At 41.5% G+C, this 58,537-nt stretch overlaps 1 protein-coding gene across 2 annotated transcripts; it reads left to right on the top strand.

Moving 5' to 3' along the window:
- Positions 1 to 14,827: 14,827 nt before the first annotated feature.
- LOC120064157 (phosphatidate phosphatase LPIN3-like) lies at positions 14,828 to 54,751 on the top strand. Of its 2 annotated transcripts, XM_039014535.1 has the most exons (19): positions 14,828 to 14,926; positions 21,786 to 21,986; positions 24,421 to 24,516; positions 26,934 to 27,184; positions 27,416 to 27,526; positions 35,671 to 35,779; positions 35,901 to 36,924; positions 37,150 to 37,246; positions 39,710 to 39,897; positions 42,028 to 42,121; positions 42,242 to 42,311; positions 43,698 to 43,796; positions 44,102 to 44,193; positions 44,395 to 44,542; positions 44,663 to 44,811; positions 50,834 to 50,920; positions 51,268 to 51,535; positions 52,415 to 52,518; positions 52,823 to 54,751. In XM_039014535.1, exons 2-19 carry the CDS (start codon positions 21,795 to 21,797, stop codon positions 52,968 to 52,970), a joined length of 3,327 nt encoding a protein of 1,108 aa, XP_038870463.1. In that variant the 5' UTR covers positions 14,828 to 14,926; positions 21,786 to 21,794; the 3' UTR covers positions 52,971 to 54,751. The 2 variants fall into 2 exon arrangements, with proteins under 2 accessions (XP_038870463.1, XP_038870470.1); XM_039014542.1 differs by lacking the exons at positions 14,828 to 14,926; positions 26,934 to 27,184; positions 27,416 to 27,526 and having other exon boundaries at positions 21,875 to 21,986.
- The last annotated feature ends 3,786 nt before the right edge of the window (positions 54,752 to 58,537 follow it).

The following is a 58,537-nucleotide window of genomic DNA, read 5'->3' as shown; positions in this document are numbered from 1 at the left end:
TTTCATCGCCAAGAAACATGTTCAAAGGATCACAGCCGTTTTGAGACTAAAAAGCCCATACAGATTGACCATGCGACAATGCATGCTTCCAGAAGGATGCACAGCCAACTATGGTTTGCATGCCCTGCCAAAAGACCCTACCATGCAGAATAAGTGTTTGTTGAGTATACCTCCAGCAAGACCATAGACTGCTGGTTATGTATCTACAGTGGGGTCCATACCGTCACAAGCATGGGGTCCATGTACTGGCCCGAGCGGATAGAGTCTAGGTGTAGTTATGTACAGTACCAGTCAAAAGTTGACACACCTACTCATTCAAGGGTTTTTTCTACATTGTAGAATAATAGTGAAGACATCAAAACTATGAAATAACACATATGGAATCATGTAGTAACCAAAAAAAGTGTTAAAAAAAAAAATATATATTTTATATTTCAGATTCTTCAAAGTAGTCACACTTTGCCTTGATGACAGTTTGCAGGCTCTTGGCATTCTCTCAACCAGCTTCATGAGGTAGTCACCTGGAATGCATTTCAATTAACAGGTGTGCCTTGTGCCTTAATTTGTGGAATTTCTTTCCTTCTTAATGAGTTTGAGCCAATCAGTTGTGTTGTGACAAGGTAGGGGTGGTATACAGAAGATAGCCCTATTTGGTAAAAGACCAACTCCATATTATGGCAAGGACAGCTCAAATAAGCAAAGAGAAACAACAGTCCATCATTGCTTTAAGACATGAAGGTCAGTCAATCCGGAAAATGTCAAGAACTTTGATAGTTTCTTCAAGTGCAGTAGCAAAAACCATCAAGCACTATTATGAAACTGGCTCTCATGAGGCCTGCTATAGGAAAAGAAGACCCAGAGTTACCTCTGCTGCAGAGGATAAGTTCATTAGAGTTACCAGCCTCAGAAATCATAAATTAACTGCACCTCAGATTGCAGCCCAAATAAATAACAGACACATCTCAACATCAACTGTTCAGATGGGACTGCGTGAATCAGGCCTTCATGGTCGAATTGCTGCAAAGAAACCACTATTAAAAGGACACCTGCAACTGACCTAAGACGGAATTTTTACTAGGATTAAGTGTCAGGAATTGTGAAAAACTGAGTTTAAATGTGTTTGGCTAAGGTGTATGTAAACTTCCGACTTCAACTGTATATTTTGTATATAGCTGTGGTGGCACTAGCTAAGTCATGTCTGACTACAACAGTGTACAACAAACCCAAACCAACCCAGGGCCATAGCAAAACATGTCACAGTTGGTTACATAGTGTAACGGCGTCACCGGCCAAAATCTAATCCAATCTGGAGCCAGTCAGTCGACATCTGTAAAGCATAGAATTAGTTTCCAAAAAAGATTACGTTATTTCTCAAACTGTTTATAATTGAGGGATGATGAGAATCGTTGATCCTGTTTTTTCAGTTAGACAAAGTGCACAGCTGGGTGCCAGACTGATCCCCTGGACATGAACGGATGCCGGAACCTACCAGAAGATGTGAAGGTGGGCATCATAACATGTCCAGCAATGTGATTGTAATAGTTTAGCCACCTCCAAAAATATTTGAATTCACTGTTCACTTGCTATTTTTCACAGCATGTCAGGCAAGCCTCATAATAAAAGTGTGTCATGCGACACAAGTACCCTTTATCACACCTCCGTTGTTGCCAGTCTCCCTCGACTCCTTTGAAAAGGACACACCATCATGAGGCCTCTGTTAGTGTCATCAAGACAGTAATTAGGGTCACTAACAGCTTCATCAACAACGACAAGTAATGTGTGTTATGTGAAAAGTTGTATTAAAAAATACCTGGCTTAATAAACTAGTAGGCTAGTTAGAACTAGTAGACTAATTTTGGTTGTGAAGTGCATTAGCAAAAAGCTTTGTCCTTTCTTTCGAACAAAATGCAGTTTACCACTTGGCAGTCTATCATATCACCCTGTCACAGGTCCTCCCAGTCAACACCACCTCGTAAGATTGCCTGCTGCGGTTGTTCAAGGGGGGGGGGGGCTTCACCAGCATCATGCAGACAAGCCCTCGCTGTGAGCATTCCTATGAATTGATCAGTCAGCCACATATTGGCAAGTATCCGTCCAGGAACATTCACTTGTCAGCATCAACAACTTTCACAGGCTCATCATTTGTACAAATACAGAAGGTAAACCACTTCATTCCTTTGATACATTTGATAACCCAATTGTGAAACATAATTTATGTAAACTGACATTATTTGGTGCTTATTTTCTACTTAGATGCATATAATGCCCAGGGCATAATGTAGCCTGGTGGAACCAGCCTGATCGCTGTGTTCACCATTCTATTTCACTTTACATTTGATGATATCTGAAGTGAAATAGAAAGTTGAACGCAGCGATCAGGTTGGTTCCACCAGGCTAATCCTAACCATTATTGATAATGCAATCAGTGCTCTGTGTGTGCGCATGCGACCGACGGACAGACGACCGACCGAGGAGCTGATCTACGCTGCTATGCCCATCAATGGGCCTCTGACAAAGACCTCATCTCCAGCCTCACCTCTTGCCTCCTCACCAACGGTTGTCGATGGGGAGAACAGAATTAGGTAGGTTTGTTTAGTCTGACCCGTTCAAACTTCAACATAGTATCTGTTTGTGTGTCAGATATGACCTATTCTAACTGCTATTGGTAATAGAACAGTGACTATATGTTCACAGATACCTATATGGAGCCAGCACTTTGGAGACTTGTTATGGTGGTACTACTGATGTCTGACTATAACCGGTTACAACAAACCCAACCCAAACCAACCCAGGGCCATAGAACAACATGTCACAGTTGGTTACATAGTGTAACGGTATCACCGGCCTGAATCTAATCCTACACCTGTAGGGATATTAGTTCTGAGATTTGTCTCCCGGGAAAGATCTAACAGCGGACATAAGGAGAGATGAGACAAAACCCTCCAGTTATAGAATATTGTGTTGTAGGACAGCTGAGCTGACTGCAGACCTCGGGCATTCAAGTCGCAGAAGTCGATATCATTTCCACGGTAACATGGTTACCGTTAAAACTAAGGCTACTTTGGTAGCAAGGCGTTGTAGAACGAGTGTCTTATGAAACACATTCCAGACACTGGCTCTTGCTATGTTGCAATAACTGATTTGACAGAGACATATCAGCTAGATAGGATAACCAGCTGCAGCTATTAAAAAGCTATGCTAGCTAGCTGCTGTCAGCTTGGCTAAACACAAGCAAAAGTGTAAAGTACTTCAGTAAAAATATTTTAATGTACTACTTAAGTCGTTTTTGGGGGTATCTGTAGTTTACTTTACTATTTATATTTTTGAGATCTTTTCTTTTTACTCCACTACATTTCTATAGAAAATATACTTTTTACTTCCATACATTTTCCCTGACACCCAAAAGTACTTGTTACATTTCGAATGCTCAGGCAGGACAACAATATGATTCAATTCACACACCTATCGATATAAGGTGTTGTCATCCCTTCTTCCTCTGATCTGGTGGACTCACTAAACACAAATACTGCGTTTGTAAATGATGTCTGAGTGTTGAAGTGTGCCCCTGGCTGTCCGTAAATTTAATAAAAAACTGTGCCATCTGGTTTGCTTTATATAAGGAATTTGATGTATAGCATTTACTTTAACTTTTACTCAAGTATGACAATTGAGAATTTTTTCCACCACTGTACTTAAGTACATTTTAAAGTGGGATACTTTTAGACTTTTACTCAAGTATTATTTTACTGGGTGAGTTTCACTTTCACTTGAGTCATTGTCTATTAAGGTATCTTTACTTTACCTCAAGTTTGACCATTTAAAACTTTTCCACAACTGAACACAAGGTCAGTGCAGGCTTTAGCCTACACATAGAATTTAATTAGCTGACCATCTTAAGATGGCGAGTCAGTCAGGAAGTCCTCAACTTTGTTCTCTCCATAGCAAAGCCAGCTTAGTTTACCTCGCTGTACTCATTGCTGCAATTGTTTGTCGTGATTGAATGACAAAGACACACCCAAAAAACACCCACATCAAACCACACTCCCAAGACGAGTCTCGTTTGCCTTCAGTCTTAATGAGCATGGATGAAAAACGAGACCTTTATGTAAATAGTTATTCTCTTAAGAATTGTATAAAATCGTGAATAAAGGATGTAAGGTTTTTTAAGCAGACCTATGCAAATGATGTTTTTTTAATAAATCCAGATAGGGAATTGCAATAACATAGTTTTGCATTGACCACATTTTACATTTGCAAAATAACCTGTACTTGAAATGTAAATGTTTTATTTAAAAAACATAGAAAAACAACAGTTTATGCATAAACATAAATGGGCTCTTAATAACTTCACATTTACAATTTAGATAGGAGAAAAACCAGGAGGTTGGAAAAACATGCATGTTTGCCCAATTTCCCTCTGAAATTGTTAGAAATATTTTTCATGATTAGTTAGGCCTATTATCTTTATATTTTATTGAACCCCACAACAAAGAATAATATTGTAGCAAATTCAGGGGGTAGCCCCGACTGGGACTCAAACTCGGGTCCAGCGACTCTCACATTTAAAGGTAATTTCCGATTGAGCTGACATATGCAGCCTTTACTGTGAATTCAGTCTCCACGACTGCTGGAACATTGCCTTTAATTGGTCAATCACACTATAAAACGGATCTTCAGCGCTACAGATTAAATTGAGCCCTTTGCCGTTGCGCCAAGAGCGTTGAACCTCTTGATGAGGTCACTATAGATGTTGAGTTAAGGGCACTACAATATTTGAGAGGGAGGAGCTAAATCATTTTTGCACTTTGTCAACATCACTTTTTCATTCCAATTCCAGTTCAATTGCTTATAAGAAGTCAAACTACAGTAGCCAAAGTTATCCTATTTATTTTATACCCGTTTGTATGTTTACATGCAATGGGTATAAATGTCTGCCTGGAATGACACTAATGAAAACTCTCATACCTTGCTTTATATTACTTCTGTGAAGAGCAAACTGGAGCCCCATTGAGTCATTGCATGGGCTGCATACAAGCAAAGGATGCCCTCTGGTGGCCAGAGTAAGTTGTTAAAGGGCTTTTTGTATGATAAACTCCGTAAACTACAGTAATAATTATAGTTTTCTGATTTATAACGTTACAGTGCTATAATTATGATTTCAACTTTGAGTATTCTGATTTCTGCAATATATTGTTTTTCATTTGATAAATTAATCTATCCCATGTAAGAAATTAGATAGTTTAAATAATGACCCTTGACCGTCTCCAATAAATCTGATTAAACTACTACTGCATGCTAATTACATGTGCCCCAGATAATTACTCTTATCTCGATTTTCATGGATGGGTGCACACAGCACGCATTGGGTGTGTTAAGAGTCGCCCGCATACTAGGTTCCATTGTCTCCTAGCAGAACTAGGCAACAAAAAAAGAGGCAACATTACTGTTTGTCCCTCTTGCGGCACGTAGCAACAAAATAGCTAGAATACACCTCCTCAAAATAGTCTGAATTCATCTAAGAAACACCAAGAAAACACATCTGTAATTAATTTTGACGTTTTTGCAGAGGAGGTCTCAATTGTTTGTGTATTTCTCAAGTGAAAAAATGTGCATGAAAACTAGTCGTCTCTCATTGAATGACAACAAACCAGGGGAGAACGACTGCCCCCTCTTATTGAAGTCACAGAAGTTCAAGGCCGACTGCGGTACTGCAAGCACCGTTAGCCGAAAACAGGATCCCCCATCCATTAAGGTGAATGGAAATATTGTAATCTTCGTGGTCAATCTTCATGTAAATACAAACATGATTAGAAGACAAGCATGGTACCAATAATGTATTCTAATACACCAGATGTATGTCCTTGAACCTATTATAAAAAACATCGCACACAGTAGAAGTTAGAAGGATCATTTAGTTGCTAATGGCAGCCTGCAGTACCCCGGTCGGCCTACAATTTAGTTACTCAATGAGAGGGGGCAGCAATGAGCTAGCCTGCAAATGTCACTTCCTGGAGTAGCTCAAAATGCACATGTTACGTCTCCATGAGACGCCATCTTAAGAACTTTTGGACCCTTTTTTATTTGTATTTTTTTTATTCTCCATTTTCGCCTAAAATGACATATCCAAATCTAACTGCCTGTAGCTCAGGACCTGAAGCAAGGATATGCATATTCTTGATAACATTTGAAAGGAAACACTTTGAAGTTTGTGGAAATGTTAAATTAATGTAAGAGAATATAACACATTAGATCTGGTAAAAGATAATACAAAGAAAAAAACATGTATGTTTTTATTTATTTTTTACTGTCATCTTTGAAATGCAAGAGAAAGGCCATGATGTATTTTTCCAGCCCAGGCACAATTTAGATTTTAACCACTAGATGGCAGCAGTGTATGGGCAAAGTTTTAGACTGATCCAATGAACCATTGCATATCTGTTCAAAATGTTGTATCAATACTGCCCAAATATGCCTAATTGGTTTATTAATACATATTCAAGTTCATAATTGTGCACTCTCCTCAAACAATAGCATGGTATTCTTTCACTGTAATAGCTACTGTAAATTGGAAGGTGCAGTTAGATTAACAAGAATTTAAGATTTCTGAAGATATCAGATCTGTCTATGTCCTGGGGGGGGGGGGGGGGGGGGTGATCCCGTCAATGCACTGATCCCGTCAATGCACTTTTGATTCTTCAGTGGTTTCAAGTATGAAAGTAAAAAATTCTTGAAAGTACTACTTAAGTCGTTTTTTGGGGTATCTCGACTTAACTTTACTGTTTATGTTTTTGACAACTTTTACTTCACTACATTCCTAAAGAAATTATGTACTTTTTACTCCGTACATTTTCCCTGGCACCCCAAAGTACTCGTTACATTTTGAATGCTTAGCACAACAGGACATCAATGGTCATCCCTACTGCCTTTGATCTGGCAGACTCACTAAACCCATGCTTCGTTTGTAAATTATGTCTGAGTGTTGGAGCATGACCCTGGCTTTCCGTTAAAAAAAAATCAAAATCAACGATGCCGGTTTGCTTTATATAAGGAATTAGAAATTATTTATATTTTTACTTTTGATACTTAAGTATATTTTAGCAATTACATGTACTTTTGATACTTAAGTATATTTAAAACCAAATACTTTTAGACTTTTTCTCAAGTAGTATTTTACTGGGTGACTTTCACTTTTACTTGAGTCATTTTCTATTAAAGTATCTTTACTTAAACTCAAGAATGACAATTGGGTACTTTTTCCAGTGTCACGAACTGTGTCACGTGATCGATGGCTTTGTTATTTCATATATACAGTCATTGGCTCAGATCAACATGGCAGTGTCAACATACCTGCTATTGTTCATAAAAGTTTTTCTTTCTAAATGTCAAAAGAAATTAAATCTATCAATCACACACTCACAAACTTAAAACATAACAGGTGTAAAATTCATTTGTTAAAGATCACTTTCATTTGTCTCCCCTGTAGCTTTTAGAATAATGGCAAAGTTGGTTCCTGTTTCAGTCATGTATTTGGTCACGTGTGCATGGGTAAACCAAAAACAGGTGATGGCTGCATGGTGTAGTTGGTGAGAAGGAACTGCAGCAACTTGTAGGCTATTTTATTAAACTGCTGGGCTGGCATGGTTACACGTGGTCTGCAGTTGTGAGGCTAGTTGGACGCACTGCCAAATTCTCTAAAACGACATTGGAGGCGGCTATGGTAGAAAAATAAACATTACATTATCTGGCAACAGCTCTGGTGGACATTCCTGCAGTCAGCATGCCAATTGCACGCTCCTTCAAAACTTGAGACATCTGTGGCATTGTGCTGTGTGACAAAACTGCACATTTTAGAGTGGCCTTTTATTGTCCCCAGCAAAAGGTGCACCCGCGTAATGATCATGCTGTTTATTCAGCTTCTTGATATGCCACACCTGTCAGGTGGGTGGATAATCTTGGTAAAGGAGAAATGCTCACTAACAGGGATGTAAACAAATTTGTGCACACAATTTGAGAGAAATAATATTTTTGTGTATATGGAACATTTCAGGGATCTTCTATTTCAGCTCATGAAACATGGGTCCAACACTTCACATGTTGCGTTTATATTTTTGATCAGTATACAGTACCAGTCAAAGGTTTGGACACACACTCATTCAATGGTTTTTCTTTATTTGTACTATTTTATACATTGTAGAATAATAGTGAAGACATCAAAATTATGAAATAACACACATGGAATCGTGTAGTAACCAAAAAAGTATTAAACAAATCAAAATCGATTTTAGATTTTTCGAAGTAGCCATCCTTTGCCTTGATGACAGCTTTGCACACTCTTGGCATTCTCACAACCAGCTTCACCTGGAATGCTTTTCCAACAGTCTTGAAGGACTTCCCACATATGCTGAGCACTTGTTGGCTGCTTTTCCTTCACTCTGCAGTCCAACTCATCCCAAACCATCTCAATTGGGTTGAGGTCAGATGATTGAGGAGGCCAGGTTAGCTGATGCAGCACTCCATCGCTCTCCTTCGTGGTCAAATAGCACTTATACAGCCTGGAGGTGTGTTGGGTCATTGTCATGTTGAAAAACAAATGATAGTCCCAATAAGCACACATCAGATGGGATGGCTTATCGCTGCAGAATGCGGTGGTAGACATGCTGGGTAAGTGTGCCTTGAATTCTAAATAAATCACAGACAATGTCACCAGCAAAACACACCATCACACCTCCTCCATGCTGGGAACCACACATGCGGAGATCATCCATTCACTTACTCTGCATCTCACAAAGACACAGCGGTTGGAGCCAAAAACTGCAAATTTGGACTCATCAGACCAAAGGACAGATTTCCACCGGTCTAATGTCCATTGCTCGTGTTTCTTGGCCCAAGCAAGTCTTCTTCTTATTGGTGTCCTTTAGTAATGGTGTCTTTGCAGCAATTCGACCATGAAGGCCAGATTCACGCAGTCTTCTTTGAACAGTTGATTTTGAGATGTGTCTGTTATTTGAACTTTGTGAAGCATTTACTTGGGCTGCAATTTCTGAGGCTGGTAACTCTAATGAACTTATCCTCTGCAGCAGAGGTAACTCTGGGTCTTCCTTTCCTGTGGTGGTCCTCATGAGAGCCAGTTTCATCATAGAGCTTCATGGTTTTTGCAACTGCACTTGAAGAAACGTGTAAATTTCCCAGATTGACTGAACTTCATGTCTTAAAGTAATGATGGACTGTTGTTTCTCTTTGCTTAATTGAGCAGTTGTTGCCATAATATGGACTTGGGACTTTTACCAAATAACAGTAGCGTATACCACCCCTACCTTGTCACAACTGATTGGCTCAAACGCATTAAGGAAAGAAATTTCACAAATAAACTTGTAACAAAGCACACCTGTTAATTGAAATGACTGGTACTGTGTATATACAGTGGGGAGAACAAGTATTTGATACACTGCCGATTTTGCAGGTTTTCCTACTTACAAAGCATGTAGAGGTCTGTCATTTTTATCATAGGTACACTTCAACTGTGAGAGACGGAATCTAAAACAAAAATCCAGAAGATAACATTGTATGATTTTTAAGTAATTCATTTGCATTTTATTGCATGACATAAGTATTTGATCACCTACCAACCAGTAAGAATTCCAGCTCTCACAGACATGTTAGTTTTTCTTTAAGAAGCCCTCCTGTTCTCCACTCATTACCTGTATTAACTGCACCTGTTTGAACTCGTTACCTGTATAAAAGACACCTGTCCACACACTCAATCAAATAGACTCCAACCTCTCCACAATGGCCAAGACCAGAGAGCTGTGTAAGGAGATCAGGGATAAAATTGTAGACCTGCACAAGGCTGGGATGGGCTACAGGACAATAGGCAAGCAGCTTGGTGAGAAGGCAACAACTGTTGGCGCAATTATTAGAAAATGGAAGAAGTTCAAGATGACGGTCAATCACCCTCGGTCTGGGGCTCCATGCAAGATCTCACCTCGTGGGGCATCAATGATCATGAGGAAGGTGAGGGATCAGCCCAGAACTACACAGCAGGACCTGGTCAATGACCTGAAGAGAGCTGGGACCACAGTCTCAAAGAAAACCATTAGTAACACACTACGCCGTCATGGATTAAAATCCTGCAGCGCACGCAAGGTCCCCCTGCTCAAGCCAGCGCATGTCCAGGCCCGTCTGAAGGTTGCCAATGACCATCTGGATGATCCAGAGGAGGAATGGGAGAAGGTCATGTGGTCTGATGAGACAAGAATAGAGCTTTTTGGTCTAAACTCCACTCGCCGTGTTTGGAGGAAGAAGAAGGATGAGTACAACCCCAAGAACACCATCCCAACCATGAAGCATGGAGGTGGAAACATCATTCTTTGGGGATGCTTTTCTGCAAAGGGGACAGGATGACTGCACCGTATTGAGGGGAGGATGGATGGGGCCATGTATCGCGAGATCTTGGCCAACAACTCCTTCCCTCAGTAAGAGCATTGAAGATGGGTCGTGGCTGGGTCTTCCAGCATGACAACGACCCGAAACACACAGCCAGGGCAACTAAGGAGTGGCTCCGTAAGCAGCATCTCAAGGTCCTGGAGTGGCCTAGCCAGTCTCCAGACCTGAACCCAATAGAAAATCTTTGGAGGGAGCTGAAAGTCCGTATTGCCCAGCGACAGCCCCGAAACCTGAAGGATCTGGAGAAGGTCTGTATGGAGGAGTGGGCCAAAATCCCTGCTGCAGTGTGTGCAAACCTGGTCAAGAACTACAGGAAACGTATGATCTCTGTAATTGCAAACAAAGGTTTCTGTACCAAGTATTAAGTTCTGCTTTTCTGATGTATCAAATACTTATGTCATGCAATAAAATGCAAATGAATTACTTAAAAATCATACAATGTGATTTTCTGGATTTTTGTTTTAGATTCCGTCTCTCACAGTTGAAGTGTACCTATGATAAAAATGACAGACCTCTACATGCTTTGTAAGTAGGAAAACCTGCAAAATCGGCAGTGTATCAAATACTTGTTCTCCCCACTGTATATATGTTTTTATAAGAGAAATGCCATGGCGGCCGCAGTGCAATTTAGAGGTAGCGCAAAAACCTGCTACCCGCGACCAATACATTTTCACCTGTGACATCATTTTCAAAGTAGGCCAATTGTGTTAGCCCAATTGAGGAAAACCGCGGAAATGGCAACCCTGGTGCATACGTACTTCTTCTTCTGTGGGTTTTATGGTGGACTACAACCCACAAAGCTGTATTGGCACCACCAACTGGACGGGTTGAAAAAAATTATTTACGTAAAAAATCTAATCCATACGTGATATGAATGAGTGGCGCCGGAAGAGATGGCTGCCATTTGACGGGCTCCTAACTAATTGTGCTATTGTCTGTTTTTTTTCAAGTTATTTGTAACTTATTTTGTATATAATGTTTCTGTCACCGTCTCATATGACAAAAACAAACTTCTGGATATCAGGACAGCGATTACTCACCTCGTACTGGACAAATATTTTTTCTTTAACAAGTCAGAAGCGAAGGATTTACATCAGACACCTGACAAGGCCCACATTCCTGTCATTCGCATGAAGAAGAGACAGATATCGGGGACGTAGGTCGGGGTGCCTTGTAAGGATCCGACGGCGAGTGAGTAATCCCCCTCTATCATCAGTCCTATTAGCCAACGTGCAATCATTGGATAACAAAATGGATGAGCTCTGATCACGGCTATCCTACCAACGGGACATTAAAACTGTAATATCTTATGTTTCACAGAGTCGTTGAAACATTGGTAATATACAGCTGGCGGGGTTTTTGGTCCATCGGCAAGATAGAACAGCTGCCTTCGGTAAGACAAGAGGTGGCGGTCTGTGTCTATTTGTAAATAACAGCAGGTGCACGAAATCTAATATGAAGGAAGTCTCAAGGTTTTGCACGCCTGAGGTAGAGTATCTCATGATAAGCTGTAGACCACACTATTTACCAAGAGAGTTTTCATCTATATTTTTCGGCGCTGTCTATTTACCACCACAAACTGATGCTGGCACTAAGACGGTACTCAACGAACTGTAGAAGGCCATAAGCAAACAAGAAAATGCTCATCCAGGTGGCACTCCTAGTGGCTGGGACTTTAATGCAGGGAAACTTAAATCCGTTCTACCAGCATGTTAAATGTACAACCAGAGAGGGGGAAAGAGAGAGAAAAAATATATAAATAAATAAACTCAAGACCACTTTTACGCCACACACAGAGACACGTACAAAGCTCTCCCTCGCCCTTAATTTGGCAAATCTGACCATAATTCTATCCTCCTAATTCCTGTTTACAAGCAAAAACTAAAGCAGAATGTATCAGTGACTCGCTCAATAAGGAAGTAGTCAGATGACGCAGATGCTAAGCTACAGGACTGTTTTGCTAGCACAGAGTGGAATATGTTCCGGGATTCTTCCAATGGCATTGAGGAGTACACCACATCAGTCACTGGCTTCATCAATAAGTGCATTGATGACATCATCCCCACAGTGACCGTACGTACAAACCCCAACCAGAACCCCAACCAGAAGCCATGGATTACAGGCAACATCCGCACTGAGCTAAAGGGTAGAGCTGCCTCTTTCAAGGAGTGGGACTCTAACCAGGACACTTATAAGAAATCCCGCTATGCCCTCTGACGAACCATCAAACAAGCAAAGCGTCTATACAAGACTAAGACTGAATTGTACTACACCGGCTCCGACGCTCGTCAGATGTGGCAGGGCTTACAAACTATTACAGACTAAAGGGAAGCACAGCTGCCCAGTGACACGACCCTACCAGACGAGCAAAATAACTTCTATGCTCACTTCAAGGCAAGCAACACTGAAGCATGCATGAGAGCATCAGCTGTTCCAGATGACTGTGTGATCACGCTCTCCGTAGCCAATGTGAGTAAGACCTTAAACAGGTCAACATTCACATGTGAACTCATGGCTGTCAAAGATTGTGTGACACCTTCATATTAGGTATTCCAGTAAAATAAGAACTTACATATTTAGGCATAACCATTACAAAGGATCAGAAGTCTAGAGGCTTACTAAATTGTAACCCTCTTATTAAAAACCCCCAGAAGAAGCTAAATCAATGGCTACAGAGGGCCTTATCTATAAAATGAAGAGTCCTAATAACCAAGGATGAAGGTATCTCTAGACTAACATATGGTGCTTTATCTTGATATCTTGACAGTAAAATAAGCAAGGAGATAGACCAGATGCTTTTCATCTTTCTGTGGAGAAACCGTACCCGTTACATTAGGAAAACTGTTGTAATGAACACTTATGAGAATGGTGGGCTGAATTTTCTGGACTTCACTACCTTAAATAATACTTTTAAGATCAATTGGATAAAACAATTCCTAAGAAGACCCACTTCTATGTGGAATTTTATTCCTCATCATGTCTTCTCTACTTTTGGTGGCCTTAACTTCATGTTGGTTTGCAATTATAATATTGACAAAGTTCCAGTGATACTGCTTTTCATCGGCAGGTTTTCTTGTCATGGTCCTTAATTTATAAGCATACATTTTCTATATATATTATATATTGTATAAAAATACTGATTTGGTTTTTAGAATATTGGTTCCGAAATAATATCCTATTGGTGAGCCTACTGGTAAATGCAGAGGGTCTTTTACTCAGTTATAAAGAATTCTTATCACTTTACAAGGTCCCTGTAACACCTAAAGATTTTGCAATAGTTTTAGATGCCATTCCCTCAGGTGTTGCTTTATTATTCAGGAATGTGTCAAGACCTGACCCTCAGAGCCTACCTTCCGTTGACCCTGTTGATTCATCAGTAGGAAAGATTTGTTTCTCTTTTGGTCCTTTCAACAACAGAGCGATACGAACCTTGTTTCAGTAGGATGTTGTAAAAAAGTTTGGATGTTGCCACACATACCTACTTGTTAACAAAATTAAGAAAGTTTCCTTTAAAATTATTCATAAATATTATCCTGCCAACCACTATATGAAGAAGTTTAAGGAAAACATCAACTCAAATTGCTCCTTTTGTAATGACCACCCAGAAACAGTGTTGCATCTTTTTTGACATTTTATTCATGTAAGAAAACTGTGGCAAGACATCAGTAGATTTATAATTGAACACATTTATGAAGATCTTACACTATTGTGGAGAGATGTACTGCTTGGATTCTTTACCTACGATAGAAATAAGCTGAAACATTTTTATGTAATTAATTTCATTATTATTTTGGCCAAATTTCATATTCACAAATGTAAATTTACAAACACATTTTTTTTTTCTTACCTTACAAAAATAAATTGAACTGTATTTTTAAGACAATGAAATACTCTAACAAAAAACCTGTTAGAATTATAAGTGTATGCATGTCCCTTAAAGTCCTTGTGTAATATGATATTGTACCCCCTAGCCCAATTGTCCATTGTATATTATTCATATATACTTGTGTTCCCACATGAACTTCCTGTATTAATTGGTTGTTAATTTTTAAAAAGCAACAAAAGTTCCTTCTGATCCGCAGAAGTACAACAAATAAAATCAAGCCCACCTCTCGTGATCCTCACAGCCTTCACGTTACCCATCACTTTCTCCACCAATTTAGATAGCTCAAATTGATTCTTCAATAAGATTTTTGGACAATACACTAATTGTCCTTGATTCTACCGCCATTAGATTCACAAGCCGCTTGAGCTTCCGCTTCCGCCATCTTTCCCGCCACCATCAAATTTGGCAGGCTGTTGGCAATTTGGCCAAACTTCCGACTCCTGGTGCATACGTACATCCTCTCCCTCGATTTTATTTGTTGACTTCCGGCTACTTTCAGTGTACCACTCAAACGCTGACTTGCATGTTCTTCCATAGAGAGTAGTGTGCGCACGCGCCTGAAGTAGAAGCATCATTTTGTGGAAACTCCGTTTGTAGGTAAGATCAAATAAACATAATCGTTACTGTGTCGTTAATTAAACATTACATGTAAATGGATAGAAAGATGATGTGCGAAATAATCTTATTTTTATATTGTTAGTACGTTTATTTTTGTGAAGCGAACCTAATAGTAGCTATGTCAGCCAGCCACGTCGCAAGGTACGGGAGAGTTTGGTTGATCATGGTGTTGATGTCCAGAATATTAATTCCCTGACAACTATGATGGCTGGCTAGCTGCTAACCCACCACCAACTGGTTTTAGCTACGCACTTGGTTTGAAAATTATAGATAAGTACGGAACGTAAGCTGTTTTGAACATACAGGGTTTTGGTCATCATAACTTGGAACTGCGTGTTTTGTCTCGATGAATTTTTTTTACAAACCAATTGACTTGCGTCAGTGTTCAAGCCTGGCTTGAAATGGTTCAACAGTCGAAGTAGCGTCTTGTTGGAGAAGTGTCCAAAGTAAATTGCTTTCAAGGTAACTTCTATTAAAAACCACTGAACACGAATGAATCTAATCAAAATACTGAATATGCCCATTTTAGTCGTTTGTTTGATCCAAACAACGGTTTGTTTGAATTTTGGCCCATCCCTAAATGTAATAAACTATCGCAAAGTCATTGTTGCAAGGAGCGAGGACTTTGGCATCAAATGTACATATTAGTCATTTAGCAGACTCTCTTATCCAGAGCGACTTACCGTAGTGAGTGTATACGTTTTCGTACTTTTATCCTGGCAAATGCCACCTCCACCTTTTCTACAGGTCATGTCATGCATGATGGTCTTTATTTTCTTGGTCCACGTCAGATGCATGTTAGTAGCACGTCCGTCAGAGGTACACACTGTGAGTAGGTGGCTTCTAACCAATGATGTAGCACAAAGGCGAGCAGGCCTTTCTAATCGACCTGGCCCGGGTATCCTGGAAGGATATTGACCTCATCCCGTCAGTAGAGGATGCCTGGTTGTTCTTTAAGTGCTTTCCTCACCATCTTAAATAAACATGCCCCTTTCAAAAAAATACAGTACAAGCAGAAATTTGAATCCTGCAGCACTAATTCCAAAAAGTTTTGGGACACTGAAGTCCATGGAGAATAAGAGCACCTCCTCCCAACTGCCCACTGCACTGAGGCTAGGAAACACTGTCACCAATGATAAATCCACTATAATCGAGAATTTCAATAAGCATTTCTCTACGGCTGGCCATGCTTTCCGCCTGGCTACCCCAACCCCGGCCAACAGCTCTGCACCCCTCCCGCAGCAACTGGCACAAGCCGCCCCCCCCCCCCCCCCCCCCTTTTCTGGATCCCTACAAATCAACTGGGCTAGACAATCTGGGTCCTCTCTTCCTAAAATTATCCGCTGCCATTGTTGCAACCCCTATTACTAATCTGTTCAACCTCTTTCGTATCGTCTGAGATTCCTAAAGATTGGAAAGCGGCCGTGGTCATCCCCCTCTTCAAAGAGGGATACACTCTAGACCCAAACTGTTACAGACCTATATCCATCCTGCCTTTCTAAAGTCTTGGAAAGCCAAGTGAACAAACAGATCACCGACCATTTCAAATCCCACCGTACCTTCTCTGCTATGCAATCCTGTTTCCGAGCTGGTCACGGGTGCACCGTAGCCATGCTCAAGGTCCTAAACGATATCATAACCACCATCGATAAAAGAAGGTACTGTGCAGCCGTCTTCATCGACCTGGCCAAGGCTTTTGACTCTGTCAATCACTGTATTCTTATCGGCAGACTCAACAGCCTTGGTTTCTCTAATGACTGCCTCGCCTGGTTCACTAACTACTTCTCAGAGTTCAGTGTGTCAAGTTGGAGGGCCTGTTGTCTGTACCTCTGGCAGCCTCTATTGGGGTGCCACAGGGTTCAATTCTCGGGCTGACTATTTTCTCTGTATATATCAATGATGTCGCTCTTGCTGCGGGTGTTTCTTTCATCCACCTCTACGCAGACGACACCATTCACCATTCTGACACCACCCGTAGCACGCGCTCCAGCAGGTATATTTCACTGATCATCCCCAAAGCCAACACTTCCTTTGGCTGCCTTTCCTTCCAGTTCTCTGCTGCCAATGACTGGAACGAATTGCAAAAATCACTGAAGCTGGAGACGTATACCTCCCTCACGAGCTTACCGATCGCTGCAGCTGTACACAGCACATCTGTAAATAGCCCATCCAACCAACTACCTCATCCCATATTTGTTTTTGTTTTTCTGTGCTTTTGCAAACCAGTATCTCTACTTGCACATCTATCACTCCAGTGTTAATTGCTAAATTGTTATTACTTTGCCACTATGGCCTATTTATTGCCTTGCCTCCTTACTTCATTTGCACACACTGTATACAGATTTTTCTATTGTGTTATTGACTGTACGTCTGCTTATCCCATGTGTAACTCTGTGTTGTTTTTGTCACACTGCTTTGCTTTATCTTGGCCAGCTCGCCGTTGTAAATGAGAACTAAGGTGAAATAAAAAAATATACATCAGAGGTCACAATGTATTTATTAGGGACACCCATTAGCTGCTGCTGAGGCATCAGCTACCCTTTCTGGGGTCCAAACATATTAAGGCACTTACATATAAAACAAAAGATACATTACATCGTATAACATTATTACACCACTACATATTTACAATACAAGATGTATAATACCACCATACAACAATATTACAACGTAGGTGTGTGTGGAGTAGGTGTACTAGAGCTTGTGTGTGTCTGTACCTTTTTGTGTGTGTCTCTTCACAGGCCCAGCTGTTCCATAAGGTGTATTTTTACCAGTTTTTTTTTATTTATTTATTTGATTCTACTGCTTGCATCAGTTACCTGATGTGGAATATAGTTCCATGTAGTCATGGCTCTATGTAGTACTGTGCGCTTCCCATAGTCTGTTCTGGACTTGGACTGTGAAGAGACCTCTGGTGGCATGTCTTGTGGGGTATGAATGGGTGTCCGAGCTGTGTGCTAGTAGTTTAAACGGACAGCGCGGTACATTCAGCTTGTCAACACTTCTTACAAAAACAAGTAGTGATGAATTAGGTGGCTTCAAACCAACAATATATCATTTGCTTCTAACAGATGGGACGAGTCTCTTTGCCTTTGGCCATGTTTGCCTTTAAATGATCTCTACCACTTCGAGGGAGTGGTTCTTCTTGGCTACAATGCATGCCTATCAAAATGATTTTGTTGTAGTCTGACATGTCAGGAAAAGTAGTAATAGCAAGCTTTGTCCATTGCTTAAAAGGATCAGCGCACAAGTCACAAGTCATTCGCATACGGGCCATTTTTCGTAGACATCTGAGTAACTTCATTGCAGTGTTACTACAGTTCATCTCACTTAATCATGTTTAGACATCTCAATGAAATAATAGGCCTACTCTTGGCTTTCCAGAAATATATCGAATGCCAGGAGTTTTCCCTCACCACTATACTCAGTTTGCACTCCCTCCATTTTGTCTCCACACAAACTGTGCAATTGTCCGTTGTGGGCTTTATGTCCAGCCTCCATTACTGCTGACCTCGCAGATTCTATTACAAAGTAATGTATCGGTAAAAATAAATCATATCAACCACAACTTGAATTGCCTGACAAAGCAAAGAGAAGAAAACAATCACACCATCATCGCTGTAGCCCAGGAGCTTTCCAGCGGCCCTGCTCTACTTGTCTCTTCTAGAACCAGCATGGTTAGGCTATTTGGTCAATTGCACTGTGTGTCCCTCTAACCACACCATACTTCCTCCCTCACCCTCTTGTGCGTTGTGCACCAACTCACCCTTTTGTTTTCTGTTCATGTAAGGATATCCCATCAAGTTCCCAAAAGAACCGCTTTCAAGTCCCCGAAAAAAATTGTTGTTGATAAATGGTAGCGTTTATTCTAGTGTTGATGTTGCTAGAGTCTATTTTAGAATGGCCAGAGAGTAGCAGTCAATCCCAGAGTGCGCCGGGTGACTGGTCTCTGTGTGTTGGGCAGAGCGGAGTGTTCGTGAATAGATCAGCCAAGCTTTTCAGAAACTGCTGGCCTGGCTGTCATGTGCAGTGAGAGGGGAAGTGTGAATTGTGTATACGTGCCTTAATGTGTGTGTGTGTTTTAGTGATCGAGGGAGCGGTGATGTGAGTGAATATACTGGGTCTCTCACATAGACTTCTATATTGCATTCCAGCTCAGAACACATGGGCCTAGAGACTATTAACGCTAGGCTAGGCGTATATGTCAATTAGGAAAAAGGGCTGAAAATGACTTTTTCTTTTCAAAGTATCCGCGGTTCTACTAAGGTGGCTTTGTAGTCTTCTAGCCTAAGTGTCCAAAATGTAGCCTAGCGTAGGGCTAACTGGAAGGCCAGTGGAGCGATTCTGGGGAGCATAAAGAATTCTGGGGGATGAAGGAAGTTTGGGTGACTGATGGCGGAAGGGGGGTCCAGGGAACAAGGCCTTGTGGAGAAAGTACAACTTCACTTCTCTCTGTTGGTAAGGCCTGAAACTGCTAGCCATATCCTTTGGGGAAGGCTTTGTTTCTCAAGATTTAACTTTTGGTCTTGTTGTCTTTCCTCTTAAGTCGCTTTAATCCACATTCAACATTTTGTTGTGACTCCATGATTAGCCTGAAGCCTGTTTTATCGGTCTTCTAGATTCTGATAGGCTAGTCCTTCACCTGTCGAAGGCCTATTGTCAACACTGGCCCGTCAGAATAAAAGTAGAACAGACCAATTGCCTCAATTAATGCTCGTTTCTCCTGTTTTGTTTGTTATTTGGGCCTAGTTTTGTTATAGTGCCTAGTTTTTGTGGAGAGTCTTCAAAGCTTATATGCAAATCACGGAGTGGTTTTCATTCAAAAGTAGTAGCTTGATCATAATTCAGTCTTGTTAAATATGTGATCACTTCCAATAGAGGTTACTACAAAATGCAGAAACAAACATTTTATTAGCCTTGGGGCTAGGCCTAGGCTATGGGATTTGTTTAACTGAGTCATAGAATCCTCATTTAATTCTCATGTTGTGGTTTGTCAAAGCGTGTATGCTGAAAATGCTTTTTGGACCTCATGCCTTTCTCTACAATGTTACTCATCAGTTTGCCAGTATGGAAGTCTGTACAGAGTAAATCTATTCCGAAACATGCATCCTGTTTACAACAAGGTACTAAAGGAATACTGCAAGAAATGTGACAAAACTATTTACTTTTTGTCCTGAATACAAAGTGATATGTTTGGGGCAATCCAATATAACACATTAGAGTACCACTCTCCATATTTTCAAGCATAGCAGTGGCTGCATCATGTTATTTGTATGCTTGTTAATCGTTAAGGTCTGGGGAGTTTTTCAGGATAAAAAAGAAACTAAATGGTGCTAAGCACATGCAATAGCCTAGAGGAACTCTAGGCACTGGAAGATTTAATTCACCTTTCAGGACAATAACCTAAAACACAAAGCCAAATCTACACTGGAGTTGCTTACCAAGAAGACGGTGAATGTTCCTGAGTGGCCTACTTACAGTTTTGACTTAAATCTACTTGAAAGTCTATGGCAAGACCTGAAAATGGTTGTCTAGCAATGATCAACAACTAATTTGACAGAGCTTGAAGAATAATGGGCAAATGTTGCACTATCCAGGTGTGGAAAGCTCTTAGAGACTGACCCAGAAAGACTCACAGCTGTAATCGCTCCCAAAGGAGCTTCTACAATGTATTGACTCAGGGGTGTGAATACTTATGTCAATTAAATCTCTGTATTAATTTTCTTATAAATTTGCAAACATTTCTAAAAACATGTTTTCACTTTCTCATTATGGGGTATTGTGTGTAGATGGGTGAGACAAAAATATATACATTTAATACTGAATTCAGGCTGTAACCCAACAATATGTGGAATAAGTCAAGGGGTATGAATACTTTCTGAAGTCACTAAGTCTGATTACATGTTGTAAGAAATAATTGATGTAATCCCATCTTTTCTAATTAGGCAGAGGTAAGCTGTTTTACAGGGAATTTCATGAAAGTAGGCTACCAGGAGTACCAAAACATCTCTCAATATTGATTTGTTCTCTGTAGGCCTAGAGTCTATTACACTGTTACAACCCCAGACCCGTCTTAGTGACAAAACAGCATAGAAAATTTATGAAACACCATAAATAGGAACTCCATATAAGGTAGGTCAATGCATCATCATGAGTAGTTAAAGGAAATTACATCACCATATTGTTTTGTTGGGTGTGTAATGATGGACCTTGATCTTCCTCAGAGCAGTGGATCTTTAACCTATAATAATTAATCAACACTCTCACATATTCCAAGGGTCAAGAAAGCTTGTTTAAAACACTTAGGTTAGCTGCTTGGCATCTCGGTTTAGCGTGACAAGATTTTAGAGTGGACATGATCCTGGTAAGGTAAATGTATGTTGTATTCTGCCAACAAACTTGGATATCCTACTAGGCTGTATTATCCTAGGTATTGTAAAAAGTTGATTGTATGGTAGTCCAGCTCGATTATTGTGTTTTGATTTAACCGGGTAAAAGCACATGGGAAGAAACAACAGGTGAAAGAAATATGGCAGTAGCCCACAGGGGAGTGTAGCTTATAGGGAGGAAGAGAGAAGAGTATAGCCTACCTTGTTATTGAACGACGACAAATTGCATTGATATTGTTTGCCTTTCATGAGGTCTCAAAACATGTTACACAATTTGCAGTCGGAGCCTGGACTAGGCCTTATGTATTCTCAATTCAAGAACATTGATTGGTAGAGAATTGCGTAAACGTTGGACAAGAATTTCCCCTTGACCCACTTTCTCTCCCGCTCTCCCCCCCCCCCCACCCTCCTCTCTTTCTCTCCTGCTCTATCTCTCCCTCCACCTCCAGTCCCAGACCATGAACTACGTGGGGCAGCTGGCAGAGTCGGTGTTTGTGACGGTGAAGGAGCTGTACCGGGGCCTGAACCCGGCCACGCTCACGGGGGGCATCGATGTCATCGTGGTGCGCCAGCCCGACGGCAGCCTCCAGTGCTCCCCGTTCCACGTGCGCTTCGGCAAGCTGGGGGTGCTGCGCTCCAAAGAGAAAGTGGTGAGTATGGCGAGTACGGAAAAGGAGAAGACTGGAGTGTGTGTGGTGTAGCCTACACCTGATGGGTGCATGTACAGTGCCTTCAGAAAGTGTTCACACACCTTGACCTTTTTCCACATTTTGTTGTGTTACAGCCTGAATTTAAAATGGATTACATTGAGATGTTTTTTTGTCAGTGGCCTACACACAATACCCCATAATGTCAAAGTGTAATCATGTTTTTAGACATTTTTACAAATGAATAAATGAAGAGCTGAAATGTCTTGAGTCAATAAGTATTCAATCCCTTTTTTATGGCAAGCCTAAATCAATCAATCAATCAAGTTTATTTTATATAGCCCTTCGTACATCAGCTAATATCTCGAAGTGCTGTACAGAAACCCAGCCTAAAACCCCAAACAGCAAGCAATGCAGGTGTAGAAGCACGGTGGCTAGGAAAAACTCCCTAGAAAGGCCAAAACCTAGGAAGGAACCAGGCTATGAGGGGTGGCCAGTCCTCTTCTGGCTGTGCCGGGTGGAGATTATAACAGAACATGGCCAAGATGTTCAAAATGTTCATAAATGACAAGCATGGTCAAATAATAATCAGGAATAAATGTCAGTTGGCTTTTCATAGCCGATCATTAAGAGTTGAAAACAGCAGGTCTGGGACAGGTAGGGGTTCCATAACTGCAGGCAGAACAGTTCAGGAGTAAAAAATCTGCTTAACAAGTCACATAAGTTACATGGACTCTGTGTGCAATAATAGTGTTTAACATAATTGTTTTGAATGACATACAATACACACACACACTATCTGTAAGGTCGAGCAGGTGCCACAAAGAGGGACTTGGGAAAATGGCAGTTGGCTCAGAACAGGGCAGCACGGCTGGCCCTTAAAAGTCTACGGAGAGCTAACATTAATGACATGCATGTCAGTCTCTCACGGCTCAAAGTGGAAGAGGGATTGACTTCCTCATTACTTGTTTTTGTAAGAGGTGTTGACAGGTACCGAGCTGTCTATTTTTTTTAAATACTAGCACACAGCTCGGACACCCATGCATACCCCACAAGACATGCCACCAGAGGTCTCTTCACAGTCCCCAAGTCCAGAACAGACAATGGGATGCACACAGTACTACATGGAACTCTATTCCACATCAGGTAACTGATGCAAGCAGTAGAATCAGATTAAAAACCCTATGAAAATACACCTTATGGAACAGTGGGGCCTGTTGGGCATTGAATATCCCTTTGAGCAAGGTGAAGTTATTAATTACACTTTGGATGATGTGTCAATACACCCAGTCAGTACAAAGATACATGTGCCCTTCCTAACTTAGTTGCCGGAGAGGAAGGAAACCCCTCAGGAGTTTCACCATGAGGCCAATGGTGACTTAGCTGGTGACTCTAACTTAGTTAGAGTTTAATGGCTGTGATAGGAGAGAACTGAGGATGGATCAACAACATTGTAGTTACTCCACAATATTAACCTAAATGACAGCGTGAAAAGATGGACGCCTGTACAGAAGAATAAAAATATTCCAAAACATGCATCCTGTTAGTAATAAGGCACTAAAGTAAAACTGCAAAAACTGTGGCAAAGAATGGACTTTGGCCTAAATACAAAGCATTATGTTTGGGGCAAATCCATGACTACATCATGTTATGGGTATGCTTGTCATCGGTAAGGACTAGGGAGGGTTTTTTTTAGGATAAAAAGAAATAGAATCGAGCTAAGCACAGGCTAAATCCTAGAGGAAAATCTGGTTGTCTGCTTTCCAACAGACACTGGGAGGCAAATTCACCCTTCAACAGGACAAGAACCTAAAACACAAGGTCAAATATGCGCTGGAGTTGCTTACCAAGACGACATTGAATGTTCCTGAGAGGCCTAGTAACAGTTTTGACTTAAATCGGCTTAAATCTTTGGCAAGACTTGAAAATGGCTGTCTAGCAATGATCAACAATCAACTTCACAGAGCTTGAAGAATGTTTTAAAAATAATAATGTGCAAATATTGTACAATCCAGGTGTGCCAAGCTCTTAGAGACTAAACCAGAAAGACTCACAGCTGTAATCGCTGCCAAAAGTGATTTTTTTTAAAATATTTTTTTTAGGTGTTGACTCGTGTGTGAATACTTATGTAAATGAGATATTTCTGTATTTCATTTTCCCCAAAAATTCTACAATTTCTAAAAACATGTTTTCACTTTGTCATTATGGGATGTTATGTGTAGATGGGTGAGAAAACAAATACATTTGAATAAATGTTGAATTCAGGCTGTAACACAACTAAATGTGAAGTTTGTCAAGGGGTATGAATACTTTCTGAAGGCACTGTATGTAAGCGGATAAATACACATACAGATGATCGACATACCCTCTCACAAACATACCCTTTTTCACGCTCTCTCTTAAACACACACACACATTGACTGTGACTGTGTTGCAGGTGGACATTGAGATCAATGGGGAGCCAGTTTACCTGCAAATGAAGCTGGGGGACAACGGAGAAGCTTTTTTTGTGGAGGAAAATGAGGATTTTGAGGTTTGTCCAATTAAAAAATATATATTTGATCCTATAGGTCTGTTCATTAGTGGAGGTGAACCTCTTTTTGTAGACGTGTTAAGCTAATAGGATAGGTGATGTAGCCTGTTATGTTTATTCTTTGGCTTATTGACAAAGGCATTGTACAATCATAAGCATTCACCCTCCCCCCCTTGGAACTCTTCACATTTTATTGTCACAAAGTGGGATTATAATGTATTTACTTGTCATTTTTGGTCAATGGTCTACACCAAATACTGTAATGTCAAGGTGGAAGAATAATTATCTAACATTTGTTAAAGATGAATGAAAAATAAAGCACTAATATACCTTGATTAGATAAGTGTTCACCCCCATAGTCAATACATGTTAGAATCACCTTTGACAGCAATACACAGCTGTGTGTCTTATTAGGTTAATTGTTACGATCATCGTTAGAGCAGTTTTCAAGTCTTGCCATAGATTTTCAAGACGATTTTTAAGTCAAAGCTGGAAGTAGGCCACTCAAGAACATTCGATGTCTTCTTGGTAAATAACTCCAGTGTAGATTTGGCCTTGTGTTGTAGGTTATTGTCCTGCTGAAAGGTGAATTCCTGTCCCAGTGTTTGGTGTAAAGCAGACTGAGGAAGGTTTTCCTCTAGAATTTTGCTTGTGTTTAGGTCCATCCCATTTATTTTATCCTGAACAACTCCCCAGTCTTTGCCAATGTCAAGCATACCCATACCATGATGCAGATACCACCATGCTTGAAAAGGAGGCAGTTACTCAGTGAAGTGTTGAGTTGGATTTGCCCTAAACATAAGGCTTTGTATTTAGGCTCAAAATGATATTTTTTGTATTACATTAGTGCCTTGTTAAATACAGGATGCATGTTTTGGAATATTTGTATTCTGTTTTATTATTATTATATCATTTTCTTGTGGAGTCACAGTAATGTCCCTTCACAGCCATTGAACTAAAGTCACCAATGTGCTCATGGTGACATCCCTGAGCAGTTTCCTTCCTGTCCTTCAGTTCAGAAGGATGACTGTATCTCTGTGTCTGGGTGGTTTAATACATCATCCACAGCCAAATTATTAACTTGACCATCCTTAAAGAGATATTCAATGTCTGATTTCTTCCCTTTCAGTCAGTCACTCGGCATAACATACTATGGGGAGTCAACAACCAATCAAATTCACCTGAAGAAAATAAAAAAAACATGCCCAATGGGCCAATGAATTCAGAGCCAGCCCTGGGAAGCCCCGTCTGCCTGTCTGTAACGCCGGGGCTTGCATTAATTTCCTCAATTCTTCAGCTCGCCTGAAGGAGAACATGTCACTCAATTTACTAACATTTCAAACACACGAACTACTAGATTTGGCTCCGACTTAGGTGTCTATTAGTGGGGAGCGAGTACTCGTCCCCTAGATGTTTTGTGTCTTGGTATTAGTTTTTGTGTTTGCTAAAAGCTAACTACTTTCTGCTTTGCTTGTGTAGCTAACACTTCCTTGTTTGGGTAGGATTTGTTTTTGCCAAAAGCCTACCACTTCTGCTCCGCTTGTGTAGCCAGTGCTTTCTTGCTTGAGTAAGATGGCCAGTTGTAAGAGCTCAAAAAGGCTAACCAGACAGATTTGAACCTCTGACCATGCCCTAAGGCATGTGGTTTCACAATGGAAATTCAAGATACTCACAAGTGCTGTCTTGTTTGCCTGGGGTGGAACCAGTTCATGTGACCGGTGTCAGCGTACAAGAGTCTGAACTCTGTCGGTGACTTCTTAGGAAAATTGGCGTTACTGGAGAAGGCCCTCTCTTTTAAAAGAAAAAACAGTGTACGACGACATCGGGGTTGCCTGAGATAGGGGGAGAAGGTCTGTTTGTCGGAGTTGTTCCCCGCCTGTCATGCAGGGGACTGGTGTTCAATTCCCAGATGGGCATCCCAACTAGGCTTGGGCGATACCCCGGTATACGGTATAAATGGTATATTTCGTAATACCGATGCTAGGATTTTCAATAACCTCCTCCTGCACAGAGCCCTGACCTCAACCCAATCGAACACCTTTGGGATGAATTGGAACCCCGACTGCGAGCCAGGCCTAATCGCCCAACATCAGTGTCCGAACTAATGCTCTTGTGGCTGAATGGAAGCAAGTCCCTGCAGCAAAGCCTTCCCAGAAGAGTGGAAACTGTTATAGCAGCAAAGGGGAACCAACTACAAAATAATGCCCATGCATTTGTAATGAGACGTTCGACGAGCAGGTGTCCACATACATTTGGTCATGTAGTGTATTTCAGTCCCACTTTGTCATGCAACAAAATGTGAAAGAATCCAAGGGGGGGGTGAATACTTATGATACCCACTGTATGTGTAGCCTCGTACATTAACACAACTCATTTGTATTTTAGTTGTGCCTTAATTTTCTCCCCTTCATCCTCAGTCCAGAGTGCCAGCCCACCTCTGCACGTCGCCCATCCTCATCGAGCTCCCAGAGGGGGCCGAGGAGACCTTCGAAGGCCCCCCCACTTCCGGTAGCGCACGCAGGAAAAAGCGGCGGCGCAAACGCATACGCTCCGACTCCCACCTAAGGGATGATGGCAGCTCCTCGTCCGATGAGAGGGAGAGAGAGCGGGAGCAGACAGAACAGGAGAGCCCTTCCAAAGAAGAGCTCACCACACCCATGCTCGCCAGGTCAATGTCAACTCCTGTTGAAAAGCTTAATTCTATTGGTTAAGAATGACTATTCTATTGGCCAGCACAATGAATCCAATCTAAATCAAAAACACCCAAGTGTTAGGTGAAAAAGACAAATACATTTAACCCAGGTCCTATTGTTAGATATAGCATTCGGTATATGGCTTTGAATGATCAGATTTTATGTTCTGATATATCCTGTGGCTGGCTCTTTTGTCTCCCTAACAGTAAGTCGGTGTACTTCTCGCTATCTGAGCAACCGTATGAACAGTTGGGGGCCGTGCAGACCAGGGACGTACACCCTCACTCCGAGGGAGAGTGGTCCCCCTCAGAGAGCAGGTCAGACAAATGACCATCTAAGCCTTATGTATTGGTTTTCCACCGGTGTAATTTATTATTTTGACCTCACTTAGAAACGTGACCTGTGGATTGCACATTTTGACTTGGGAGCACCAGTGCCTCTCAGATAATCCATTGAATGGCACACATGGTTACATCTATATCGTTGTTTCCAGTCCGGTGCACTCAGGCTGCCAAACCGTTCAAAACTGAACCTTATTACCGAGGTATAACACATTTTCGCTCGTTTGAAGAGTGGTACTAAATTGAGGGAAAAAATGCAAGCCCCGGTGTTACAGCTTTAGGAAGGCAGGGCTTCTGAGAGCGGGGTCTGCATTGAATTCTTTCTAGAGCAGTTTCGCAGGACGCTTTTAAGAGTCCACACAAATGAATCATCATAAGTAAGGAACTATGATAACAGTTCAAATAAACCCAATATAATTGGTAAGAAAATATATTATTTGCAGAATGGATGAGATGGGAGGTCATTACCACTAAATAAAGGAATAGGGACATTTTAGGTGTGACGCATCATTTTTTTTTTTATTCCATCGAGGTGTGCTACGGTTTTAGAAAGGTTGGAAGCCACTGCTTGGGAACCACTGCTCTAAGGGGCTGTTTACTGGACACATATATTAAAAGAATAATCCACCCAAAACCACAAATTCCTGTACAGTGTTAAATAACACAATGTGAGAACAATATTTTTTGTGAAAAAATGCTTCACTTTGTCGTTATACAATATTTACACTAATAATAGGGGTTGTTATACAAAAATAATAGGGGTTGACATGATTTCTTTATCACTACCCCTTCCTATGTCCCCCATACATTACAGTACAGTCAACTTTGGACACCTACTCATTCCAGGGTTTTTCTTAATTTGTACTATTTCCTACGTTGTAGAATAATAGTGAAGACATCAAAACTATGAAATAACACATATGGACTCATGTAGTAACCAAATAAAGTGTTAAACAAATAAAAATATATTTGAAATTCTACTAAGTAGCCACCCTTTTGCCTTGATGGCATCTTTGCACACTCTTGGCATTCTCTTAACCAGCTTCCTGAGGTAGTCACTTGGAATGCATTTCAATTAACAGGTGTGCCTTGTTGAAAGTTAATTTGTGAAATTTCTTTCCTTAATGCGTTTGAGCCAATCAGGTGTGTTGTGACAAGGTAGGGTTGGTATACAGAAAATAGCCCTATTTGGTAAAAGACCAAGTCCATATTATGGCAAGAACAGCTCAAATAAGCAAAGAGAAACTACAGTTAGTGATTTTATTTAGAATTCAAGGCACACTTAAGCAGCATGGCTACCACACCGTTCTGCAGCGATACGCAATCCCATCTGGTTTGCGCTTAGTGGGACTATCATTTGCTTATCAACAGGACAATGACTCAAAACACACCTCCAGGCTGTGTAAGGGCTATTTGACCAAGACTGAGTGTGATGGAGTGCAGCATCAGATGACCTGGTCTCTACAATCACCTGACCTAAACCCAATTAAGATGGTTTGGAATGAGTTGGACCGCAGAGTGAAGGAAAAGAAGCCAACAAGTGCTCAGCATATGTGGGAACTCCTTCAAAACTGTTGGAAAAGCATTCATCATGAAGCTGGTTGAGACAATGCCTAGAGTGTACAAAGCCAAGAGTGTACAAACCCTTCAAAAGGGGTGGCTATTTGAAGAATCTCAAATATATTTAGATTTGTTTAACACTTGTTTTTGGTTACTACATGATTCCATATGTGTTATTTCATAGTATTGATGTCTTCGCTATTATTCTACAATGTAGTAACAATAAAGGAAAAACCCTTGAATGAGTAGGTGTCCAAACTTTTGACTGGTACTGTACATCTGTAAGGTCCCTCAGTCGAGTATTGAATTTTAAGCACAGATTCAACTACATAGACCAGGCAGTTTTTCAAAAGTGTATTATTCAATCCAGAAACAACAAAGATAGTCATGCTTTTGAACTGAGCTGTTGGACAGGGAGGTAACTGCTCAAGGATGTCACCATGAGGCCGATGGTGTTTTTAAAACCGCTTCAGAATTCAATTGCTGTGAAAGGAGAACTGGGGATGGATCAACCACCTTGTAGTTACTCCACAATAATGACCGAAATGAAAGAGGTGAAAAGAAGAATACAAATATTCCAAAACATGTATTCTTTATACAACAGGGCACTAAAGTAATACTGCAAAAAAACACAGCAAAGGAATACAAGTTTTGTCCTAATTTCAAAGCCTGATGTTTGGGGCATATCCAACACATCACTGAGTAACTGCCTCCTTATTTTTAAGCATGGTGGAGGCTGCATGGTATGGGTATGCTTGGCATCGGCAAAGACAGACACTTTTAGGATAAAAATAAACGAGACGGAGCTAAGCACAGGCAAAATCCTAGAGGAAAACCTGCTTCAGTCTGCTTTACACCAGACACTGGGAGATTAATTCACCATTCAGAAGGACAATAACTTACAACACAAGGCTAGCTAGTAACGTTAGCATATCAAACATGAACCTTTACCACTCATGCAAGTATTAAAAGTACAGTTTCAGCATGTTTAAAGTTACTTGAGATCAAACCAGGCTTCAATATACTGTAGGAGGTAAATGCAAAATTGCGACTGAAATGTTGATAATTCCCTGGTGAGTTGATCAGCTTCTTGCTGCAGGCTTCTTGCTTGGACGGTGGCTCAAAGCAGCCAAGGGGGAAAACACCCTTTTTAACACTAGAACTGTTAAAGCAGTCATATCAAACTTTATTTGTCACATGCGCCAAATCCAACAAGTGTACAGTCATGGCCAAAAGTTTTGAGAATGACACATACATTTTCACAGTCTGCTGCCTCAGTTTGTATGATGGCAATTTGCATTTACTCCAGAATGTTATGAAGAGTGATCAGATGAATTGCAATTAATTGCAAAGTCCCTCTTTGCCATGCAAATGAACTGAATCCCCCAAAAACATTTCCACTGCATTTCAGCCCTGCCACAAAAGGACCAGCTGACATAATGTCAGTGATTCTCTCATTAACACAGGTGTTAGTGTTGACAAGGACAAGGCTGGAGATCACTCTGTCATGCTGATTGAGTTCAAATAACAGACTGGAAGCTTCAAAAGGAGGGTGGTGCTTGGAATCATTGTTCTTCCTCTGTCAACCATGGTTACCTGCAAGGAAACACGTGCCGTCATCATTGCTTTGCACAAAAAGGGCTTCACAGGCAAGGATATTGCTGCCAGTAAGATTGCACCTAAATCAACCATTTATTGGATCATCAAGAACTTCAAGGAGAGTGGTTCAAATGTTGTGACGAAGGCTTAAGGGCGCCCAAGAAAGTCCAGCAAGCGCCAGGACCGTCTCCTAAAGTTGATCCAGCTGCGGGATCAGGGCACCACCAGTACAGAGCTTGCTCAGGAATGGCAGCAGGTAGGTGTGAGTGCATCTGCACGCACAGTGAGGTGAAGACTTTTTTGGAGGATGGCCTGGTGTCATGAAGTGCAGCAAAGAAGCCACTTCTCTCCAGGGAAAAACATCAGGGACAGACTGATATTCTGCAAATGGTACCTGGATTGGACTGCTGAGGACTGGGGTAAAGTCATTTTCTCTGATGAATCCTGTTTCCGATTGTTTGGGGCATCTGGAAAAAAGCTTGTCCGGAGAAGATAAGGTGAGCGCTACCATCAGTCCTGTGTCATGCCAACAGTAAAGCATCCTGAGACCATTCATGTGTGGGGTTGCTTCTCAGCCAAGGGAGTGGGCTCACTCACAATTATGCCTAAGAACACAGCCATGAATAAAGAATGGTACCAACACATCCTTCGAGAGCAACTTCTCCCAACCATCCAGGAACAGTTTGGTGACGAACAATGCTATTTCCAGCATGATGGAGCACCTTGCCATAAGTCAAAAGTGATAACTAAGTGGCTCGGGGAACAAAACATCGATATTTTGGGTCCATGACCAGGAAACTCCCCAGACCTTAATCCCATTGAGAACTTGTGGTCAATCCTCAAGAGGCGGGTGTACAAACAAAACCCCACAAACTCCAAGCATTGATAATGCAAGAATTGGCTGCCATCAGTCAGGATGTGACACAGAAGTTAATTGACAGCATGCCAGGGCGGATTGCAGAGGTCTTGAAAAAGAAGGGTCAACACTGCAAATATTGACTCTTTGCATCAACTTCATGTAATTGTCAATAAAAGCCTTTGACACTTATGAAATGCTTGTAATTATACTTCAGTATTCCATAGTAACATCTGACAAAAATATCTAAAGACACTGAAGCAGCAAACTTTGTGTAAATTAATATTTGTCATTCTCAAAACTTAAGGCCACGACTGTAGACCTTACCGTGAAATGCTTACTTACTTAACCAACAGTGCGGTTCAAGAAGAGTTAAGAAAATATCTACCAAATAAACTAAAGTTAAAAAAAACTTTTTGACTGCTCATTAATTAATTTTATTACTAAGACCTGGAGTTATAACCAGTTTTAGGAGGGAATGTCATTATTTTAACGGTCCCCCCTCCTTCTCCGACAGTATAGCCTGCTCTGCTCATTCTCCTGACATTGAAAGGTGCAGTGCCCAGTTGATAGTTCCCTCGAAACTGACTCTAAACTATACCGAAACTAATTTCACACATACAACAACAGATGAAGTAAAGTATGATGGGGTGAGTTGATGAGGGAACAAACAATGCATAATTATGTAATCACCGATTTGTGACTGATGAACAGTGCGGGCCATCGTATTGTAATATTCTAATTATCATCTCAAAATGGTATGTACCCTATATCAGTTCACCAAATCCAAGCAGTCTTATCCGACTACACTCGCCTACTTGGAGTAGAGAATGAGAACATGCATAACTTACAATGGCAAGAAGACCCAGATGAATGGATGCACATGCTGTGTTAGTGTTGCTACAAGATCTGAATGAAAATGACTGTGATGGTGGGGAAGAAATGAGTCATGACATCTGATTATTATTCTGATTCTGAGCCTCAACCAATACCTACACCTCCAAGGCCTATGTGCAAAAAAGCCAGGACGGTACGCACTGAGCAGGTGCCCGCGCCACCACCAAATGAAAAGTTTAGACGGGAGAGGGGAAGGGACGACACCGGTTGGATAGAACAAGCCGGTGACAGTGCTACGGGTCCATTATCAGCACAAAATGAAATCACTGAGAGCAGGCCCTACATCTCAAGAAAATAACTACCATCGGCAACGCCCTCAACAGCTTCTGTTGTTTATTTGACATGGACATGCTGAGGGACTGTGGCTGAGGCACACAGGGATCAAGGAGACACTGCCTGGGATCTGTCTGTTGATGAGCTGGAAGCTTTCATTTCATTCCTGTATGTCCGTGGAGCATTCGGTGGAAAGAGTGTACCTAAAATATGGAGGGCTTCTGGTCAGACATGTATGGGATACCTTTCTTTGGAGAAACCATGTCACGGGATGGCTTCAAGAGAGATCATGCGTTGCCTCAGTTTTGATGACAAAGAACAGTTGAACAAAGAATTGATTGAACATTTACATTACATTTAAGTCATTTAGCAGACGCTCTTATCCAGAGCGACTTACAAATTGGTGCATTCACCTTATGATATCCAGTGGAACAACCACTTTACAATAGTGCATCTAAATCTTTTAAGGGGGGGGGGGGGGTTAGAAGGATTACTTTATCCTATCCTAGGTATTCCTTAAAGAGGTGGGGTTTCAGGTGTCTCCGGAAGGTGGTGATTGACTCCGCTGACCTGGCGTCGTGAGGGAGTTTGTTCCACCATTGGGGTGCCAGAGCAGCGAACAGTTTTGACTGGGCTGAGCGGGAACTGTACTTCCTCAGAGGTAGGGAGGCGAGCAGGCCAGAGGTGGATGAACGCAGTGCCCTTGTTTGGGTGTAGGGCCTGATCAGAGCCTGAAGGTACGGAGGTGCCGTTCCCCTCACAGCTCCGTAGGCAAGCACCATGGTCTTGTAGCGGAATTGAACAGTTGAATGTTTTTAAATATAGCCAACAGCGACATAAACTAATGAAAATGCTATTTCATTTTAAACGGGGAAAAAATTGTATTCTAATGTTACCTAACACCATGAGTACAACCAAATTATTATTTTAGCGATAGCATATATGAAATGTATTAATTACACTGAGAATGTTGCAGTCAGAATGACCGCTCGTTAGCTTGAAGGGGGGTCCCTCGAGGCCCAGCGGTTCTAGTGTTAAAGATGCGGCAACAATTTCAGAATGTAACTCAATAAACAAGTCTCAAATATAATGAAAAATGTCAATACATTTCAGCTGTTTCAAAAATATTGCTCTGCTATTAGTATTTTTACTATATGAATGTTCGGCTTAACGAGACAATTATTTTTACACTGCACTGCTAAGAGGGGAGCAACTATCTGGAAAGTGCTGTGTGCGACCTCCGGAGGTAGCGTTTGAGACGTCAGAAATACAGGAATCTGACATTTCTAATTTAGGCTAATCTGTGTCCAAGAAAGCAAATTTTCTCTCTTTCACCCTCTCTGCGTCTGTCCCCCTCAATCTCTCTCAAGTTGTTGAACTCTCTCTGTTCTTGTCACTTTTTTCCCTACTGTCTTTCTCCCGCTCTCTTAAAATAGGAAAAGCACACATCTGAGGTTACTTGTTGCAGGTGCGTGGGAATTATATGATAATTCAATAGGAAAAAAATTACCTGCAAACTGCGCTTGCCGGTGTCAATTATGTTTATTTAGCTTATGTATGCATTAGAGGTTGACCGATTTTAATCGGAATCGGCCGATTTTCAAGTTTTCATGACAATCGGAAATCGGTATTTTTGGACATCGATTTGGCCGATTTGTATTTATTTTTTTATTTTTATTTTTAACAACTTTATGTAACTAGGCAAGTCAGTTAAGAACACATTCTTATTTTCAATGAAAGCCTAGGAACGGTGGGTTAACTGCCTTGTTCAGGGGCAGAACGACAGATTTTTCATTTTCAATCTTGCAACCTTATGGTTAACTAGTCCAACGCTCTAACCACCTGCCTTACATTGCACTCCACGAGGAGCCTGCCTGTTATGTGAATGCAGTAAGAAGCCAAGGTAAGTTGCTAGCTAGCATTAAACTTATAAAAAAACAATCAATCATAATCACTAGTTATAACTACACATGGTTGATGATATTACTAGTTTATCTAGCGTGTCCTGCGTTGCATATAATCGATGCGGTGCGCATTCGCGGAAAAGGACTGTCGTTGCTCCAACGTGTACCTAACCATAAACATCAATGCCTCTCTTTATCAATACACAGAAGTATATTTTTTTAAACCTGCATATTTAGTTAAAAGAAATCCAGGTTAGCAGGCAATATTAAACAAGGGAAATTGTGTCACTTCTCTTGTGTTCATTGCACGCAGAGTCAGGGTATATGCAACAGTTTGGGCCGCCTGGCTCGTTGTGAACTAATTTGCCAGAATTTTGTGTAATTATGACATGACATTGAAGGTTGTGCAATGTAACAGAAATATTTAGACTTATGGATGCCACCCGTTAGATAAAATACGGTATAGAGAGAAATAGTCCTATAATAACTACAACCTAAAACTTCTTACCTGGGAATATTGAAGACTCATGTTAAAAGGAACCACCAGCTTTCATATGTTCTCATGTTCTGAGCAAGGAACTTAAACGTTAGCTTTTTTACATGGCACATATTGCACTTTTACTTTCTTCTCAAACTTTGTTTTTGCATTATTTAAACCAAATTGAACATGTTTCATTATTTATTTGAAGCTAAATTGATTTTATTGATGTATTAAGTTAAAATAAGTGTTCTTCAGTATTGTTGTAATTGTCATTATTACAAATAAATTTAAATAATCGTCCGATTTTAATCGGTATCGACTTTTTTGGTCCTCCAATAATCGGTATCGGCGTTGAAAAATCATAATCGGTCGACCTCTAGTATGCATGGCCTTTTTAGAGCTTCGCTCTCTTTCTCTCGCTCTTTTTATCTTCTCTGTCTCCCTCTCATTCTCTTTTAGTTTCTCTCTCTCTCTCTCTCTCTGAAGAACAGTTTCTTTGTCTCTTCTGTTTCAATCCCTCCTTCTATTAATGAAGCCTCTCTGTCTCTAGTGTGTTCTATAGTCGTCCTTCCTCCCCCAAGAGTGACTCCGAGCTGCTGGTGAAGCCTCAGGAGTCCTCAGGGCCTCAGATGCAGTGGAACTGGGGTGGCTTTCCAAAGGTATGATATAACAGGGCGTACAGGTGTCATAACAGGGCGTACAGGTGTCATAAGTTGATGTAGAAAGTTTGTACTGAAGAAATTCATAACTACACTGCTTTGTTTTCCCTGCTCCCTCTAGATGTGTTTGGCGGAGAGGGGGACGGTGGAGGTGCAGCGCGTCTCCCCTGGCATCCACTGCTCGGACAGCTCCCACTTCCGCACCATCCAGTGGCAGGACTCCTTCGACATGGGCCAGGAGCCCGGTTTCAGCTGTGGCCGAACGAACAGTAGCGTGACGGTGGTGGTCAGGCCCAAGCCCAGGACCGGACCAGCGGTCCCACCCACAGAGAGTTCCCCCATAGACCTGGAGAGAACCTCTAAGAGAACCTCCAGCCCACATCACCCCACCGCAGAGCCACTGACTTTAGCATCATTAGCGATGGCTAGCATAGACTCTTCCCAGGCTCCAGGGCATACAAAAAAGCAGCCCCAAGTAGAGACCCTGCAGGCAGGGGAGGAGGGAGCCAAGGAGTCTGCATCCAACCTTGAGCTGAAAGGAGCAAGAACCTCCCTGGCTAACATAGTTAGCATTGCTAATGTAGGAAATGCTGATAGCCTAGCTAGCGAAGGAAGCATAGGCGATGTTGAATGTGTAGCTAACACAGTTAGCCTAATTGAAAACGACTGCATAGACACACACATCCCATCCAAAAAAGGTAGCAAAGCCGGCACAACCAGCACAGACAGGCTAGCTAGCAACAGCATAGCTACTTTAGCAAACACTACTAGCTTACCTGACGCTGCTAGCTTAGCCAATGCAGCTAGTTTAGCCAGTGTAGCAGGTCCCAACATTATCACAGAGTCTCTCGATAGGATAGAACACCCAGACCAGCACAGTGCCTTACCAGAAACCAATGGACAGGGGTTTGCAGAAGGAGTTATCGTGAGTGAGGGCAACAGCGGGATCAAGCCCTGCACCGAGGGAGGGGAGGAGATGGAGATCACATCTGTTATGACGGACAGAGCCACAGAGGACTCCCTGACCAATCAGGCTGCGGAGAGTATTGGAGTGGCAGACATGGGAGCCACTGAGGCTCTGGGGGAGGAGCATTCTGGCTCAGCAGTAACAACGGGCAAAGCAGAGCACAGAGACAAGAAGAAAGGTGAGAACTCTGGGAGAAACAGATCTAACCATACTCAATTCCAAATGAACACCTAGTCTCACTCCCTAAACCCTAGGCACTTATCCCTTAGATCTGCAGGGATTTTATGGGTATAAGCATTATGTTAATAGATTGAAGAGGATTTGTGTTGTTTTTGACCTGACTTTGAATTGTGTGGTAGTTCTCTGTGCTCAGTCTCTGTGCTGCTGTGCTTTGTGAACACAGGTAAACGCAGTCAGCACCTAGGACCCTCCGACATCTACCTGGACGACCTGTCTAACCTTGACCCAGTGGTCGCAGCGCTCTACTTCCCGCCTAAAGGGTAAAGGGCTCCCTGCTCTGATTTCTTTCTTTCCACCCTCCCTCAATGTAATCAGTGTTCATACATGATAGGTGAGAGCACAGATTAATTGCTCTTAATTTTTCATACCACTTTTTATTTTTTTTTACATTATGTTTTGGTGTCTCCTGTGGTTAAATATTAATGGAGGTCAACAGGCAATAGATTTCATAATATGCAGCCCAAAATATGTCACCTTTCCCCCACTCTGTCTCGATATGACCCAAGTTCCTAGTTGGCATGCCTTCCGCAATCCACACTTACTCAGTGTCAAGGATGACACACATCGATGAACTCTGTGTGGATAATGTAGAAGGATGCATTCCCTAAACTGATCATGAGAAATGTTATCTTATCTTAGGCTTGACTTTGTCCTCACAAGGCAGGTCACACTGCTAGGGACTCGACATAAGATATCAGAGTGTTTTTCAAAGTTCTAAATATCAGAGTAAGAAATTGACGGACTCTATAAAAGCTCCAACCAAGTTTATTCACCCCGAAGAGTTGAACAGACGAAGAACATATTCATACAAGCACTGATATTTAACCCTTTCTCCTACGCTGAGCCCCTCCTTACACATCTGAACAGCCAATACACCTCTGTTGCTATCCAGAAGATTAGTGATATATTCTTCCTCACTTCATCTAACCTGACCTCTGCCCAAATTCTCCCCAACTCAGGCAGTCATTGTGATTGGTACCAGACTGTTTCTCTTCTCCTCCCATAGGATCCCTGATGGCTAACAATAACATATCCTGACATAATGTAAACGTTATACATTACCCTTTCTCCCTTAGTGAAATGAATAAGTGTATTTCATGATTTCTTAAGTCAAGAAATCAGAACCCATCAAAGTCTTATTGATCCCACTGTTAAATACCAATCGGATCTCAGTCACTCATTCTATTTACAGTCAATTCCTGGGACTGTTTTCATAAAGTGTCTCAGAGTAGGAGTGCTGATCTATGGTCCATTTGAACTTTTTAATCATAATGAACAAGATCACATGGAAAAAATTATGTGTTATGGCTTTACATCCCCTGCTATAAAGTGGATAATCAGGAATTCCCCAGGGTAGCTGTTTAGGCCCCTTGCTTTTTTCAATTTTTACTAACGACATGCCACTGACTTTACTCAAAGCCAGAGTATCTATGTATGCGGATGACTCAACACTATACACGTCAGCTACTACAGCGACTGAAATGACTGCAACACTCAACAAAGAGCTGCAGTTAGTTTCAGAGTGGGTGGCAAGCAATAAGTTAGTCCTAAATATTTCTAAAACTAAAAGCATTGTATTTGGAACAAAACACTCACTAAACCCTAAACCTCAACTAAATCTTGTAATAAATTGTGGAAATTGAGCAAGTTGAGATGACTAAACTGCTTGGAGTAACCTTAGATTGTAAACTGTCATGGTCAAAACATATTGATGCATAGTAGCTAAGATGGGGAGAAGTCTGTCTATAATAAAGCGAAGCTCTGCCTTAACAACACTATCAACAAGGCAGGTCCTACAGGCCCTAGTTTTGTCGCACCTTGACTACTGTTCAGTCGTGTGGTCAGGTGCCACAAAAAAGGACTTAGATAAATTGCAATTGGCTCAGAGCAGGGCAGCACGGCTGACCCTTGGATGTACACAGAGAGCTACTATTAATAATATGCATGTCAATCTCTCCTGGCTGAAAGTGGAGGAGAGATTGACTTCATCACTGCTTGTATTTATGAGAGGTATTGACATGTTGAATGCACCGAGCTGTCTGTCTATACTACTGGCACACAGCTCGGACACCCATGCATACCCCACAAGACATGCCACGAGGTCTCTTCACAGTTACCAAGTCCAGAACAGACAATGGGAGGCACACAGTACTACATAGTACCATGACTACATGGAACTCTATTCCACATCAAGTAACTGACGCAATCAGTAAAATTCGATTTTAAAAAAAACAGATAAAAAAAACACCTTATGGAACAGCAGGGACTGTGAAGCAAGAAACATTGGCACACACACACACGATAACATACGCACTATACATACACATTTATTTAGTACTGTAGATATGTGGTAGGGGTCTGAGGGCACACAGTGTGTTGTGAAACCTGTGAATGTATTGTAATGTTTTTAAAATTGTATAAACTGCCTTAATTTTGCTGGACCCCAGATAGAATGGGGATCCATAATAAATACATAAACAAGAGGGACCCCGATCCTTGATCAGCGCTGCTACTCTGAGAAGCTTTAAGAAAACGGCCCATGATAAATGCAACAGCTTGGAACTAGTATTTTCACCCATTTATAATTATGAAATGGAAGCGTTAGATTATTAATTATTATTTGGAAGCAGGTTTTGGGGTCACTTCCATTTTTAACTCAGGCAATTCACAAAGTAAACTCAAAGGCATAGAGGTAGATGATTTTCCCTCTACTCTCCATTTAGTGAGACAGAAGGGAGCTCGCGGCCGGGTGCTGAGCAAGGGTCTGGGTCTGGTAACCAGTCTCCCCAGTCGGTGGGCAGCGGGGCCATGGACAGCGGCACAGAGTACCTGTCGGACTCCACCTCCGACCACATGGATGTCAGCATGTCCCTCTGCGGCCGCACTGGCCACACCAGCCAAATCAACAAAGGTGTGTGTGTGTGTGTGTGACAAAGAGTGTGAGAGAGAGGGAGATATTGGAAGTACTTTATGTATATTTCTGTACAGCTGTGCATGTCTCATGGAAGGACACATTTCCTTCACTCTTTGCTGCTCCTAATGATGGTCTTTCTCAAGCTAGTGAGTAAACAATGAAGACAGTATTTATTTCATCTAAAAAGGACTAAGTATGGGATAATCAGTGAGGGGCTATGTGTCCTGTGGAAAATAATGCATGACGTGAAAGTGTGTGCCACGACGCACTAGCAGAATTGTATTTTCCACAGAAGGCATAGGGCCCTGACTTGATTATCCCAGTTATAGCACAGCTATAATTTAGCACATTTGCTGCTAGAAATGTGTTAATTTGCCAGTAGAAATGTGTTCAACATCCACTGAAGTAGCTAGCAAGTTTATTTGATAGCTACAATAGTTGCCTTTGTAACCAAACAAACAGACTTGTTAGCTTATCTAACCAAAACGTCAGTCCTCCTAGCTTGCTACTATGAAAATTTAATTCAACAATGCCAATAATATATTCATTTTGACTTTTGCTTTCAAAAGAATGAACTTCATAGCGATTGAATATTGCCGTGCGTTATTTAAGCAATAAGGCCTGAGAACCCGGGGCCTAAGAACAGCTCTTAGTCGAGAGGTATCACACGATAATCCCCGGGTTTGAGGGCCTTATTGCTTTTATAAAATGGTTGCCAACATAATTATAAAATATTTTCATTAAAAACATTATTTTAATGAGTAAATTCATTTTTACATTCTGAAGTTGCTACCCAAGCGTCCTGACCGTTAATAATTTTCTGGTGTTTTGACCCAGTTGTTCATTCTATTCATTCGACGTTGCTATGCTAAACAAATCATTGGCATGCAGCTAGCTAGCAGAGGTTCAAAGATGATGAGCTACAAGTACTTCAATAAATGATTTAATAAATATCGAATAGGCGTACATAGGCATCAACTATTACAGTTGGCGAGTCCGAGCTAACCAAGCTAGTTGATGTTAATAGTGACGTTTCCGTTGATGGCAAACGAGTGGAAGAGCTGTCCATGGTTCGACGTTGCTATTTTTAAACAAATCATTGGCATGTCAAATCAAATTTTATTTGTCACATACACATGGTTAGCAGATGTTAATGCGAGTGTAGCGAAATGCTTGTAGCTAGTTAGCTTAGAGCCAGGCAGGTAGGTCTGTTTCAAACCAAATAGTAGCATGGGAAAATGTATGTGTAGATGCTTTTTCCCCAAGGGCGATAACGTTTCTGAATTTTCCTGCCTGGGCTGCGGGACAGTGGAATTATGACATTAACACATCATGGTATTTTGTGGAAGTTGTTGTCCCACGACCCCTGCATATCAACCAATCAGCATCCAGGATTTAAACAATCTGTTTTGTAATGGGAAATAATGCACACTCTAGAATGCCCTTCAAGACAAAAAAACAAGTATTCAACAATGCCATTGTACTCATGGGTTGCACCTCTGTCACTCAGTTGTGTAGTTGCCATTATTATCAAGGTTCTACAGACCCTCCAGCCATATTTGATATCCAAAAGTAGAATGAGGGCTAATGACTTTGAATGTATGACTGTTTTGCCTAAATTACACTGTAATGGTTTGGAAATACAATGACATTGCTAAAGTAGGCAAATATTTTGTAGGAAACAGCTTTGCCATCATGTCGTCAAGGTTACTTTAGGCAGTTGGCAATGTTGTCATTAGCCATCAAAGCTTGTCAAAAAAAAGCTACAAATGCTAACTTTAGCTAGCTAAAGTCCGGTCTCCATCTAACCAAACGTTATACTGCAACTAAATTCTATCTGGCGACATCAGTGATGCCACAAGGTTTTGCTAGTAATAATTTACCTTTTTAGATATGGCGTCAGGTTTTCAAGCGACAGTAATGCACTTTAGACCAGATCTTTATCAGCACCTATTGAAAGATGTATTGAATAGAATGTTCAGTTTGCCGTCAGTCCTAAAACAAATGTTCAAAACAATATTGTGACGAAATGTACAGCCCATGAATAACGTGGTAACCTATTATTTTTACATTTTTACCCATTTGTATTGGTGAGACAATCTCTATTGCCATTTCCCTTTGTTCCAGATAAGTTTATGGAGCAAGTTGTGAACTACCAAGATTTGGTGAGCAACCCTGGACTCATCGAAGATCCAAATCTGGTTATCTGCATCAACTCAAAGTAAGTTCCATATATGGTAATGATATACAATACATCTGATCTTGTGGTTCTGCCATTATACTGTATGATTTGTATAGGTCTCTGTCAGTTGACTAATTAGGTTTTTTGGTGCTCTTTTAGGTATTATAACTGGGCAGTAGCTGCCCCTATGGTCCTGTCAATGCAAGTCTTTCAAAAGAATCTACCAAAGGTATATCACCGATCTCTCACCAGTCTATACCTACTCCATTGTAATACTTTTGAATGTATGAGGTAGAGGTCGACCGATTTAATCGGAAGGGCCGATTTCAAGTTTTCATAACAATCGGTAGCTTATCTTATAAAAAACAATCGATCTTAACATAATCACTAGTTTACTACACATGATTGATTGATATTACTAGTTTAACTAGCTTGTACTGCGTTGCATATAATCAATGCGGTGCCTGAAATTGTGTCACTTCTCTTGCGTTCAGTGTAAGCAGAGTCAGAGTATATGCAGCAGTTTGGGTCGCCTGACTCGTTGCAAACTGTGTGAAGACCATTTCTTCTTAACAAAGACCGTAATTGTTCCGTATTTCACTGAAAGTATAAACCTTTTGTTTTCAAAATTCTAGTTTACGGATTTGACCATATTAATGACCTGAGGCTCGTAGTTCTGTGTTTATTATATTGTAATTAAGTCTATGATTTGATATTTGATAGAGCAGTCTGACTGAGCGGTGGTAAGCAGCAGTATGCAGCAGCAGGCTCGTAAGCATTCATTCAAACCGCACTTTCTTCAGTTTGCCAGCAGCTTTTCGCAATGCTTGAAGCACAGCGCTGTTTATGACTTCAAGCCTTTCAACTCCCGAGATTAGGCTGGCAATACTATAGTGCCTATAAGAACATCCAATAGTCAAAGGTCTATGAAATACAAATGGTATAGAGAGAAATAGTCCTATAATAACTACAACCTAAAACTTCTTAACTGGGAATATTGAAGACTCATGTTAAAAGGAAACACCAGGGGAGTAGTATACCAGGGCACACTTTAGGGGTGCGTTCAGTTTGATTCATCTTTTGCGTGACGGTTTGTACTGAATGACACGTTTCCTCAAAACGGTGTGCAGCGTTCTTCAACAGCTTTTGAGGTACGTTTGCTCCCGTTCGGTGGGTGTGGCGAGGGGTGGCCCCATGTTGTGGCAAGATCAATATGGGTGTGACCATTTGAAATAGTCCCATGTGACTCAGTTGATAGTGCATGGCTCTTGCAACGCCAGGGTTGTGGGTTCGATTCCCACAGGGGACCAGTACGAAAATGTATGCACTCACTACTGTAAGTCACTCTGGATAAGAGCGTCTGCTAAATGATTCAAATGTAAAATGTAGTAAACTCCTGCGGAACACTATACACAAATGTCCTCTGGGCCACCATAATTACAACGTTCTTCAACTGGTCCTTCAATACAGTACCGTTTCCATTGAACTAAATTTTGCACACCGTTCTGTCGTACTGAACGCATCCAAGGATAAAGGAACGATAATTGGAAAGCAGGGAAAGTGGTGGCAGGTGTAATATATGACCTTTAACCTTGTGCTGTCTGTTTGTCTGTAGAGTGCCATTGACCAGCTGGTGAAGGATAAGATGCCCAAAAAGTCTGGCCGCTGGTGGTTCTCTTGGAGGAGGAAGGACATGGACACTAACCCAAACCAGGTAGCCTATCAGTGTTTTTCAATCCAGGCTAGGGTCGTGAAAACTGGGAGGTACTATCTGAAATTGTTTTCTGTTGCAAAATGTTATGCTACGGTGTGGCCGAATGGACACGACCCAGGACTTCTGGGGACCCCTAGCCGTCGCACATACAGTATTTGTCCCAGTCTAGCACCAGCGCACCCTCATTTGACATTTTAGTTGGATTGGAATGTCATAAATCGTCATCTTATTGAAGGATAATGGGTAAACAGCTGCTTAGCTTTTAATTTATAACAATATTTTTCTCCGTCTTTCTTTTACTACAGACTGGAGAGAATTCCAAGCAGGATCAAGAGAAGGCACAAGCAGAGACTGAAGAAGCCTCAACCTCTGTTTCCGGTCACTCAACAACGATACTGTGAGTGATCACAGACGCACATTGTTCCGCATATGCGTAACTCAAATGCACGTTTTGCCTAAAAGAGTTCCATGAAAAGTTTGAATTTGACCTTTTGTGGTTTCTTTTAGCAGAATTTCTCGTCTATTCCATTAGCTACCTACCATATAGTGAGAAATAAGACCGCCTGCTAAAATAGTGTGTGCGCGTGTGACTGTCCAGGGCGACTCTTGATGACCTGACAAGCGACGAGGAGGCGGGCCTGGGCCGAGACGGCAGCCTATCATCAGAGACCTCCGAGACCATGACCACCGCCCAGTGTTTCAGCCAGATGTACCGCAAGTCCCTACGCCTCACCTCCGATCAGATAGTACGTCATCACTGCCACACACACACACACACACGACCACTACCTCATGATCCCGACCATGTGGTAATTTCCCTGCCCCCTCAGTAAGCCATCTTAACCTTGTGATTGTGTTGTGGCCAGGAGCGGTTGAACCTGCGGGAGGGGGCCAACAAGGTTGTGTTCAGCGTGACCACTCAGTACCAGGGCACCTGTCGCTGCGAGGCCGCCATCTACCTATGGAACTGGGACGACCGCGTCGTCATCTCCGACATCGACGGCACCATCACCAAGTGAGCAGAAAGCTTTCACCAAAAATGGGGAATTTTATTTTATTCTAATCAATTGCTCAGAGAAAGAGATTTTGTTTAACAAGTAAAACAAACTGTTCTCAGAAATGTAGCGGTCAAAGAAATTGACACTCCTAAAGATTCTGATAAATACAGTAGTTATACTATATATATAATATACTATATAATATAAAATGACTCAAGTAAGAGGGAAAGTCAGCCAGTAAAATACTACTTGAGTAAAAGTTTAAAAGTATCTGGTTTTAAATGCACTTCAGTACAGTGGTGGGGAAATTATTAAATTGTCATGCTTAAAAAGTAAATGCTATACATTAAATTCCTTATATTAAGCAAACCAGACGGCACAATTTTATTTGTTATTTACGGCGGACAGCCAGGGGCACGCTCCAGCACTCGGACATAATTTACAAACGCAGTATTTGTGTTTAGTGATTCGCCAGATCAGAGGCAGTAGGGATGACAACGCATTATATTGATAGGTGTGTGTGAACTGGACCATATTGATGTCCTGCCTGAGCATTCGAAATGTAACGAGTACTTTTGGGTGTCAGTCAACATGTATGGGAGTAAGAAAGGACATATTTTCTTTCGGAATGTAGTGGAGTAAAAGTACAGATACCCAAAAAACGACTTAGTTTCTTTTGTTGTTTTGGCTCTGTACTTCAGCACATTTGAAATGATACAAAGTTCTGTCTGTCAGCTTTAATTTGAGGGTATTTTCATTCATATCAGGTAAACCATTTAGAGATTACAGGACTTTCTGTACATAGCCCCCCATTTTAGGGAACCAAAGTATTTGGACAAATTCACTTTAATATACAGGTATGTGTGTTAAAAGAGTCAAAAGTTTAATATTTGGTCTTATATTCCTAGCACGCAATGAACACATCAAGCTTGTGACTACAAACTTGTTGGATGCATTTCCAGTTTCTTTTGGCTGTGTTTTGGAGTATTTTGTACCCAATAGAAATGAATGGTAAATAATGTGTTGTGTCATTTTGGAGTCACTGTTATTGTAAATAAGAATATAATATGTTTCTAAACACTTCCACATTGTGGATGCTACCATGATTATGGATTAATCCTCAATAAACTGTGAATAATGATGAGTGAGAAAGTCAAAGATCCTACCCCCAAGACATGCTATCCTCCCCTGTTATTGGTAATGGTGAGAGTTAGCATGTCTTGGGGGTAGGATCTTTGACCTAACTTTCTCACTCATCAAATGAAATGGTATTTGTCACATGCTTTGTGAACAACAGGTCTAGACTAACAGTGAAATGCTTACCTTCCCAACAATAAAGAATAACTAATAAAATGTATAATAATAGGAAGAAAAAAATTGTAACACAAGGAATGAATACGCAATGATAGCTTTTCTATATATACATGGGGTACCAAGTCGATGTGCAAGGGGGTATGACGAAATTGAGGTAGGTATGTACACTACCATTCAAAAGTTTGGGCTCACTTAGAAATTCCCAGCTACAATTAGTCATATACAACATTTACAATGTCTACACTGTATTTCTGATCAATTTGATGTTATTTTAATGGACAAAAAATGTGCTTTTCTTTCAAAAACAAGGACATTTCAAAAGTGACCCCAAACTTTTGAACGGTAGTGTGTTCATAGGGGTAAAGTGACTCGGCAACAGGATGGATAAATAGACTGTAGCAGCAGCGTGTGATGATGAGTTTGTGTGTTGGAGTAAGTACACTACATGACCAAAAGCATGTGGACACCTGCTCCTGGAACATCTCATTCGAAAACCATGGGCATTAATATGGAGTTGGTCCCCCTTTGCTGCTATAACAGCCTCCACTCTTTTGGGAAGGCTTTCCACTAGGCGTTAGAACATTGCTGTGGGGACTTGCTTCCATTCAGCCACAAGCGTTCGTGATGGCACTGATGTTGGGCAATTATGCCTGGCTCACAGTCGGTGTTCCAATTCATCCCAAATGTGTTCGATGGGGTTGAGGTCAGGTCTCTGTGCAGGCCAGTCAAGTTCTTCCACACCGATCTTGACAGACCATTTCTGTATGGACCTCGCTTTGTGCACAGGGGCATTGTCATGCTCAAACAGGAAAGGGCCTTTCCCAAACCTTTGACACAAAGTTGGAAGCACGGAATCGTCTAAAATTGAATTATATGCTGTAGTGTGAAGATTTCCCTTTTATTGGAACTAAGAAGCCTAGCCCGGACCATGAAAAACAGCCCCAGACCATTATTCCTCCCTTCACTAAACTTTACAGTTGGCAATATGCATTGGGACAGGTAGCGTTCTCCAGATTCGTTCCGTCTAACTGCTAGATGGGAACCGTGATTTATCACTCCAAAGAACACGTTTCCACTGCTCCAGAGTCCAATGGCGGCGAGCTTTACACCACTCCAGACGACGCTTGGCATTGCACATGGTGATCTTAGGCTTGTGTGCCGCTGCTCGGCCACAGAAACCCATTTCATGAAGCTCCCAAATAACAATTATTGTGCTGATGTTGCTTCCAGAGGCAGTTTGAAACTTTGTAGTGAGTGTTACAACTGAGGACAGGCGAGTTTTACGTGCTACGTGCTTCAGCACTCGGCGGTCCCGTTCTGTGAGCTTGTGTGGCGTACCACTTCGTGACTGAGCCGTCGTTTCCACTTCAAATTAACAGCACTTACAGTTGACTTACAGGCAGCTCTAGCAAGGCAGAAATTTGACAAACTGACTTGTTGGAGAGAGGTGGCATCCTATGACTGTGGCATGTTGAAAGTCACTGAGCTCTTAAGTTAGGCCATTCTACTGCCAATTTTGTCTATGGAGATTGCGTGGCTGTGTGCTCGATTTTATACACCTGTCAGCAACAGGTGTGGCTGAAATAGCCAAATCCACTAATTTGAAGGGGTGTCCACTTACATAAAAGTATGTATGTATTTATATACAGTGGGGAGAACAAGTATTTGATACACTGCCGATTTTGCGGGTTTTCCTACTTACAAAGCATGTAGAGGTCTGTAATTTTTATCATAGGTACACTTCAACTGAGACGAAATCTAAAACAAAAATCCAGAAAATCACATTGTATGATTTTTAAGTAATTAATTTGCATTTTATTGCATGACATAAGTATTTGATCACCTACCAACCAGTAAGAATTCCGGCTCTCACAGACATGTTAGTTTTTCTTTAAGAAGCCCTCCTGTTCTCCACTCATTACCTGTATTAACTGCACCTGTTTGAACTCGTTACCTGTATAAAAGACACCTGTCCACACACTCAATCAAATAGACTCCAACCTCTCCACAATGGCCAAGACCAGAGAGCTGTGTAAGGAGATCAGGGATAAAATTGTAGACCTGCACAAGGCTGGGATGGGCTACAGGACAATAGGCAAGCAGCTTGGTGAGAAGGCAACAACTGTTGGCGCAATTATTAGAAAATGGAAGAAGTTCAAGATGACGCTCAATCACCCTCGGTCTGGGGCTCCATGCAAGATCTCACCTCGTGGGGCATCAATGATCATGAGGAAGGTGAGGGACCACGGCAGGACCTGGTCAATGACCTGAAGAGAGCTGGGACCACAGTCTCAAAAAAAAAAAATTGTAACACAATACGCCGTCATGGATTAAAATCCTGCAGCGCACGCAAGGTCCCCCTGCTCAAGCCAGCGCATGTCCAGGCCCGTCTGAAGTTTGCCAATGACCATCTGGATGATCCAGAGGAGTAGGTCATGTGGTCTGATGAGACAAGAATAGAGCTTTTTGGTCTAAACTCCACTCGCCGTGTTTGGAGGAAGAAGAAGGATGAGTACAACCCCAAGAACACCATCCCAACCATGAAGCATGGATGTGGAAACATCATTCTTTGGGGATGCTTTTCTGCAAAGGGGACAGGACGACTGCACCGTATTGAGGGGAGGATGGATGGGGCCATGTATTGCGAGATCTTGGACAACAACCTCCTTCCCTCAGTAAGAGCATTGAAGATGGGTCGTGGCTGGGTCTTCCAGCATGACAACGACCCGAAACACACAGCCAGGCAACTAAGGAGTGGCTCCGTAAGAACCATCTCAAGGTCCTGGAGTGGCCTAGCCAGTCTCCAGACCTGAACCCAATAGAAAATCTTTGGAGGGAGCTGAAAGTCCGTATTGCCCAGCAACAGCCTCGAAACCTGAAGGATCTGGAGAAGGTCTGTATGGAGGAGTGGGCCAAAATCCCTGCTGCAGTGTGTGCAAACCTGGTCAAGAACTACAGGAAACGTATGATCTCTGTAATTGCAAACAAAGGTTTCTGTACCAAGTATTAAGTTCTGCTTTTCTGATGTATCAAATACTTATGTCATGCAATAAAATGCAAATTAATTACTTAAAAATCATACAATGTGATTTTCTGGATTTTTGTTTTAGATTCCGTCTCTCACAGTTGAAGTGTACCTATGATAAAAATTACAGACCTCTACATGCTTTGTAAGTAGGAAAACCTGCAAAATCGTCAGTGTATCAAATACTTGTTCTCCCCACTGTATGTGTATAGGATGCTAAAGGACCTCGGATGCTGAGCAGTTGCCATACCAAGAGGTGATGCAGCCACTCAAGATGCTCTCAATGGTGTAGCTATAGACCTTTTTGAGGATCTGAGGGCCCATGCCAAATCTTTTCAGCCTCCTGAGAGGGAAGAGGCATTGTCGTGTCCTATTCACGACTGTGCTGGTGTGTTTGGACCATGATGGGTCCTTTAGCGTTGTGGACACCAAGGAACTTGAAGCTCTCGACCTGCTCCACTACAGCCACGTCAGTGTGAATAGGGGCGTGTTTGGCCCTCCATTTCCTGTAGTCCACATTAAGCTTCTTTGTGTTGCCCACATTGAGAGAGTGGTTGTTGGTTGTCCTGGCCCCACACTGCCAGGTCTCTGACCACCTCCTCCTTATAGGCTGTCTCATCGTCGTTGGTGATCAGGCCCACCACCGTCGTGACATTGGTAAACTTGATGATGGTGTTGGAGTCGTGCGCAGCCACGCAGTCGTGGGTGAACAGGGAGTACAGGAGGGGACTAAGCACACACCCCTGTGGTGCCCCCGCATTGAGGGTCAGTGTAGCGGAAGTTTTCCCTTCCCTCACCACCTGGGGGCGGCCCGTCAGGAAGTGCAGGATCCAGTTGCAGAGGGAGATGTTTAGTCCCAGGGTCCTTAGCTTAGTGATGAGCTTTGAGGGCACTAGGGTGATGAAAGCTGAGCTGTAGTCTATGAACAGCATTCTCACATAGGTGTTCCTTTTGGCCAGGTGGGGAAGGGCAGTGTGGAGTGCAATAGAGTTTGCAGCATCTATTGATCTGTTTGGGCGGTTTGCAAATTGGAGTGGGTCTAGGGTTTCTGGGATGATGGTGTTGATGTGAGCCATGACCAACCTTTCAAAGCATTTCATGGCTACAGATGTGAGTGCTATTGGTCGGTAGTAATTTAGACAGTTTGCCTTGGCGTTCTTGGGCATAGCGACTATGGTGGTCTGCTTGAAACTTGTATGTATTACAGACTGGGTCAGAGAGGTTGAAAATATAAGTGAAGACACTTGCCAGCTGGTCGTGCTCGGACTACTAGTCCTGGTAATCTGTCTGGCCCTGCGGCCTTGTGAATGTTAACCTGTTTAAAGGTTGTACTAGCATCGGCCTAGCGGTTAAGAGCGTTGGGCCAGTAATCGAAAGGTTGTTGGTTCGAATCCCCAACCGACTAGGTGAAATATCTGTGTTCCCTTGGGCAAGGCACTTAACCCTTATTGCTTCTGGATAAGAGCGTCTGCTAAATGACAAATATCAAATGTAAATTATTCACGATTCATTCAGGATGATCTGTAATCATGAGCAATTGGATTAGTATAAAATACTATAATTTTATTTTATTTTTTTGTATTCAATATATGTATTTTATACAGTCATTTTTGCTCATCTTTATCAAGGTGTCAATCATTTCGAACCCCAGTGTATATGTGTGTTCAGTGATTTACTAACTCTCTGCTTACTCGTCATAGGTCTGATGCTCTTGGGCATATCCTACCTCAGCTGGGGAAAGACTGGACGCACCAGGGCATCGCCCGACTGTACCACAAAATCCACCAGTAAGTGCCTACGCTCACACCAGGGTCATGTTCAGTAGGGCACACCGCAGCAAACCGTTTGGAGATGAAAATTTGCATTTCTTATTGGACATGTCTTCTGTTTGATACATAATGAACATGAAGCAGCCCAATGATACCCTCCATTTTTAACTTTTACTGTGCATGCATTGGTGCCGAAACACTTGTATGTGCCCAAAAATGGTGACATTGTGACACTTCCTGGTCTGAATATGCCATGCTGAGCTTCTCATTAGAAGCTGTTGATAACCGACAAGATTATTCTATATTTCTCTCCCGCACTCTCTCTCCCCTTGCTCTTTCTCTCACTCTTTCTCTCTCCCTCCTAGGAACGGCTACAAGTTCCTGTACTGTTCGGCGCGGGCCATCGGCATGGCCGACATCACCAAGGGCTACCTGCAGTGGGTGAACGACAAAGGCACCGTCCTCCCCAAGGGCCCCGTGCTGCTGGCCCCCAGCAGTTTCTTCTCTGCCCTGCACAGAGAGGTGGTGGAGAAAAAGCCCGAGGTGTTTAAGGTCGCCTGCCTTACCGACATCCGAGATCTGTTCAATCCCCAGAGGCAGCCCTTCTACGCAGCCTTCGGTAACAGGACCAACGTAAGCCACACACGTACAGTACTAACACAGGCCTCGTCACATTAATGATAGACAACAGACTAACTAGATGGCCAATTCAAAACATATCGTGTAGTCTGGCAAATTTATTTGGGTAGTTGGCTGTTTAGCTATTTGCATGTATTAATGTCATTGTTATGTCCTATGCCCTAAAAAAAGCACTTGTGAATAACCGCAAATGGCAGTTGAACGGGTGCGTTCATAAAACCAATGCAACATAGCCTACTTTGGTTGTAAAACAGTCTCTCAAGTGCTCAGTATCGGGAGTTGAGAAAAACATCTGACACCGTTGGGAAACATGGATTCCCTTCAAATCAATATTGGCCATGTAATTTTGACAACATTATAGAATGTTCTTAGAATAGCCGACTTGACAAATGGCTCCCATGCTATCAATAGATCTCCCTTGAAACCTGAATTGAGAGACATTTGTGAAAGGTTTGTCTTAAAGTGTCAGTGTTGTATTTTGAGACGGGCTTGAATGCAATTTTTGTCTGATTCTCTGTATGGCAATAATAATAATGATGATGATGATTTTTTTTAAAGTGGTTCCTTTCAACATACAACACAATTGTCAGCCACCTTTTTGGCCCATGGTGTTTACAGACCATTTTCTATTTTTGGAAAAGTGACTTGAGCTTTCGGACAAGTAAAAACTCGTAACTTTTTTTATACATTTTTATTTTATAAATGTCAAGCCCTGGTTGATATTTGCTGCGTACTGTGTGGTAGTTCGGGGACACACCGCTGACTAATTTTCTATGCGTTTGGCCTGTGTTTCTAAATCCATTCCCTGGGTGATGGATTGAGGTGTATCTAATATATTTGAAATAAAGTTTGATTTGAGTGTTGTTATTTCAGGATGCCTATGCCTATAAGAAGGTGGGTGTCCCTGACACCAGGATCTTCACTGTGAACCCCAAAGGAGAGCTCATTCAAGAGAAGACCAAAGGGAACAAGTCATCGTAAGTGTACTACCCAACCGAGAAGAGTGACAGTGGTCAGTCGACTCCTCATAAGTGCACTTTGGATAAGTGCACACTCAACACGTGCAGTACAGTTTTCCCAGTCACAATTCAATTACATTCTTTAAAAAAGATTGCTCATGTTAACTGCATGCTCTGGTTTAGAGCATTCTGTGTCATGTCACTTAATATTCAGCGAATTGGAACTATCAGCTGACTCCTGATAAGTAAAACTGAATTCATAGAGCTGCGATAGCTCCAGCACATTATGCTCTGTGTGTGTGTGTGTGTGTGTGTGTCACAGGTACACACACCTCGGCGAGCTGGTGGAGCACTTCTTCCCTGAGATCTCCAAGGATGGGACGTCATCCTCCTTCCACTGCCCTGAGTACAGCCACTTCTCCTATTGGAGAGAGCCCCTACCACCACTGGACATGTCCTCTCTGGACTAGACACACACACCACTGGACCAGTCCTCTCTGGACTAGACACTCGCGCGCATGCACACACACTGTCTTTCTTTCCTCACCTTTGCTCTCTTTCCTTCTCTCTCTCTGTCGATCCCTTTCTGAATTCATAAATAGCTTTACTAAGTGTTCATTGCCTGGAATATTCTCGATGTGAAAGGTTCTCATTTAATATACTCTATATTATCCTGTGTCATTCATCTCAAGCAATAGAGAACAAAACTAAAGTGTATGGATTTCAAGAAATTACTGGGTGACACACGCACAGACATGCACAGAGCCAAATTGAGACCAAATATGCATCGATGACTGTTCATTTACACAACACTGTATACTTCATATTGTGGAATATTTATTGCAAAAAGTCACTGCACTGGCTGTGCCATATTGCCATTATCCAAACGATACTGGAGCAAGGTACATTTGTGCGTCTCAAGAGTTCCAAAAAGAGCTTTGACATTTTAAAACACAGTTAGCAAACCTGCATACTAGTATACTATACAAATTATAACATCCACGTACAGACGCAACTGGACAAAAACACCCTTTTCAGTTTTAGGTTTGTTATCACTATATTTAGGTTTTAGGTTTGTTATCACTATGCCTGAACTTTCTACTTCATTTGGTGTATGCATACAATTCCATCCTATATATTGTTTTGAAAAACATATTTATTAGCTCATTGTACCATTGAGCGCAAAACAGCTTTTTAGCGTAGAAAAGGTAAGTAAGCCTTTAGCTTGATTGAAAACGAAGCCCCCCAAAAAACAATGCCAAACAACATGAGTATTTAAGCTTTGTGTTCTACTGGGACTGATCTGGAATTGTCCAACTTTCTCTCTGCCTGTACTCGCTGTAGTCCAATAGAAGTGTGTGTGCATGTTGACCCTAAAGAGTATATTGTAGCTCGAAAATACAGTCAGTGTAATGGAGAAAATGTGATGAGTAAGCCCGTCTGAGACCAAAATGACTTGAACTGCTGCTTTTGACTGGAAGCTAGCTTTTTGATCTAGTTTGTAGTTGACTTCGCTATGTATTTTGAAGCTCTTGCATCAAGGATTTGGTAGCAGTTGGATACACACAGGACCCAACCAGAAAAAGGGCCCAAAAAGAATCAATGCCTAGCCCCTGTTCCCGCAGTGGTCAGGGTGGTGGATCAGGTTTCTTGCACCCTGGAAAAAGTGTTTCAGCTCTACACAAGAGACGAGGGAGTAGGGGCTAGGGGTTGTTTCAGGACAGGTGCAATAGCATAGTAGGTTAGGGGTTCATTCTAAAGTCTGGGTTAAAGCTATATCCCCTCATTAGCTTTTGTTACGCAGAGGTGTGTTATGGGCGAGATCTTAGCAGAATGTGTGTTGCTACTAGTTAACAGTAGGCTCGAATCACACCACTCCCTTTAAGGTACTACACTACATGTTTTCGAGATGAGCCATATAGATATCTATATATGGTTTCGATATGGATTTATCCTAGGCCATATGTGAATCGGGTGGTTCAGAATCGGACACGTTCCAGGGTCGAGTAAATGGAACCGGTTGGGGAATTTAAATGGCCATGGTCTGGTTTGACACGGTGCCTTCTAGCTTATATGATTCATAAGCGTTTATATGTATTGATATTTCTAAATATATTGATTAATGTAATCCAAAGTAATACCATGGGCTCTGTGTGGAGACTAGAGAAATTGCATTGGACCCGAAAAGCCCTGTCGTTGCTGTATGTTTTTATCAAATGATCTTAATATAAAGTAAATACTGTTAAACACACCATGTTTCTTTTTGTCTTATTTTGTCTGAGTTGAGTTAGAACATGTGCTTTGCCGTTTTTAAAAAGTAGCCTACTGCAAGAGAGGCGTAGTGGTGCCTGGAGTGGGTACACTCAAAACTTTCTAAAAAAGAATTATCCTAAGCGTCCCGCCAAGCGAAGGAAACACGCTCTGTGTGAAAAATTCTATGACAAACAGTGCCATGTACTCTCAACGACCTAAAATGATAAATCTTGGTCTTTCACAATCTTGGTCTTTCACAGTCAGGCTAATCCAAATTCTACTATGCAAGTAGGCTAATAGTAGACCTAATATTGAAACATAAATGAGGCTGTCAACAGAGTTGGAAATTCACAGGTTTCAGATTTTTTTTATTCTTTTGAGGTCTGGAAAGAATCTAAGAAATGTATATTTGAGTGTAGTTTATGAAGTTAAATCATTGACAATGATTTGAGTGTACAGACTAGTTTTGTAGTTACACACTTGCAAATGATGTTAACTGATTAGTTGTGAACATGAAAGATGAATCTGCAGTTCGAAGCACATTCTCCAACGTGTAAATGACGAGTTGTTTTTAGTTTATTAGGATCCCCATTTAGCTACTGCATATGCAGCAGCTACTCTTCCTGGGGTCCAGATAAAGCGTACAAGTACATGACAAAGTACAGAGCAGTAAATGGACAAGAACTCCGTAAGATATTACATTACATTCTAAATAAAATGTCATACAATGAGTGTACACAACATTAGGAATACCTTCGTACAACCGTATAAGTCATAATTCCATAAAACCTAGCAGTAAAACCCAAAAGTGGTTCCAATCGTTTTTTACACCATTCAGTCTGGGATTTTTTTAACTACTTCATATAAGGTCTGTGTTTCGTGTAGGATTACCCTGGTGTGACGTTTTGATAACCGTGCAAATCTCTCTGACAAGGTAACTTTTATCAATATGTTTGCCTGTAATTAGCTAACACAACGTGCCATTGGAACACAGCAGTGATGGTTGCTGATAATGGGCCTCTGTACGCCTATGTAGATATTCCATTAAAAATCAGCCTTTCCAGCTACAATAATCATTTACAACATTAACAATGTCTACACTGAATTTCTGATCAATTTGATATTTTTAATGGACAAAAAATGTGCTTTTCTTTCAAAAACAAGGACATTTCTAAGTGAACCCAAACTTTTGAACGGTAGTGTATACTCAGCGAAGTGATGTTGCACGAACAGCACCACAGAAGTTTGGACAAGCGAGATGCAAGACTACACTCTCACACAGTATATGTGCATGAGTTAGGTGGTAGATAAAAGACCAAAACAGCTGAGTAGTTGAGCCTCGTGTAAAAGCTCTTAGTAGTTGTGGAAATTGACCCACTCAGCTGTTTCCTTTCTATATCTACGTCATATCGCTGAGTCTACCTTCTTCATCAAGCTGTCCTGTTTTTTTTTTACGTCAGATAGTCCAGCACCAGACAATTTCTTTCATTTTTGGTCTAATTCTCATTTCTGGAAAAGGCTTAAAATGAATGTTTTAAAATCCAGGTTGTGTGACATGATTAATCAAAAGACGGAACCCTATACATGGAGTCACAGAAAGGGCAATACAGACTTACTTTTGGAAGAACCCAGGAGAGGAGGGACGCAATTTTGTTGGCCATCAGGTCATGTGATATCTGGGCATCAGTCAAAATTGTGTTATTACGCAACTAGTTCAAGCCACTGTCTGCAAAAAGTAAATTTTTTCCCCAAACGCTATATACCCCTTGGTTATGGTTTATACCTAAATTGGTATAACTGTTATGATATCAAAACCAGAACAACAAGGAACTACTACTGAATAGTTACATGGGAGACTTCTGAAACACTTTTGTGGCTGGACACCACTAATGTTTACAACTGGAACGCATTAAGATCGTTTCGCTTAGCGGTTACCCTCAAACAACTTGTTTGAAGGTGAAATCACAGTAGGAGGAGAAAAGCTAAAACCTTCATTTTGAGTTACAGCAGCACACTGACAATATGCAGTGGAAAGGCAAGGGGTTGACTGGGACAAAATGAATGGTAAAATAAGCAAGTTGTCCTTATTGATACTGTTTTAACCCATTCTTTGTTTTTGTTGTCATAAGTCTTTCTTGTATCAACTGAGCCATATTTGTAAAACTGTCTGTCCTTATAGTAGCCCACACATGCATAGTAATTTTACTCTTAATTGTATGGTATTAAACTCTACTTAAAGGGCTGTGAAAACAATGAACACAATATTGGGATACAAACCAGGGGTGTATTCGTTATACCGATTCTGTTGCAAAATGTTTATTAAACGGAAGCAAGCGGAACGAAATGGGAAGGGACCTACCTGAATTTGTCCAATATAAACTATTGCTTTTCTCTGTCTGCTTCTGTTTGGTTCTTAAATGGTTTCTGTAATGAACACTCCTGGTGCATGTAGGATCTTCTGGGCTTTTCCCAGTCATGGAGGACAAAGTTTGCAGCAATGCACCTCACTGATGACAACTACTGAATTGGGAATAGGATATGGTGGTAGTACTTCAGGGGAGTTGGTTGTGCAGAGGGCCTAGTAGACCAGAATTCAGCCGTTCTCACTCCGTAGCCTTCCGGAGGCAGAAACAAAGCTAGGCTCCTCTTGGTTTTCACTAGCAAAGACTATGTCCTGTACCCTGATGGTAGGAAGGTGCACTGGTGAAATATTACGGTACTAAAACCCATGGTCAAATGGCTTGAAACAGAGCATTTAGACAAAACTCAGGTTAGTGCTAGAGTTGAGATTTCATGTTGGACTCGCCAATCTTCCCCAAAGATTGTAAACGAACCCCTTTTAAGCTTACACCTATATTATGACAGCATACGTAACATCTTAGGTGAATGGGTCAAAATTGCCCAATTGTCATTGTATACAGCAAGCTGGCCACTTCAGTAAACTTTGGAAAGAACTTGATTGTGCTCATATTTTTGCAATATTTGAATATCAACTGACAGCTAGCTGGAAAATGAGAACTTCACTATCTGAATGCCTTAGTCACACTACATGACAGATCTTTGGCAGGAGGGCTGCAGGATACAAGGGTGGGAAGGAGGAATGCAACTATAAAACACTGGCGGCATGTTAGTTAGAACGTGGTTACCTTTGTTTCCCGCTGTCTTGAGAGAAATATATATTTGACAGTGATAAACAATAAATTGGTAGTTCTAAAACACCTAGATGAAAGACAGATTCACCCATTCAGTCTTTTAGGATCAAATCTTTATTTCACAAAAAATTTAAGAATTCATAGCAGATTACTCACATTTCAAGCATCATAAAATACTTAGTCAAATAACACATTAAAGTATAGTTCTACTACCATAATCCTACATTAGTGATTACAATTTGTGAAAACATACACCACTGTTAACATTCATGTGGTCTATACAATGTACCGTACACTGTTGGGTAATTGCAACCAACATTGGCAGGAAGGTGGAGATTTCTATGTTAAATAGATATTTCACAAAAAAATTGTTTTCCTACATACCTTCACTACATTCAATGGGTCTGCATGACATTTTTGACAAGTTCATTTAAGTTTAGGGGATGTTCCACTCCAAAATACAAAGAGATCACCTGGTTCTAGTGCAAGGTACAGTACTCCGTTTAGGCATGAAGGTAGAACATAAGAGTGACTGTAGCAGATCAGTGGGGTCTGAAGGAGTGGAGTCACAGCTGGTTAGTCCCCTCATCCTGGAGGAGAAAATAGATTGGACATACTGTAACAGCATTATA

The sequence above is a fragment of the Salvelinus namaycush genome, chromosome 2, assembly GCF_016432855.1.
Source record: "Salvelinus namaycush isolate Seneca chromosome 2, SaNama_1.0, whole genome shotgun sequence".
NCBI lineage: Eukaryota > Metazoa > Chordata > Actinopteri > Salmoniformes > Salmonidae > Salvelinus > Salvelinus namaycush.
Note: the sequence above shows the minus strand (reverse complement) of the source record. Positions and strands in the feature narration are given on the sequence as shown.

Excerpts from the sequence above, each read along its gene's own strand:
- LOC120064157 (XM_039014535.1), top strand. The coding sequence starts at position 21,795 with ATGAACTACGTGGGGCAGCTGGCAGAGTCGGTGTTTGTGACGGTGAAG. Across the intron at positions 35,780-35,900 it reads ACTGGGGTGGCTTTCCAAAG|ATGTGTTTGGCGGAGAGGGG; the intron begins GTATGATATAAC and ends TGCTCCCTCTAG. Across the intron at positions 52,519-52,822 it reads ACCAAAGGGAACAAGTCATC|GTACACACACCTCGGCGAGC; the intron begins GTAAGTGTACTA and ends TGTGTGTCACAG.